Source organism: Canis aureus, chromosome 3, assembly GCF_053574225.1.
Source record: "Canis aureus isolate CA01 chromosome 3, VMU_Caureus_v.1.0, whole genome shotgun sequence".
In the NCBI taxonomy this organism is placed as follows: Eukaryota; Metazoa; Chordata; class Mammalia; order Carnivora; family Canidae; genus Canis; species Canis aureus.
In genome coordinates, this window is record NC_135613.1 from 78,493,471 (window position 1) to 78,565,559 (window position 72,089).

At 40.0% G+C, this 72,089-nt stretch overlaps 2 protein-coding genes and 1 long non-coding RNA gene across 6 annotated transcripts; all 3 read right to left on the reverse strand.

Moving 5' to 3' along the window:
• Positions 1–2,526: 2,526 nt before the first annotated feature.
• Positions 2,527–6,665, reverse strand: LOC144305684 (uncharacterized). The gene is made up of 3 exons (XR_013372689.1): positions 4,461–6,665; positions 3,194–3,357; positions 2,527–2,661 (listed from the first exon to the last, which is right to left on the reverse strand). It is a non-coding gene; the product is annotated as an uncharacterized LOC144305684 (long non-coding RNA).
• A 4,102-nt stretch (positions 6,666–10,767) lies between these two features.
• On the reverse strand, positions 10,768–27,338 carry ZNF202 (zinc finger protein 202). Of its 4 annotated transcripts, none has more exons than XM_077893946.1 (8): positions 27,204–27,338; positions 25,692–25,811; positions 16,958–17,464; positions 16,054–16,264; positions 15,617–15,705; positions 14,369–14,498; positions 13,715–13,834; positions 10,768–13,183 (listed from the first exon to the last, which is right to left on the reverse strand). In XM_077893946.1, the coding sequence occupies exons 3-8, from the start codon at positions 17,357–17,359 to the stop codon at positions 12,189–12,191; spliced, it is 1,947 nt and encodes a 648-aa protein (XP_077750072.1). In that variant the 5' UTR covers positions 17,360–17,464; positions 25,692–25,811; positions 27,204–27,338; the 3' UTR covers positions 10,768–12,188. The 4 variants fall into 4 exon arrangements, with proteins under 4 accessions (XP_077750072.1, XP_077750075.1, XP_077750074.1 ...); XM_077893949.1 differs by lacking the exon at positions 25,692–25,811 and adding an exon at positions 18,933–19,162 and having other exon boundaries at positions 27,204–27,308; XM_077893948.1 differs by lacking the exon at positions 27,204–27,338 and adding an exon at positions 18,933–19,162.
• Positions 27,339–34,215: 6,877 nt separating this feature from the next.
• Positions 34,216–35,392, reverse strand: OR6X1 (olfactory receptor family 6 subfamily X member 1). Its single transcript, XM_077884750.1, has one exon. It carries the CDS (start codon positions 35,375–35,377, stop codon positions 34,439–34,441), a length of 939 nt encoding a protein of 312 aa, XP_077740876.1. The 5' UTR covers positions 35,378–35,392; the 3' UTR covers positions 34,216–34,438.
• Between the last annotated feature and the right edge of the window lie 36,697 nt (positions 35,393–72,089).

Here is a 72,089-nt window from a genome sequence, read left to right on the forward strand (position 1 = left end):
TCGGGATCCCTGGGTGGCACAGTGGTTTAGCGCCTGCCTTTGGCCCAGGGCGCTATCCTGGAGACCCGGGATTGAATCCCACATCGGGCTCCCGGTGCATGGAGCCTGCTTCTCCTTCTGCCTATGTCTCTGCCTCTCTCTCTCTGTGTGTGATTATCATAAACAAATAAAACTTTTAAAAAATGTTAAAAAAAAAACAGAAAGAGTTCATATTATTAAATTTTATAGGATAGTTTCAAATTTCAAGATACTTTATGGCGACAATACTGGTTATCATAGGGCTATCATTTGGTTCTCATTACATAACTCTGGCAAGTTTGGGTGGATATTGAATGGATCTGAGTCAAGAGCTATATATTTTTTTTCCTCAGTGTATTTTACGCCATAGGGAAAACGTATTTGAAGTAACATCCTCACTCTCAGTGGCTTCTGGAACTGTAAAAACAGAGATATTCATAATAGTCTTGAGGAGCCAAAGTGGTTTTTTCATTGATCCTATAAGCAGTAGAAAGAATCAGAATGAAGCCATCGTGAAAACATGGTCAGGGCTTTTCTGATACACAGACATCTCATGCAGGGGCAGTAGCAGCCTGGTTGGCCACAGGTCCAGTCAGTAAGTAATTTGGGTTAATATGACAACTAACAGAAATATTGGCTCCTAAGGGTTCTATTAATATCCCTAGTTGACATAGGAGAAACCTTAGAGATGTTAAGTAACTTACATGCTCAGATCACAGAACTAATAAATGATGGAGGTGGGACTCAAATCTAGGTCCATATCTAGGTCCATTTATCCAGAGTCTGTGCTCTTAACCAATGCCCTGTTCTGCCTCTGTCTTAATTGAGTCATCTATTCCAGCAAAGTTGACCACCCGCCCCTCCCCCCCCACCTTCTATGCTATCTACTTAGTCCACCTCATATATCAGGTTGGAGGCCAGTCTTTCCCACCAGTTCATGAATTCTTTGGAAGCAAAGCTCTTAGTAATCACTGTACCTAACACAAAGCTTGGCACCAAGCAGAAGCCCAATAAATGTCTAACAAATGGGTGGATATTATTATTTATTCTCCAGATGCTTACATCTAGTGACTTATGCAACATCTCCACTAGTCTTTCTAGTAGACATCTCAAACTTACCATGTCCAAACCATACTCCTCATATTCCTGGCGAGATGTGCTTTACCTAACAGTCTTCCCATCCTAGTCATTGGTGTCTACTTTCTTCCATTTACTCAGCCCAAAACCTTAGAGTATTCTTTGACTTGTCTTTTTCTCAAATCCCACATCCATCAGTAAATCCTGTAAATTCTACTTTAAGCATATAATTTGAACCCTACCACATCTCATCACTTTTGCTGCTACTGTTCTTGTCCAGACTCAGTTCATCTTTCATGTGGATAACTGTATCAGCCTGCCAGTGGTTTCCCTTCTTCCATCTTTGTTCCCCTACAACCCATTCTCACTATCAGCATGTTTCTATGTATGTAGTGAGATCGTGTAACAGTTTTTTGAATGATAGACTCTAGTGGATCCCCAATGTATTCAGAATAAAAGCTCAAGTTGTTCCAATGGCTTATAAGGATCTCCATGATTTGCCTCCTCTTATCCCCCTAATTGCAACTCCTACAACCCTCTCCCTTGCTCTCTCTGCTCCAGGCTCACAGGTCTCCTTGCTGCTTCTCAAATATGCCAAGCACAACCTTGTCTCAGGGACTTTGCACTTGCTATTCACTTTAGAATGCCTCTTCCCTGTAATATTCATGACTCACTCCTTTGTGCTCTTTGAAGTCTTCGTTCAAATATCTCCTTTACTGTGATCTTTCCTTGCTTGCTTCCTGCCCTAACCCTAGAGTGTGCCTTATACTTTCCCTGATTCATTCTTCTTGGCCTTTGTCACCTTCTAGTATGCTATATAACTGCAACAGCAATTTATTTTGTTCACTGTTTGTCTCTCCTCACTACAATCTAAGCTCTACGAAGATAGGGATCTTTGTCTCTTGTTTACTGCCATTTCCTGAATATCTAGAACAGAATCTGTTTACATGATAAGTATCTTTTTGAAAGAGAAAGAACAAGAGAGCACGACTGGAGGGGGAAGGTAAAGGGGGGAGGAGTAGAGGGAGAGGGAAAGAGAATCTTAAGCAGGCTCCACACTCAGCTTACAGCCCGACAAAGGGCTCCACTCATGACCCGGAGATCATAACCTTAGCCGAAATCAAGAGTTGGACACTTAGCTGACTAAGCCACCCAGGTACCTCCCTGATAAGTATATAATAAATGTTGAGTATACGAAAGAAAAGGTGAAGAAATTCATCACGTAGTTCAGGAAGTGTATGTTCTGAGCTATTGGATCGGGTGAGCGCTATACCCATTTCGAGCTCTATGATCCCATGACTGTGTGACCTTCTAATTGATATGCCCCTGACTCAACTCTAGGCCGATTTTCACTAAGAAAATTCATCAAAACAATTGTTTCTATAGAGCAAAATTTATTTACACAGAGTGACTTTTTTTGGTCAGTTTAGTAACAAAACTTCCTATAATTAGCACTTACATGCAAGTACTTCCTCTGTCCATGTAACAGTCTTCTCCATAAGACTCCTCTGAGTCCATTTTTCTGCTTATCCATCCCCCATTCTCAGATGATGAACATGGCACTGGCTGCAGGAGAAGAAAGTAACCCTTGCTTAGTCCCTTGACTTTCCTTTCTCCCTGTACAGGAGCTGCTCATGTTTTGTATTCACCTGAACATTTCCGTGCTTTTTGTCACAGAATGAGCTATTTTGTAACATCAATCTGTCCACCTGTACTTTTGATCCTATCCTCTTAAAGATTTGCTTCCTCTATTCTCCCACCTTTTGTATTTCTAATGTTTCTGGCTGCCCTTGTTCCTTCCCTCAGCTTATTTAACTGTACAAATAGGTATCAGCACACCTAGCTCCCAGTCTGGCAAACAGCAGGTGGTCCATACATGTGACTTTGCCTCTTCTGCTGCTTGGAGTCTCCCTGACATCTTTTCTTGACACTGAATCTCCCCAAACTGCCACACTGTTTGTTTCCATCTCCAGCCTTTTCCATCATCTGTTCTGCAGTTGGTCCCTTTCTCCACTCCTACTCATTTATCTAATTTTCACCCCACATTTCTCATTAATGCAATCATGAAATCAAATGCTCGGCTTTAGTCTTCACCCACCTTGCCTCCTCTATGGCATTTGACAACACAGAATGTGTCCTCCGTTTCAAATTTTCTTCTCTTTTGGATTTTTTTTTTCAACACTTCTGTCTTCTGAGTCTCCTCTTCAACTGTTCTTCCCCACTTTTCTTTGGTAGGTAGTTTTCTGCCTCTACCAGTTGTTCCTTAAGGAATGGAAAGCCCAGATTTCTGTCCTTAGCAAATTTTTCTTTTCTTATGCATACACCTTCTTTCTTTCTCATCCAGGTGCATGCCCTGAATTTATACCTATTTGCAGATTACTCTCCAATTTGTATCTCCTTTCCAGACTCTTCCTCTCACAACAGATCTGTTTCTACTTTCTGGATAATCTAGAGTTGCCTCACACTCAATACAACAACAACAACAACAACAACAACAACAACAAAACTGAGCTGAGTATCTTCCTCTGGTGCATTTTCCTTTTTCTGTGTTTCTAATGTGAATAATAATGTCACCTGTCACCTAGATCCCCACAGCCCATCCATGCATGTTTATTCATCTTTGCATCCTCTATCTACATCATCCCTCATTTCCAAGTTTGCTCTTGATTTCTCTATAAAGGTTACACAGAGCATTTTGATCACCCTGTTGGTGATTGATAAAGAGTGTCTGATCCCATTCTCCATTATCAGCTTATAAGGAAAGTGATAAGCAAAAATGCTTTATGTTTTTTATATAGATCAGAGGGCTAGTCTTTAGAAGACTTATATAAAAATAGGCATTTTCCAAATCGGTACGAATGTCAACTCCTTAAAAAAGTAAATTGTGATTCTTGCTAGGAAAATGGTAGAGTACATTACTGATTCTCTTTTTCTCCCCTTATATCCAAACCTTTGCCATATAACTCAGCAGTGAAAGACTCCACCCTTTGACCTTGGGCTTTGTCATATGATTCGCTTTCACTGACAAATGTTAGCCAACTTGAGACATTAGGCGTGGCATGCACTTGGTGGTTAGATTTCCCTTCTGGTACCTTTGCAATCACTATAGGAGTCATATACCAAGGCTCGCACCACTGGGCTCAGGAGGAGAATGAAAGACATGTGGAGTCCCTGCTGCCCCACAGATCACCAGGGAGAAGCAAAGCCACACACCCAAACCCAGACAAGATCAGCTTCTGGAACTCTAGACTTACCTGCAGATGCACAAGCCCAATACGTGCTAATTGTTGAAAGCCACCAAAGTTTTGTGTTATTATGGGGCAGTATTTGACTGATAACAAATACCAACATCTTCTTTTACTTACTTTCTTCTTTCTTTTGACATCATGCATTCCTTCTCCACTGCTCGTGTAAAAAAATTACCGGCTTTGGAGTCACAGTCCTGCTTTTGAACCCACTCCCCTAATGATTAGAAATTGAATAAATGACTTCGTTCCTTTTGGATGTGGTTTTTTAAATCTGTAAAATAATAATAAAAATACCTGTAACACGTTTTCATGAATAAGTTATGTTAAGCAAGGATCAGATTATACTCAACAAATGAGCGGAAACTGATTGAAAGGGATTATAAACTGAAAGAGAATAGGTGACTCTGTTCCTGCTATTCCTAACCCATTGCCCCTCCTATCCCATTCCTCTTCCCACAAACCCACTCTTCTTCTTAGGCTCAGAATGGGTTTCCCAGAGTGAGTTGTCTCTGTCTCCAATACTGTGATGTAGATGGTCTTCTCATTCCCTTCTCTGCTCTATCCAATTGCTAAGGACAAGTCATTGTAAAGAGTACATTTTCTGTTCACCTTTCCTGTCGTCTTTAAGGTGTATGTCTCTGTGTCTGTGTGTATAAATGTCAGCCTGGACTTTCATTGGGGGCATTTAATCCATTTATATTTAATGTAGTATTTATATATTTGGCTTTTTAGCTACTCGCTATTTACTTGATCTACTTTTTAAAATTTTCTCTTGTTGCCTTCATTTGCCTTAATCTTTTACAAGTTCATTGTTTTCCCTCTATTAACTTGTCAGTTACACGTTTCTTTACAATTTTTAAAAATATTTATTTATTTGAGAGAAAGACAACATGAGCTGGTGGGAGTGGGGAGCAGAGGGAGATGGAGAAGCAGACTCCTGATTGAGCTGGGAACCTTTCATGGGGCTCAATCCCAGGACTCTGAGATCATGACCTCAAGGGAAGCCAGAAGCTTAACCAACTGAGCCACCCAGGCTCCCCTCCTTTAATATTTTTTTGGTCGTTATCTCAGAGATCACATCATATATCCTTTATTACTGTCTAAAAAAATATAGTACTTCACCACTTTCCTCATAATTCTAGAGCCTTAGAACATTTAACATCCGCTCTCTCCATTTTATGTATTACTGACAAGTATTTCAATATTCATAAGACATTATTTTCATATCATCAGTATTGATATATATTTATCTACATGTTTACCTTTCTGTAGCTTAGTATTCACTATATTTCTATATTTCCATCTCTTAGTCAATATTGCCAGGGGTTTTTAGTCATCCTTATAATAAAACTAGTTTTTTAATTTGTTAATTTTTTGTTATCACTTTCTGTGGTTATCTCCTTTCTATGTTCTTATATTAAAAAAATTCTTAAGTTGAGGGGCACCTGGCCAGCTCAGCAGTGGAGTGTGTGCCCCTTAATCTCAGGGTCATGAGTTCAAGTCCCATGCTGGATGTGGAGTCTACTTTAAATAAATTAATTTTTAAGAATTTTAAAAATTCTTAAGTTGGTAATTTAGTTCACTATTTTTTCAGCTTTTCCTCTCTTGTAATCATCTAAATACCATTTCCCCTGAATTCCACATGTTTTGATAAACAATATTTACATTTCATTTTAGTTCTAAGTATTAGTAAGCTTCTATGTGATCTCTTCCTTCATACTAGAGTTATTTAATGTAAGAGTTTTTGATGTGGCTATTTTAAAGTCCCCAAACATAGTAATTTACAATTTTTGTTGGTGTAGGTTTTCGAATAAAATATACTGTGGTCAAAGAACATGATCTATATAATATACACTTGTTATTTGTTGAGACTTACTTTACTGCACTCTATAGTAGCAATTATTTTAAGTGTGTTATATATGTTTGAGAACATATATTCTATAATTGTAAGGCATGCATTTTTACTCCCCATAAACATTAAATTGTGTTATACAAATATGTATCTTACTGGTTTTTCCATTTGCTTGATCTATCAATAACTGGGGGAGGTATATTTAAGAGCATGACTAAGGGGATGGATTTGCCAATTTTCCTATGTACTTCTACCAATTTTTGGCATATAATCTGAGGCTACTTCATTAAGCACATAGAAATTTAGATCTGTTACACTTTCCTGGTGGATTAAACTTTTAACTATGTAGATGCCTTACTTCTCATTATACTTTTTGAATAAAAAATCTTTTGTCACTATTAAAATAATACCCTTAGCTTCTTTAGATTAGTATTTGCCTGGTATATTCTTTCCATTGTTCTACTTTTAAACTTTCTTTTCTTTCTTTCTTTCTTTCTTTCTTTCTTTCTTTCTTCTTTCTTTTTCTCTCTTTCTTTTCTTTTCTCTTTTCTTTTCTCTCTTTTCTTTTTTTTTCTTTTCTTCTCTTTTCTTTCTTCTTTCCTTTTCTTTTCCCCTCCCCTCCCCTCTCCTTCCCCTCCCTCCCTCCCTCCCTCCCTCCCTTCCTTCCTTCCTTCCTTCCTTCCTTCCTTCCTGGAGAGTGAGAGAGAGAGCACAAGCAGGGGAAGCGCCAGAGGGAGAAGCAGACTCTACTGAGCCCACTCAGTAGAGTGGGCTGACACAGGCCTTGATCTTGGGACTCTGGGATCATGACCTGAGCCAAAGGCAGATGCCTAACCAAGTGAGCCATGCAGGTGCCCCAACTGTTCATTATTCTTATATTTTTGTGTATCTCTGATATATAGCCTATTGCTCTAATTGACTTTTGAGCCCACCTTAATAATCTCTTTTATTTAATCAATATTTTGTCTGTTTTCTTCACATATTTGGGCTTTCTGCAACTGTTAGTTCAATATTTCTTAGTGTTAGATGTTTATTTTTTGCCTTTCTTTGGACAATATGAGTCACTTTCCTGCTTTTGTCTTTAAATTATTTCCAATTTTCCCTCCACTATTTAGAATATTACTCCATTTCTTGTAATAAGTATCCTTGATACTGCACAGTGCATACTTAATTTAATAATTTAATGTAATAATAGTGCATATTTAATATCCAAAGTTAATCAATATCTTAAAGCTTTTGTTCTGAACAATTCACGAATGCTAACACACTAAAATTCTGGCAACCCTACCCCAATTTACATGTTATTTCTGTTCTCTACTTTAGTAGTTTATACAAAATATAGTTTCATCATAGAAGAGGGCCTTTCAGAATACCTCCTCAGAGGTGAAGAAGCACAGATTTTTTTCCCTTTGTTTCTGGATCCAGTTTCCCACTGTTGTATTGATGTTTCCTGGCTCACAGTTAACTCATCACTGTTTGGGTTCTTATTTCCAACTGCTCCCCAGCTCTTCAGCCTTAAATTTCTTCTCAGTAGACCTTTTGCAGAGATTCAGCAGATGAACCAAAGCACCAAACAGTTGCTGTAGTCCTCTTCCTGAGATCATCCTTTGATAGTCTCTTGGACTCTTCCAAGGGATCATAAGATGTACCACTAATGGAGGAACCACAGATAAAAGAGCACAGAGCAGTAGTCTTACAGGAAATCCTGGAAATTTATAGTTTCAGTTATCTTCCTGTACAAATGGTCTTTTGAAGCCTTGTCATATTCTGCACGGATCATTACTGAGATTTATACTGTATTTAAAGATTGTTTTTTTTTTTTTTTTCATACACCTTTACAGAGGATTGGGTCTTCTTGCTCTGGCTACCTATTACTTCTGCTTCTGGAAGTCTTTATATAAGTTCTGTTTTTTAGCACCCAGTTTTCACTTTAGAGCCCCAATCCTTACAGATTACCAAATAGTCTAGTCTATGCATTTTTTTAAAAGATTATTTATTTATTTATTTATTTATTTATTTATTTATTTATTTATGATAGACATAGAGAGAGAGAGAGAGGCAGAGACACAGGAGGAGGAAGAAGTAGGCTCCATGCTGGGAGCCTGACGTGGGACTCGATCCTGGGACCCCAGGATCACGCCCTGGGCCAAAGGCAGGCGCTAAACCGCTGAGCCACCCAAGGATCCCCAAGTCTATGCTCTTTAAAAAAAATCATATTGCATCCCTTCTTCTTCCTTTTTATCAGAAACTTTCATGAGCATACACATACAGTTAGAACAGGAACTGTTCATTATAGGATATCCTTACTTTTGCTGCCCTGACAAGAATTCTGTTTCTTCTTGTTATTAGGATAATTTACAACAATTGATATCTAAAGAGAGATCAAAACTCCTTGCCTGCTTCTCATGGCTTCCTCAAGAAGGAATCCCATTATTCCACCTACAAGGAGACATGCTCAAGTTTGGGAATATTTAATTCTGCCAAAACAAAGATTAGTGAGTACATAGGTAGGGCACCCATTTTTCAGCTTTTAGTCTGTTCCTCTCCCACAAATCATATTAACAGCTCAGGTGGCTAACATCACTAGAAATTTAAGGAGACAGAAAAAAAATTATATGTGTATTTCTGTCAGGAGAAGTTATTGTGGCTGGACAAAATACTTTGGTCAGCCAAGGGAGATGTTAAAGGTAAAACTAACTAAAAAATACCACTATGGAAAACTACATTATTAATGTGCACAGCACATAATAATTCACTATTTCTCAGTACAGCCTTTATTCTATAAAACCATCATAGGGTCAGATTAACTCTCATCTGGGTTGCTGTCCTTCCTGGGAGCTTGGTGAAATCAAAATGGCTTAGGAAGGTGTGCACATTAGCTTATTTTCCTCATGCAAATAGGCCATCTGGAGGTTGATGGTCTGAGATGAGAAGATTGGAGCAAATGGTTTCTGCCAACTTTGCAGAACTCAGTGGCGGCATTTTCTTGTTCACCATTTTGCTGCTCACTGTAAAGAAGGCATGTTTTATTAGATCCTTCGGTTGAGGTGGCTCTGGAGAAAGAGGCATTTTTTAGCTTGCTTTGGTTCTAGCACTTTGATGTTAATCCACTAAATAAAACTCTCCATGGGCGTTCATTGGAGTTCACTAAATTCTGCTCTAGACTTTGAGGCCTAAATTCCAGATAATAAAAATATATTTTGCCTTGACTTTTTTCCACTTATTTCTTTCTCTTGGGTTACGTGGGATGGAGAAGAGGCTGAATATTCCTTGGTTATTCCTAAACTAATGGCCAAAAGCTCAAATATTACCATTTTGATTTCATAACTTTATTAGCATGTGATTTCATCATTTCCAGCACTCATCAATTTTCTTGAGTTGTTGATTACTTTATTGCTTCCTCCAAATATTATCTTTAAAATCCTGCCTCTTTATTCTCCAGAAACTTTTAGTATGGTACTCGAGAACATGAGTATTCAACGGTTACAAAATTCTAGTGGGGATCCCTTAAGGGTAATGGGTGGACCAGCACTTGTGCCTCTTCAGCTCTTCAACCCTCTTGCTCCCTGCAGGTTCTTGCATGGGCCCTTCTGCTGCAATCTGCGGTTTGGCTCATGCTCAGGTTTAGGAGACAGCATGCCCCTCCATGAGCCTCAGAAAATATGGCATTTTACAAGGAAGCAGGGATTTAGTGTCAGCATATGACACTTTGTAGAGGAACTAGCAATATAACAACTGTGACTTTCCAACAAATTGGACCAGTCTCTCAAACTTTCCCTCACATAGAATGCTCTTTACAGTCTCTCACTTATTGCAGTAACACAGGTAAATCAGTGAATAAAGTCACTGTTTGGGGCACCTGGGTGGCTCAGTGGTTGAGTCTACCTTTGGCTCAGGCTGATGCTAGGTCCTGGGATTGAGTTCTGCATCAGGCTCCCTGCAGAGAGCCTGCTTCTTCCTCTGCCTGTGTGTCTCATAAATAAATAAAATCTTAGAATAGTCACTGTTCTTTTACCTCCAGAATGTTATCAGCTCCTATAACTGGTACAAGAAAAATGATCTCTTGAGGCTATCTTTCACACCCAGCATGAATTGTGCTCAGACCTTGGATCTTGGATCTAGACTTCAGAAATGTCTGCACATTAGGAGGGTCTTCTGCAAACCACAGGCACAGATCTTACCTCGTCATGCCATGATTCCACCTTTGGCTCTGCTGGCCATGCCATGCCTCCCCCATCCTCATGGAAAACTACTCTGTACTCCCTGGTCTCTTTGTATGTATGATGTTTAGAACCATCCGGAACCTGAAACCTTGGAAAGTGAACAGATAAGATGTAAAAGTTCTAGAAACCAGGGAATGTGGCTGCTGGTGTTATTTTCATTTATTCTGTGTCTATTTCCAGGACAATGGCTGACTAGTATTAAAGCTAATCTGGCCAACTGGAGTATCGTGGAGAATTGCCTCGTGGAGCTGTTAGGGTTGGGGTCTTGTTATCCTACCCATTTTCTCTGTACACACTGGCACATAATGGATTGAGAAACAGCTGAAGAAACCAGGCACAGAAGACAATCTCCCTTCTCATGCTTTAATCCCATACCCTGTGCTCCATTTATGGAGGATGCTCATCCAGTCCTTGCCACTCCCACAAGCAGAGCAGGTGAGGTTCTTAATTATTCAGCCTCATCTCCAAGGAACCTTTATCAGGCAACAGAGATCCTACTATCAGGCCATGAGATACTACTATTTAGTTCTTAATTACATAAAAATGAAATCACATAAGAAAAAGCAAACAACGCAAATACATGAAAGCCATTTACTCCTGGTAAATTCTTCAGGGTCCCAGTGCTGGGGTTCATAATTTTCCCTGATATCAGAGGACCAAGGCAGGGATGATCGGGGCTGGGTGTCAGTATAGTCTTGATGGCCTTAGCCAGCAGCAATAGCTTAAAAAATTTTTTTTTCCATAATTTGGTCTCAGGTCTTCTTGGTTTCTTCATGTAAATGAAGTGACCCGGTCATTCATGATTCTGTAATTATTTTAGTACCTACATGAGCTGACACTGTTCCAAATCCCTTCACAAACCCACGCGAAGAGGGCAGGACGGGCAGGCTTGTACACATGTGGGAATGTAGATATTTTATGATTTCATTATGCTTTACTGAATCCCCCAGCACCCAGCTGTTACACCTCACTTGTAGTAGAAGTGCTGGGGGCAAAACCAAGAGGCGGTAGAACAGTAGGAAGGGTGGGCATGATATTCTAATAGGAAAACACCCTGCATGAAGAGGAGCTTCTGACTAGGTCCTCCTTCCTAGCAGGGCCTGGCACCTGGTATTTTGGCAATGGGGAAGGGAGCAGCCTGACAAGGTCCATATGAAACAGCCTCGAGGTTTTCCCCCCATCAGACACTTCTCCCATCTCTCCCCAGGACTGAAGGAAAGTGCATGGTGAAGAAGTGGACCAGTGAGAGAGATTTGTAGAGTTATCCCGTTGAGTGTGTGGCAGAGCCATCAGGTACAAATCTCCTGCCTGGAGTTCAGGGCTGTGTGCTTTAAGATTTGAGCCCAGTAAGGACAGGATCCTAGAAGCCGGTCCCTTACCAAACCTAAAGGGCTGTCCCTGGGCGACTTTATACTTGAGGCTGTGGAGCAGTCTTTAGGATATGCAACAGCCTACTTTGGGGAAAATATAATAACCACAACCTCGGAAGTCTTTTAAATCTCCTACTTCATACCCATGAGTTAGAGGCAGGAGCACTCCAGTCAAGGAAGAGCCTCCACCCAGGTTGTACTTTAGGGGAAAAAAAAAAAAATCTCCTTGAGGTGTAGTAGGCTGAGAGGTTCTGCCTGGGGGATTTTATTTAGCTGTGGGAAGAGGTGATGTAGATCTGGGCAAGTCAGGGAGACTCCCCGGAAAAGGTCTTCCCGAGCTGACAAGAGGGCTACTCCTCGCCTTCCCTGTGAGGGCTGAATGCAGAACATGGGGACCTAGCTAGGAGGTCTTTTCTGAATGGGTCCTCTGATGCCTGATTAAGTGATAGCCCCTGCTGAAACTTTTTCCACAGGTAGGGCATGTGAATGGTTTCTCGCCAGTGTGGGTTCTTTGATGCCTGACAAGGTGGTCCCTCCGACTGAAACTTTTCCCACATTCATTGCACCGGCAGGGCCTCACTGAGGCGTGTCCTCTTAGGTGCTTGGCAAACGCGGCACTGTGGTTGAAACAACGCCCGCACTCACTACAGAGATATAGCTCCTCAGCCGCGTGTGTCTTCCGGTGTGCCAGGTAACGCCTGTGGTCACTGAAGTCCTCTCCACACTCTCCACACAGGTAGGGTTTGCCTCCAAGGTGGATTCTTTGGTGTGTTGTCAGCACAGATTTCTGGCTGAAGCTTTTGCCACAAATAGTACAGAAGAAGGGTTTTTCTCCTGTGTGTGTCCTCTGATGCCGGACAAGGTCTGAGGTCCAGCGGAAGTTTTTTCCACAATCGTCACATCTATAGGGTTTCTCAACCGGTGGAGTTCTCTCAGCCTGAGCCAGAGGGGAGGTCTTGTCCAAATTCTTCCGGTTTAGGGGAAATTTATAAGGAGTGCTCATTTTGTGAACCTTCTGGTGCCTGGCAAGATGTGAGCTCCGCGTGTAACTTTTTCCACACTCCATACATTTATAGGGTTTCTCTCCTGTGTGAGTTCTCAGGTGTCTAACAAGGTGTGAGTTACAAGTGAAACTTTTCCCACATACAGGACAGTCATGGTGTCTCCCTAACAGGGGGTGGATAGGCATGGTTTCTTGAAGATTAGATAAACTATTAACTTGAGAAATATTGGTACCAAATCTTCTTTCGTTAAGTCTATTTGGATCATCCTCAAAGACTATTTCCCAGTCTGGAGTCTGGTGAATTTCTGGATCTCCCAAAATTGATCTGTGTAGATCCTCCAAACTTAGATCCTCCTGCTCAAGATATTCTTCTTCATCTTCACTCCTATCTCCTATAGAGAGGATGAGAGAACAGGAGAAATTATAGAGATGATGATGCCTTCCACACAACGGTGGGATTTTTAAACAGTCTTGGAAAGGCAAGACCACATAGAGAGAAGCCCATGTTTCATAACTGTAGAGGCTGGGAAAGAAGGAAATAACCAGTCAACTGAATTCTATTATGTGCCAGGCACTTTCTTATATGTTATCTCATGCTGTTGACAAGCCTCAGGGTGGACAAGGACTGTTATCCTCATTTCACAAATGTGGACACTGAGGACCAAGAGTTTAGGTGACCTGCTTAGTAGATGACTACAGCTGCGTTCCCAAGTTCCCGTTTATCTTCTCTCACCATTTTGCATGACATGTCCCTCACAAGAACGATGGGAGGGGAAAGAGGAGGATGAGGACAGAAGAATCTGGCATTCAGAGGGAGACAGGGGTAATGGCCAACAGGTTAGAAGAACCGATGAAGAGGGGCACCCCAGAGGGAGAGGGGAAGTGCCAGCTCTGCGGGGGAAGATGCCTTTTGTATTCCTCACCTGTGTAGGTAAAACTCAGGATTTCGGGCTCTTGAGGCTCTTGAGGCTCTGGGATATCTGGGACCAAAGGCTCTTCCTCTCTAACGTGGGAGATCTCATCTAGTCTGGGGATTGGAAATGCTGCTCAAGAGAGGGAAAGCGGGACATTATGATTGGTTCAGCAATTCCCTGAGTTAAGAGCAGATCTTTGCTGTCGGGTAGACTGTATAGAACAAATGGACAGCCTGGTCAGTGGATCAAATCTGGTCTTTTTAGCTTGAGCACCTCTCACCAAATCCTGCATATTTCTTGCCCTTCGTCTGCAACTCAATAATCAAGGACTGCTAATACTCCCTCTTTTCCCATATTCAAGCAAGCAGATCATCCTCAACCTCTCAACCTCTATTGCTTGTTTCAAAACTCACATGCTACCTCAAATACACTAAAGCTGTAACATAACTTCACTTTATTAGAAGTTTCCAACCACTTTCTAGGCATCTCTTCCCTTTAACTTGGAAAGATATTGTCTTCCTTAGCTAATCCTTCAATCTCACTGGTGGGGCAGGCATAAGAGAAGCGTGGTGCATACAGTCTAAGGTCTAAGACTCCCACAATTTCCAATAGGAGAAAGACCTCTGGGCTCAGAACACTCTAGAAACACTTGAAATTCCTTACACAAAGAGACCACAATTCCACAGTCTTCTTCCAAGACATATTCTCCATAGAACTCTTTCTGTGCTGGATCCAGATCGCTCCACTGGTCCTGGGAGAAGCACACAGCCACGTCCTTGAAAGTTACCAATCCCTGAAACGACACAGACTTCAGTTGTAACAGGATGCTTCCTGAAGCTCCTAGTTCATTCATGGAATGAAGGTTACTCCAGAAGACAAAAGGAGCACACACAGGACCCTGGGGGCCTTTTGGGAAACCTGCTGCACCCTTGGCTACTGCTCCCCGACTTCCTACTTTTCCATTTCCAACTTCCTCCTCTGGACCTCTCAGTTCCACTGCTTTCTCTCAGGGCCAGCCTCTGCTCTTCTTCTTGAGCATATTGGTTAAAATATATAAGAAAAGTCTTAAAAGTCCTCATTAACTCCCTATTTGATGCTTTGATGCCACCTACATTTGTGCAAAAATTCACCTTTTCTGGAGAGCTCTCCCTAACTGACCTCCAGCCACCCCCGTCACCTACACGGTCGGCACAGCACCAACAGGCCCTTCTGCCATAGCGAGACTATAACCCAAAACCACAGATGTGTTCTATTCCTTTCCTCTCCAGTCTCAGTTTAGTGTTGGGGCCCTGACCATGGTGAGAGCTTCCTACGTGGCAAGGCCTGAGTGCAGTCCCTGCCAGTGGACACCACACAGTTCCAGAAGTCATTTCTGCAGCAGACAGCCATTCTTACAAATGACTATCAAGTTCACTACCATAAAACAAAAACAAGCCCTCATTCGGCAACTTCTGGGTTGTAGTGCAGTGTCGTAGAAGAACCCCGTAGAAGAACCCCTTTGGGCAACTGCGTGGCTCAGCAGTTGAGCGTCTGCCTTTGGCTCAGGTCGTGATCCCTGGTCCCTGAAATCGAGTCCCACATCGGGCTCCCCGCAGGGAGCCTGCTTCTCCTTCTGCTTATGTCTCTGCCTCTGTCTCTCTCATGAATAAATAAAAATAAACATATAAATAAAAGAATCCCATTTTGTTAGTTTTCCTTCTCTGGGGCAAATAGAGGCTCCGGAGCCTGCAGATCCAACTGAGACTGTTGTAATTCCTCCCATTGGATGCAGACACGTCTAGAACTGAGAACCTAAGTTGGCAAAAGCAGAGTAGAAATATGTGTCCTATCCGACCTGTTCAGTGTACAGCTAATGCCTGGTGGTTCTTCGAATTCTCTGTGGCACAGACATGGACAGAAACTAGAGCACACCTGTGAAAGAGCTGTAAGAAGGGCAACCATCTCTGGGTTTCCGGCATTCCTCTCTTCAGGAAGGTCTGGGTCCTGGGACACTGGAACCTCTACGAAGAAAAGGCGGCAGAGGTGAGTGATGTGCAGCGCACCCCTGTAACTGGCAAACAGCTCCCATCCTCTTTGGTAGGAATCAAGAAACTGGTCTAAGGGCAGCTCAAGTCATCCCAATGTCACCATCTGGAACTCTACTGAAATGCCAAGAGGACACCCAAGGATTGGTTGGCTCCTTGACCTTGGCCCAGTTTCTGGGGGAACTCTAGCTACTATTGTCTCAACACCCTGAATTCTATGATTTATTCCCACTCTGCTCCACCTAGCCTCCTTCATAGGCGGGAAACATCCACATTCCCACACTCTGCCTGCCACTTTGCCCCCTTTCTGTTGAGGCTTCCCACCGCTCTCCCGCAGGGGCTGGAACTCCAATTCATGGCATAGGCTCTGCTCTTCTGGTGGCCTCAGATCTGGGCTCTGGATGGTCTCCTCACGGGACGCCTCAGGAGGCAAGGTATGCACAGGGTTCTGCAGCTCGCAAGGTGACTCGGGGTCTGCTCCTGGATGTATGGTCTCCTCCGACAGGACCTCCTGGCCATGAACATGGACAGTCACCTGGGAATAATTCCAATTTCCAGTCAGCATGGAGTCAAGAGGAAAGTCTCAGTTGACAACAGGGCTTATTTTAGGGAAAGCTACCAACAGAAACACTCTCAGAGGATCCCAGGAGAGGATGGGAGTCTCTGGTTCCATGGAGGCATGCAAGAATTGTTGATGGTTATCCTCATTAGGACAAGGCAGGGACGTTTAGATGCTTCACGGCTTCCTCACTCCCCTCAGCCTACTCCTATCACCCATGGCTCTGAGATACCGGTCCCTCCCATCTCCACCTCTCCCACCTGTAGCTCTCCTTGTGGTTTGCTTCCCTGTCATATTGTCCTGGGAGGGGGATTTGTGCCCAAGAGTCTAGAACCTTTGAGGAAGTCACAAAATTGGCCTCCCCAGGAACTGGAGGTTCGATAGCCAAAGAAAGGAAAACCAAAGCCATATGACCCTGGAGTGCTAAGGGCCCTAAGATGGTCCTTGGCAGGTGTTTAAAAAACCAGAAAGTCACACTCACTCACTCACACACACAGACACACACACACACACATCCCTGCCCCTAATGGATCTAGGGGCAACCCAAGAGCAGAGCCACTTAGTTTTAAAGGGTAAATGATGGGGACTCTGTATGCTCTACCCCCAAATCCATCCTTCCAGCAAATAGTCCCCCTCCACGTCACACAGATCAGGACTCCCCCTCCTCACCCACCGCCTTGGTCTCCTGGGTTGTTTCTGCAAACCCTCCACCAGCGTCACTGCCTCCTCGCCACTCTCTGGCCGTTGGCCCCGCACCCAGCTCTGCAGTTCTCCAGGCAAGACAGTAAGGAATTGTTCCAGCACAAGCAGCTCTAGGATCTGCTCCTTTGTCCGTCTTTCTGGCCTCAGCCACTGATGACAAAGTTCTCGCAGTCGAATGAGAGCTTCTCGGGGGCTTGATGCTTCCTGGTAGCGAAAACGCCGGAAGTTCTGGTGTGAGGTCTCAAGCACAGGGTCATCTCTCTGTAAGACAGACTCTGGCCTACAGGTGAAATCATCTTCCAATTTCACCATCAGAATTCCCTCTTCTTCCCAAAGATCCTGGTCCTCTGGTTCCAAGGCTGTAGCCATTGTTTGGCTCTGGGCGGGGGGAGGGGTCTCACACCATCTAGAACTCACACTGTCATTACCCCCCAGTCTCAGCCTGGGCACCTCAAGGAGTTTCTCCCAAGGGACCTGGGGCAGAGAAGTAGAGACAAACAACAGTATAAGCAGGAGGTTATGCACAGGGATGACAGTTCTGAGTCCTCCTAACCCCATACACGTAACACTTCCTCACATTATTAAATCCCCTGCTCCTGATCTCCGCAACCATCAGCTATAAATAAATTTGGTTGAAATATGATGATCTAGGCCTCATCCTGGATGAGGTTTCCTAGGCTGGGTTCATACCCCCTAGAGAAACAGAAATAAACTGCATCTCTACTTTATGAACACTGTCAATCTGCAAGGAAAATGGCGAGGACAAAGGACACCACTCATCGCCTGCTGGAACACGTGGTACTGACCACCATCTGTGTCACACACGTGTTTACATACACAGCAGGATGTGTGTTCTGAGAAGACACACATCAGTCAGGCTGAAACAGATGGGGAAGCCTTTATGAAAGTTCATTTCAAATTGAACCACACTCAATTTAACTCTTCTGTAAAATGGGAACTCTCAGAGATTTGAGGGGGAGCTTGTACGAGGTAAGAGTGAGGAAAGCCCCTTACACAGTTGCTGGTACACAGGCGCCCCCAAAAGCAATCTCCTGCTCATTAAGACATCTTAAAGGGAAGACCTCCAGATCTTCAAACCCCAGTGTTCAAAATTGAATTCAGGATGCTGACTCCCAAATCCACCCCTCTTCCTGGGATTCTGTCTTGGCTGAGATCATTTGCTAAGTAAACACTCAACTCTGTAATCTTTGGACTGATTCTTCCCCATTGCTTACAGCTCATTAAACCAATTCTACCTCTTAAGCCTCTAAATCTGTTTCCTCCTCCTTTGCCACAGACTGCTTTAGTTTGGGCCCTCAGCTCTTGCCTGGGCTACTGCCATAACTTCCTAACTGGGGTCCCTGCAGGACTCAACCATGAGTGAAAGGCAGCATAATTATGGTGGGGTTTTTGCAAAATAACTATCATTCAACACTTTTCTGGATCCTTGGGATTTGGTCAACGGAGGCAACTGTGTCTTTAGAAATGCTAGGTGTGTTTCTGATGTGTGTGATGAGAAGCAGCCAGGCTGTGTAAGGCAGGAGTGAGTGTCCTGGTGTCAGATGCCAGGGTTTAATTTTGGGCTGTGCTATTTCATAGATGTGAAGCCATAGTTAAATTTCTATGCCCCCTTGCCTGTTTGCCCATTTATGGCTTGGAGGTAAGAACAGTATCCATATAATAGCATGACTATGAGGATTAAACATGTCACTATCAGTACTGTGCTTAGAAGAGCAATGGCAACCCAATGTTAAATATTATCTAAATTACAGTCACAACTGCACCATTCAACATTTAAAAATACTGTTAGTAATAAGATCAGCTATAAAATCCTTGGCATGGTACATGAACCGCTTCACAATCGCCCCTCAGATGATTTTTCAAGCCCCATATCCCACCCTTTGCTGTGTTATCAACGAGCTAGAAGGGGTACGTTGCTGACCTTCCAACCAAAAGGGGGTGTCTTTTCACGTCACCATGCCTGTAGGAAGGCTGTTCCTTTTAAATGCAACATTCACACCCCCCAACCTCCAATGCCGCATGGTGTGTTCCATTTCTTAACATGTCCCCTCTTCTTCACTCCCATGATTTACACTGTAGGTCCTTATCAGTTCTTGTCGGGATTACTCCAACCGCCTCCAATCGTGAGCTACCTGCCTCCAGGTTTGTTCCCTGCAAGTTACCAATGACAGTATCACAAGAGTGACCAGCACTCTGGGCAAATGGAATCATGTCCCTCGCCTATTTAAGATCTTCAACCGTTCCTCCTTGTCTTAGAAGTGAAAAGCAAACTCTTACGTATTGTATATTAGGCCGACTTTCATCTTGTTACTCCTTTCACCTTGTTACTCCTTTCACCTTCTCTTCAACCCTTTCAAACAAACACACACACAGACACACAGTGTGTGTGCATGGGAAGAACATACAAGCCCTATGCCCTTTTGCTTTACAGCATGTTGTTCTTTCTGATTCTTTACCCTTCATTAGGTGAAACTTTACTTATAAGGCAGCTCTGACTTCAGGTCTCTCAGATGTTTTGATTCCATTCCCCCTACCCATAAAATGGTTAGAAATCAACGTAGAATCACTTCTACAGCAACCTGGGCACGCCTCTCTCACAATATCTGCGGTATTGATACTGTGATACCACAGATCCACAGTTTCTCATTCCTGAGAAACTCCTTAAAGTTAGGGGCTTCAAGTTAGGTTTTCGATCAATCTCCACCACATATAATAAAGTGCCTACTAAGTGAATTTAAAATAATAAACCTCCACTTTAAAATTTTCTTCCTGCTTTTTATCAGGGAAGAGCCCACCTTTCCCTCCACTGTTTCTACTTCTTTTTAAATTCACGGGTCTTGTTAATTCCTCCAAGTGTCTTTCAAATTCATCCATCTCTACTGCTATTCCCCTTGTTGAGTCATTATGAACCACTGAAAGGTAGTAACAGGACCCTTTGAGAACAGGACCATCCCCTATACCACACCAGCCTTTAACAGGCACTTGCATGTTGAATGAATAACTTGGTTCAAGTTTCACCCCTGCTCTTCCGGGTCCTGCCTTCTCTAGAGCACTCTCTACATTCAACCTGAGGGATTCTTCGTTTTTCTGTCTTTTTGGGCTTCATTACAAGTCTAAGATGCACATTCAAGGTTAACAATCCACCCTTAAGAGCTGGGTCTAATGTGATGCTGCCCATCAAACTGACTGTAATTTCAATGACCCTATTATTGATCTTATCATCTCTATCTCAAATGGCTCTTCATTCATTTATGCTCTTATTTCTCTTCCTTCCAGGACCCTCAAATATCCACTACATTCTTTCATAGTCTGCTTTAAAGAGTTCTCTAATTTTCTAGATCTTTATTTGGTAATTTCCCTACCTATTGAATCTGCTGTCTCTACCTCATGATGGTCTGTTTTCTACACGGTTTGTAGTTTTTAACATTTTATGTCCACCTTCAGTGAGACTTTTTTTTTGGGGGGGGGGGAGGAGTCCTGAGAGAAGATGGAATCAGTAAGTCTTTTGGCTTAATGAAGGGATCTCAATTATCTTCAAAGTCTGAGAACCCATGCCCAGGGAAGCAGACTAGAAGCTCTCCTTGTTTACACATAGCACTGGCTACCAGAGATTATCTACTATGGAGTCTCTAAAAGTTCTGCATTGACAGAAGCATTTCTGCTCTCATGAAAGCATTTCTGCTCTCATGGGGCTTTGCTCTCTAAAGAAAAATGAACCTGCCATGTCTAAATCATCTTCAGAAATCATGAATTGAGGTTTCCATTGCTTGTTATGGACTTACTTTGGCAGCTTAGGAAGAGATGATGGCAAATAGATCAGCAATAGTGAGATGGAGGGCAGAAGAGGAGTCCCCAGTGGGGCGAGAGATGGGAAGGAATGGGAGGCAGGTGGTGCCATGGACAGAACACTGGATTAGGTATCCAAAGATGTGGGTCCCAGCCCCACATCCTTAAGTAACTGGAGCAGCTCTAAGGCTTCCATAACACACACAAGAGCCCTTGTAAAGGGGAAAGCCCTCTCCTAACTCACAGGATTAGATGAACTCTGTGAGCTTATGAACTAAAATGTGCCGTGTGAATGTCAAGTGTATTAGAAAGAGAAAACGGACATCGTTTTATTCTACAGTTTGTGGGATATGGTACACTGTAAATTCACCTTGCAATCTGTTGCCCTAGCTATTCTAATACCTTCCCTCAATGTCTGTCTTGGAAGGGTTCCATAATGACGGATAAAAACTGAAGAGGACTATATAGAGACTGAAGCCAGGCCAGGAAGGGCATAGGACTTGGTTCCAGAAAGCTCTGAAACAAGGTCTACAGATAGGCTTCATGAATCTAGGGCTGGGTGAGCTCCATGACCTAGTCTCTTGAGTGTGTTTCTAGGATGTATGAAGCAGGACTGGGGAGATGTGGAAAAGACAAGGGCCTTCTCTAGTCTTTGGTCCAGTTACCTCTGCTCCTTATCTGAATGTGTCACATGCCAGTGAAAGCGGTAACTCCATTCCATTGACAGAACAGAAAACTGCAGGCAATGAAAGGATATCTGGTTCCCTACCTTAAAGTCTTATTACTTGCAGAGAGCTTTCTGAACCCTGAATGACAACAAGTTTTGTGGTCATATAGTGTCTACACAATAGAGAGACAGTGATCTATTTACTGGCAAATAATCTTCAGTAGTAACCAGAGAGGTTCAAATGATAACATTTAGCAAATACCTATTTCCCTTCCTGTTTCCCATTCTATTTTTTACCCTAATGCCGGCCCATAACCTGGAAATCTGGATATGTCTGTACTCTGGAGCCAATCAGACCTTCCAAATAGTCTTCTATTCTAGAATAGAAATCACCTAATAAAAACTGTTAACTGCCCTGTTCTAATGTTATATTTTTTTCTTAGAGAGGGAGAGAGAGTGAATGGTGAGGGCTAACGGGGGAGGAACAGAGAGACTCTTAAGCAGGCTTTACACTCAGCATGGAGCCCAATGTGGTGTTCCATCTCATAATCCTGAGATCATGACCTGAGATGAAATTGACAGTCGAACACTTAACTGACTGAGCCACCTAGGCACCCTGCTGTATTCTTCTTTAAAACGAAAGATGATCTGGGGACGCCTGGGTAGCTCAGTGGTTGAGCCTCTGCCTTTGGCTCAGGTTGTGATCCTGGGGTTCTGGGATTGAGTACTCCACTGGGCTCCCTGCAGGGATCCTGCTTCTCCCTCTGCCTGTGTCTCTGTCTCTCTGTGTGTCTCTAATGAATAAATAAATAAAATCTTTTAAAAAAATAAAGATTATCTAGTATATTCCTTCTACCAGAAAAATGATCTTTTATGGTTAATTATCCTGTATACAAATGTTTACCCATGCTTTCCACATAATGGTCTGGGGCTTTGGAACCTTGGGTTTGGATCCATTTCCTGATTTACTGGCTACGTGACACTTTCTAAGTCTTGGTCTCGTTTTCAAAATGTGGCTATACTCCGAATCTCCCATGGTTGTTTTAAGGAGTGAATGAAGTAATGTATAAAATTACTGCAGCTTAGAGACTGGTAGAGTAAGTAGATGCTCAATATATTTTGTTCTCTTCCTTCAAATTGCTTTAAATCCTTTTGGGAAGAAGGAAAGATTTAAACAATAAACAAGCAAACAGTCCTTTATTTCATTGTAATTCCAAAAAATTTAAATGCACAGGAAAAATCTTGGTCTGTTTCCTGTTATATCAAAAGCAAAGTATTAAAGTGAAAGAAGAGTCCTTGCTTTGAAGGACTTATCAGCTAAAATTAAACAAGACTCTTGGAATACAGATAGGATGGAACCTTAGAGCTAGGTTCTCTTGTCCAAGGCCATACCAACAGTGCTTCTACTTACCAATGTCACAGTGCTGTCTCCTCTCTCTACCTGGGAAGAGGCAATCTGGGGCAAGCCCAGTTAGTACAGCTACTAAATCCCTTGAAAACTTAACCCAGAAGGCCAGAGAAATGAAAGAGAATGCATTCACTGACTTTTGGTCTTCTAACACATCATGATCAGCATGCTTCAAACCATATTTAAAAACTGTTTCTCTAAAGTATTTTTGCCATTTACATGGTTCCTTCATTAGCTTCAGCATAAAATATCTGGGTGACAAGGGGAGGAGTGGCTCAAAGCTTATTACAATGGGTTTCAAAGAAACAGAGTAAGTTGGAGTGAAGGGGAAGATAGGAAGAAACAGAGGCCAAATAAATAGTGGCAGTGGGTGGTACAAGAAATCAGTGGGAGCTAAGACATGAGTATCTTTTGCCCTGAAATTCTGTAGTCTTTGTGGTTAGGACCAAGGTATAAGGTGGGTATAAAAACGTGATTGAGTAAATATAAACACAAATACTGTGAAATAAAGCTATAAAAACAGTAGCAATTCACTTTATTTTTAATGAAAATCTTTTCTATACGTGTGGACCACAGGCCCAGAAGGCCATGTTGGACTGCTGGCAGTTCTGCCTTTGGAGGCACGCAATCTGTGCTCTACCTCAAGATGTACCACCTTGGATATGGGAATGATTCTCCACTTAAAGGCAGAGAGCTGGACCATCTTTTGAGAAACCATCTTGCTTTGTAATGGTGATAAGAGGGACTTGGAGAGGAACAAGGATGTATGGCTTCTTTATTGAATACCTGGGCCATAATGTATTAGCCTAAAATGGTGAAAAGGATTTATTCAAGAGTTTAGATGGGCTAGTAGCCAAAGACAGATTCTAAGAGTCCAGAATTGAGTATCTGGCCATCCAGATGATACTGGTTAACCTCCAACACGAAGCTAGGCTTTCTAACCTTAACGGTTACCTAGAGGTGGTTAATGCCTTAAATAAAGCAGGTCAATCTACAGGTTTAAAACAGAACATCACAAATTAATCTGAAATGGGAAAAGGGCACTCATCAAAACTGATACCCATCCTGATGAGGGTGTCAGCTTCCATGTTGCAGCCAGAGTTAAACTAGCTGTACCTAATTCATTACTACAATAAATACGGTCAATGCCAATCACATGGACGGTTAGAGGAACCATTATTTAATGACAAATAACAGGAAAATATATCTTGTAACTAGAGCCTGGCCCGAGGAGTAAATATGGGTAATTCAGAACAGTCAATTCAAAAGTCTTATATTATGGTTTTAGTTTTAAAACTGCTATTGTCGGGCAGCCCGGGTGGCTCAGCGGTTTAGCGCTGCCTTCGGTTCAGGGCGTGATCCCGGAGACTAGGGATGGAGTCCAGCGTCGGGCTCCCTGCATGGAGCCTGCTTCTCCCTCTGCCTGTGTCTCTGCCTCTCTTTCTCTCTGTCTCTCATGAATAAATAAATTAAATATTTTTTTAAAAATTAAAAAAAAAAAAAAAACTGCTATTGTCAAAATACTCTTTGCTGTATATCTAGATGACTTCCCTCTGGCATTGCCTGAGGCTCCCTCACTTATGATAAGATGATAAAAGATGGGACCCATGCCTGCTGGGCCACAGGAATCAGAAGAGTAGCAGGTTTCCACTGCAGATTAAACCATGGTCCAAATAGTAGAAGTCATCCCAGGATGGCAAGGATCTCTTTATACATTGTTATATTCCGAGTGCCTAAAACTTTGTCAGATGCTTGGTAGAAAAGGTGCTCAGTAAATAGGGGTTGAATTTTACCTATTTCTCTTACTCTAACTTGGATACAGATGCACTAAAATTCAAAATCAGTGGGTGCCAGGGCTTTGGTAATAAACCACTCACAGGGTCAGTTTTAGGAATTTGGCATTGGCATTTATCCCAATCCACTGGGGGAATTAAGTTGGCATAGCCATACACTGCTTGACAATGTGGCACAGAACTTCTTCAAAGGGAAAAGAGAACAGGGTTACTCATTCTACAAATATCTACTGAGTATTGATTGTGTATCCCACACAATTCAGGGTGCTGGGCAGAGAAGACAAGGAGAAAAGCCCTGGCTCAGACCTTAAAGAATGTAAAAAGCAGTTAAGAAACAGCAGGGACTTTAGCATACTATCAATTTGCAGTAAAAAACTAGATACAGATATAAGCTATATGGTCAAAATGGAAGCTCCTACTGAGAGAATTAAGAAAATCCAGGGAAAAACTCATCAATATTTCATCTTCCATTTGGCATAAGATCACTAGCATTTGGAGGGTTCTTTTTTTTCTTTTTAAAGTACACTTTCTTAACTTTAAAAACGAAAGAACTCAGACCTACGTGGTTAAATTATCCACACGAGATCATATTACTAGTTTCTAACACAGAAGTGCACACACAGGTCTTTTGATCCCCCAAACCACTGCACTGTTTATGTGAAGGAGATTGGCCAAAGGCAGTGGTTCTCTGTGTGAGAAACCTAAACCAGCAGCACGAGCACCTAAAGACTTGTCAGAAATGTGCAAATTTTCAAGCCCGGGCCCAGGCCTATTATCAGAAAATCTGGGGATGGCCCCAGCAATCTGCTCGACAAGCTCTCCCTTCAGGTGCTCGAGATGCACGGGCGAGTTTGAGAGCCAGTACCTAAGGCAAAGGAAGTAAACCTGAGGTTCAAGCAGAAAGCATCCAACTTTTCCAGGGCTGGCCAAATTTACAGGAGGGTTTGCAAGAGTCAAAAGAGTCTAGGACTGTTGTTTCATGCCTGTGCCAAATTAACTGGAAAACAATGTAAACCTGTAACTTACCTCATCTGTATAGTTTGTAATGCCCAAGAGTCCCTCACATCGTGTAGTAAACCTTGCTGTGCCCTTGAAATGACTGTCTACTGCAATATAGTACTTAAAAGAGTGCAAAAAGGGGTACAGCTGGAGGAGAAAGGGGGAAAGATTATGAATCCCAGGTATTTGGTCCTAAGAGGAAAAATCCCCTCCCTCCCTGCCTCCCACCCTGCCCACCCGCTTAGACTACAAGGTATCAGCAGAAAGTTACCCAAGACACAGGGCCACAAACCCTAACTGCTTGGTGGTCACCTACTTAACACCGACATGCCTCCCGATGGCTTTCTCACCACCCTTCTTTAGGGGCTTTCTGGACCAAGCCCGCGGGGCAACTTGGAAGAGACGCTGGGAGGAGGGAAGGGGAGTGGGGAGTGGGGGGGGGGGGGGAACTCCACTACTAGCTTTCCGTGGCTCCGGAGGAGGAGGAAGGCTGCCCTGGGTGTCCCTGGGTGTCCCCTGCCGTGTGTGCACGGAGAGAGCAAGCAACAGTTCTAACCCTCAACACCCCCCTCACACCCCCACCCCAAGCCGGAGCCTGGATGCGGCGGCAACGCTGTCCAGGACCCAGGCGGCCAAACCCCGGCTAGGCCTGGGGGCCTGCCCTTCGGGGTGGTCAGCCCTGGGCACCCACCCGGGCAGAGGCAGCGCGGAGGTCACGGCGCCTGGGACACGAGACTCTCCGACGGCCAGGAAAATAAAAATCGGGCTGACACCCGAGAGAAGGCAGAAAGCACACCCGTGGCATACGAACTAACAAACTTTTGGTCCCAAGCAGACGAGCCGCCGAGGCCCGTGCACTCCCGCGGTGGGTACGGGTGGTGTCGGGGAAGTGCCAAAACTGGGTGTTGAGGGGTTGGGCGGGGGAGGGAGCTGCAAGTGGAGACAGAAGCTGGTAGCCTCAGGGGAAGCGAGGGGTCGGTCACGGGGGCAGCTGAGAAGCCGCAGGCCAGGCAGGCGGTGTCCGAGGCGGTAAGACCGCGGCGGAGTGTGTTGGGGGGCGGGGGTGATGGTAAGTGATGGGGCTTGCCGGGGCCGGGGGGGCCGGGGGGCGGGGCGCAGAGGGGTGCTCCTCGACAGTCTGGAAGGCGGGGTGAGGAAGGGCTGGGGGGGGTGAAGGGGCCCAGAGCACCCCTCTCGGTGCCGGGGTTCGGCAGGCGCGGCAGCCGCGGGAGGGACGAACCGGCGGCGTCTCCGCAGGCCTCGGGAGGGGGCGGAGGGCGGTGGCCGCACCGAGGAGAGCCCGGAGCGCCCCCGCGTCCCCGAGGCCCGAGGCCCGAGCCCCGGCCGCTGCAGCCCCGGGGACCGCCACGCCCCGGGCCCCTCACCACCCCGCAGCCGCCCCTGCTCCGCGGCAGCGCGATGTCCCGAGGCTCCGGGGGGCGGGGTCTCAGCCTCCCCCCCTCCACCCCCCCTTCCCCGCCCTGCCCGGCTCTGCGCGATCCGGCCCGGCCCGGCCCGGCCCAGCCCCTCAGCACTCACGGCTCCGACAGCTCCGGCGGCTCCTCCCCTGCCCCGGCTTCTCCCCCACCCACTCCCGGCCGAAGCAGCGCCGCCGGATCCGAGCCGCGCGGGGCCTGGCGGGTCGGAACACGTGGGGCCTTTGCGCCCGGAACCGGAAGCTGCGCTTCGCCCCGCCTCCTCGCGGCGCTGGGGCCCTTCTAGGCGCCGGGAGGTTTGGTCTCTCGGTGCGCCCGGCGCGGGTGGAGGACTGCGAGCTCCGCGGGGACCCGGGCGGGGAGCCTGGGGCCCGGCCGCTTCCGCCCGCCCCTCCTGCGGCTCGGGGCCTCCTGTGTCTGCATTTACATGCCCGCTCCTCCGCGTCGGATCTTTGCTTTGATTGTTGACATCTGTACCTCTGCTTGTTTTTCTTGGTTGTCCGTGAAGCGCGGTAGCAAGGAGAGCAGTTGGGCTTTGGCTGTGCGGCCGCGGGCGAACCCCTCCACCCCTCCTCCCCTCCACCCCTCCTCCCCTCCACCCCTCCCAAGTTCAGTGTCCAGCGGCTAAAATGGGTGTTGGAGGGCGCCTGGGTGGCTCAGTCAGTTGAGCATCTGCCTTTGGCGCAGGGCGTGATCCCGGGGTCCTGGGATCGAGTCCCACATCGGGCTCCCTGCATGGAGCCTGCTTCTCCCTCTGCCTGTGTCTCTGCCTGGCTCCGTGTCTCTCATGAATGAATGAATAAATGAATAAATAAATACTTTAATAAATAAAACGGGTGTCATGATTCCCTTGCTCTGAGAGCTAAGGGGTATATTGCATGTGAACTCTTGCAATGTTGTAGAAGCTCAGTAAGAGAGCCCTTAGAGTATCCTGTTCTCTTCTGTTTTCCTTGGAGTGTGTCTTTGTGTTTCCGCAAGACTGACTTCTCTGATCTCATTTGTTCAGTTGTGTCTTGGTCAGTGACATTTCTACCTGTATCAGCTATTTCTCTTTTTGCTCCCCCCCTCCCCCCCCCGCCCCCCACCTCTGTCCCTCAAGCCCCCGAACTCACTGCTGTCCGTGTGCCATGGGAGGGCCTTCTCTCCCCCCAGCTATGTCTTACACCTTTCATTTTTGTGGGACACGTTGCTGGGACCAGTCTATTGTGTTTGAAGTATTCATTACTTTTGGTGGAGGGACAGGAATACATGGTTGGTGAAGACCTACTATGTGCCAGATGTTCTCATTATAGATTTTATTTAATATTTTTAAATGCTAAGTTCATAAATGATGCATAAATTTTTTTTGTAAACATTTCAAACACTGCAGATAAAGTTAATGACCTTTTACTACTCCTGGCTTCCTCATCTCTCTCACCAAACGTTTATTCTGATGTATTTACCTTCCAGGCCCTTTTCTATACTTGCACATACAATATACATATGCATTCATAGATCCCATATATTATTTGTGTGCATATGCATATATGTGTGGGTTCATGTTGGATTCCTCAATTTTTTTTTTAAGATTTATTTATTAGAGACACAGAGAGAGACACACACACACACACACAGTCAGAGGGAGAAGCAGGCTCCATGCAGGGGACCCCACATGGGACTCGATCCTGGGTCTCCAGAATCATGCCCTGGGCTGAAGGCTGCGCTAAACTGCTAAGCCACCGGGGCTGCCCTGGATTCCTCAATTTGCTATTTTCTCCTAGTATTGGGCCTTGAAGACCTGTTCATAGTGCATACACATTATTCTTTCTACTTTTTGCATAACATTCCATAGTGTGGCTAGCCATTTGCCTATGGAGAATACATGTTGTTTGTATTTGTTTATCACAAACAATGCTATAATAAACATCTTCATTCATACGTGCAAATGTTACTCTGTGACGGAGAAGAAGTATTGCTGGGTCATAGGTTGTATACATTGAATTGATGCTACCAAATTATCTCCCCAGAAACTGCACCAGTACATAAACTTAACAGCTATATATGAGAATATTTCCCCCCTATATTCATGTTGCTAACCTTATAAAGTGAGAGGTGCCTGGGTGACTCAATTAGTTAAGCATCAGACTCTTGGTTTTGGCTCAGGTCATGATCTTAGGGCCCTGAGATTGAGCCCTGACTGATTTGCACTGAGTGGGGAACCTACTTAAGATTCTCTCTCTTGGGATCCCTGGGTGGCGCAGCGGTTTGGTGCCTGCCTTTGGCCCAGGGCGCGATCCTGGAGGAGACCCGGGATCGAATCCCACATCGGGCTCCCGGTGCGTGGAGCCTGCTTCTCCCTCTGCCTATGTCTCTGCCTCTCTCTCTCTCTCTCTCTCTGTGTGACTATCATAAATAAATAAAAATTAAAAAAAATTATTTAAGATTCTCTCTTTCTCTCTCTTTCTCCCTCTGCCCTCCCCCCCACCTGCTCTCTCATTCTAAAAAAAATTTTGTAAAATGAGTAAAAAGTGATGTCTCATTGTTTTACCTTTCCTTCCCAGGATTAAGAATGAAAATGAACATTCTCCATAACTTACAGTTTTCCTACGAGTTTGCCCATTTCTCAATTGGATTTTTTTCTAATTCATTGTTCAATGTTATATATTCTTTTTTTTTTTAAAGATTTATTTATTTATTCATTCAGAGAGAGCGAGAGAGATTTTTTTTTTTTTTTTTTTTTGCAAATACTTTCTTTGACTTTATAGTTTACATTCTAACTGTGTTTGTGGTCTTCAAGTTTCAAATTTGATGCACTCTTTTTCTCAGTGGCTTTGAATTTCACATCTTATTTCAGAACATTTTTCCACACCAAAATCATCAGGGCTTCCTCCTATGTTTTCTTTTACTACTTTTTTGCTCTCCTTTTTATGGTTAGATTTTGAATTTATTTTTGTGATTGGTATAAACTGGGGGTTCTAATCTAATATTGTCTATGGTAATTCATTTATATTTTTAAAACACAGAGTGTGGGATATTTACATAACAGAACTACAGAGATTGTAGTCCATGTGTGATGTGACTGATTTTCTGTCAGTCCAGTTATCTGGTCCTTCATTCATCGGTGGGATTTATTTATTGAGTAACTACTAGTGCTGGACACTGTGGTAGTATATGGAATGCAGTGGAGAAGAAAAAAGATATAATATCTGTCTTCATGGAGCTAACTTTCATTGCTGTGTGTGTTTTGGAGGAAAGGAACATATTTAAATAAATTACTTATGATTATGGACGGTTCTACAAAGTAGGAGTACAGCATATTATGCGAGCTTATGACTGGAGGTCCTAATCCTGGTGGTAGTGCTGGTAGAGAGGTGCTTAGGGCAAGCTTTCTTGATTAGTAACCTCTGAGCAGAGTTCTGAAGGATAAGTGGGCAGACTGAGATTGGGGGTGGGAGTGAGAAGTAGAGTGAGTAAGAAAGAATATTAGAAGTAATTGAAAATAGTGTATATGCAAGGGTCCTGAGGTGGAAAGGAGCTTCAGGTGTTGGAGAAACTGAGAGGATAGGGTCTAGGGTCAGAGAACAATAGAAAAATATATGAGATGGACCTGGTATTGTGAACAAGGATCAGATCTGATAGATCAAAGATCTTAAGCATTATCTGCTACAGTTAATGGGAAGCCATCGAAGGATTTTAATTAAGTGACATGATTATATATACATTTTAATAAGATCTTTCTGGCTCCTGAGGAGAATGAAAAGTTCAAGAGGGGCTATAGAAAGGGGATTTACAAAGTTATTATTGTAGATCCAGTGCTTGGACTAAAGCCACAGTGTGGAGATGGGGGGCATTAGCTTGTTATTTTTTTCTTTAATAATATTTGAAGAGCAAAGAACTAATTATGAGGAAAATGGTTGCTTCTGCACTTGGAAGAATAATCTTGGAGGGATTATTTTCCAAAAGTGCTGGGGGTAATCAGTGGAGGGGGGTCCTCTGAAAGTGTGTATAGCTCTACTCTTTTAGTTGTTTAGTCCAAGACTAGCGAATACCAGGTACAGAAGCAGATGGTTCTGGAAGAGTTATGTGTAAATGGCATTTTTATAATTGGAGTCCTTTAAACTTGCAAGGAGAATATGTCATTCAAAGGGGGGTGGTGAGCCAATTGTTCAGGCACTAGATGCTTAGGTGAATATGTAATCACATCCAATTCTTTGTGTATTGCACCTCAACCTTTCTTGTATTGGAGTTTTAAATTTTTATCTCTAAGTTGATTGGTCATTTATGAATATAATGGAATTATAAGAGTCTGATAAAAACAGAGATGACTTTAGATGGACTTTAAGGAAGACAGCAGGAAATCTTTAGTCTGAGGTAACTGAAAAAAGTGGGGAAGTAGCTGGGGAAGCTTGGGAAAGAAAGGCATATTCTCTATCTTTCTCTTGGGGATTTCTAATGTGCGTGAAGGTGACTAGAACTGAACAGGTAAAGCTGAATTTATTACTTGACAAGTAAGGGAGAGCTGTATCTCTCAAAAGTGACTTTGGGCTCTGTGAGTTACAAGGGAAGGACTACTTTGTAAATAAGGAAAGGAAGTTTTGCCCAAATAAGACAGGAACATGAGGTTACCATTTGATTGGTTGAGGAAAGGATTGTAAAGGCTGCTTTTGAAATGGCCACTGCTCTGGTTTACATCAGTAATAGTGGACACAGTTCTCAGTAAAAATAAGATGATATAATAGGCAGTTTTATATGTGTAAGCCTGGGAGTTAGAATTTTTTTTTCAACATAGCATTAAATGTTCTGAGAAATTGAGTGGTGAAGAAACTTACTTAACCTTGTCTAACTCTGTATCTCCTCCAATTTGAGTACTTGAACCCTGCTCTTATTAACTAATATGTAATTGGAACATATCACAAAAACAATGGCTTTGCTTAAAGTGTGTACATTTTTCAGGAACAAATTAACTCAAGAGCTCCTTGTCAAGGATTTGGCTCAGATGTATGCACAAACTCAACCCTATCATTAGAGCTACGAGTAGTAGAAAAATAATTAATATCCAGGGATCTGAGTAAGGGGTTGTTTATGATATTGGATGACTTATCCAATGGATGACTTCTTGTGTAATTTCTTATTTTCTTGGATGACTTCTTCTGTAATTTCTTATTCTCTTGGAGAAAGTTGGGGTGTGTACAGTTGGGGAAGGTATTTGGGCTCTAGAGCCCTAAGAAACAAGGAGCAATGTGAAATCAAGCTACGGTATGTTGTCTCTGTGGCCAGGGCTCCTTTTCCCCAAAATAGCACTCTGGCTCCTGCAGGCACTGGAAGTAGACAACATACCTCTTGGGGACTTTGGTGAGACCATATTGGTGAAGATCTAAGACAGGGCTGCCTAGAAGTCTTGTAACTCATTTCATTCTTGATATTCAGGTGTTGGAGCTTCTTTGTTGGATAGACTTTTCCAACTCTGGTATTTCCAACTCCAAGCACCGATTTTCTGGGAGAATATTAAAAAAATGTATTTTTTTCCCCAACAGAATCAGTACCCAGCACATTGCTTGGTACATGATACCAACATATAAATAAAATATGAAAAATGCATGAGTAAATGGCACTATTTTGATTTTCGTGAATGTGGAGTCGTACTCTCACATTTGTTCTCTCCTTTTATAAGATCTGTCAAGGTGTTTTATGTTACCCTCTGTCTGCCATCAAATAGGTAACTCTTAGATAAGCTAAATCTAGGAAAACTAATATTTGTGAAACTTGAAAGCAGATTAAAAAAATTTTTTAATATAATATAATATAACCCAGGTGTCTCAGTTCCCCTAGATATAGGTTACCTGGAGCCATGCCCAAGTTAATGAAAGTCTGACGTTCTTCCTAAAATTTCTGCATATTCTGTAGCCATTGCTGTCTCTAATCCAAACCACATCATTCCAGACAAGAAACTCAGTTCTTCCTTGCATTACACACATATGTATTCACATACACGTATGTGAATGAGTGTGACATACACATCCTGCTCATATGTATATTTGGTAATGTAGGAGACTTTACTGAAGGTTCCAGGAGAAAGCAGTTGGATAGCATAGAAATGTGGTCTCAAATTGAGGATAGGCATCTCCATCCTTAAAATGTTCTGTAGGCTCCCCAACTTGGAGACTTCTGCTAAATTCCTCTTTTTGGCTCATTTCTCCTCTCTTTACTTTTCCTCTCTGAGGAGCACTTAGATATTACCCAGATTTTCTCATTCAGGGCAATTTAAACCATGCTTTTGATGATAGGGCTCTTGAAAATATTCATCCTTAGGGTCTCTCTGCCTTCAAATTCTAAGATAAATCAGATTGGACAGTTGAGATAATAACATTTTCATCTCATTACACTTTGTTTTGCTTTTGCAATTTTCAATTCAATATTAAAAGGAATGTGCATCAATCCTTTCTTTAAAAAAAATCACAGTTTAATGGGCTTTTAATGATACACTTTCTTTGCTGTGGGAAGAGGGGTATGTATATATAATACTCATTCTTACAAACTATGGCTCACCTCCATCATCATTTTGTAGTAAACCTTTTCTGCCAAATGTCTTGCCTGAGAACATGGTTAAATGAATGGGTTTGTCATTTGCCTTGAGGGACCTTATATGATAACCTTACATGTAAGCCCTGTCTTTAATGTAAACTTGGGGCTGAGTTTTCCAGGAAGAAAGCCTTCATAGTTGGCTCTCTGACTTCTTTTGGTTTCCTAGGCACCTGGCTTACCTAGATTGAAGCATAGGAACTGGCCTAATTCAGTTGGACATTTTCACATCATGTCCTCAAGTTTTGTTGTTATCTGGAAATAAACACCTTTACAGGTATGGAAACATTTGTATTCTATTAAAATTAAAGTCCCCTTATCAAACAAAAACCTGGCTTATTTAAAACATTTTTGAAAGACCCATTAGAGTTGATTAGGAGCCTGACGTATACTGTGAAGAAACTAAGTACTGAGAAAATGCGTGGGATGTTTTATGCCTTTGACAAGGAAATGAGGCAAGAAGAGTTATTATAAACAAACAGGGAGACAGGATTCCTTACATTTTTTTAAAGTTAATGACAGTTGTCCTTGACCTTTGTGGTTTCTACATTCTGCTTATAATTGAAAAAGTCCTTAGTCCTACTTCATGCATCTGAAGGTATTCTGGGATTTCCTTGTTGGAGAATGAGTTCACTTCTTTTGAAGGAGGACTCTTGGTTCATTTATAGGTAACAAACTCTTTATAGGAGACCTTAACCGTCATAGTTTACTTTCACATTTTTATCTTCTCCACAGTCTTCTTTCACATTTAATTTTTGTATCTGTCGCATGTTGCATGTTTTACTCTGGATGATGAGTCTTTGGACAAGTCATTGTCTTCCTTAGGGCTGCTTTAACCTCCTTGTTTCTAATTGTGTAAATGAAGGGATTCAGAAGGGGTGTGAGGATAGTATTTAGCACTGACACCACCTTATTAATCTTAAAGGAAGAGTGTGTTGTGGGTCTCAGGTACATGAACAAGACAGCACCATACAGCAGGGAGACTACCGTCAGGTGAGAGGCACAGGTAGAGAAAGTCTTTTGTCTGCCAGTGGCTGAAGGGATCTGTAGGATGGTGGACAGGATATAGATATAAGAAATTACTGTGAAGAGGAGTGACCCTGGGATCACCAGGATGGTCGCCAAAAGACCCAGGAGCTCCAGAATGCTTGTGTCTACGCAGGCTGCTTTCAAAATGGGACCAACATCACAGTAGAAATGATTGATGACATTGTTGCCACAGAATGGCAACTGGATGAGCAGAAGCATCTGACAAAAGACAATGGTAAAGCCGACCATCCAGGAGCTGAGTGCAAGTTGCAGGCAGAGGTTGCTGGTCATAATGGTGGGGTAGCGAAGGGGCTTGCAGATGGCCAGGTAACGGTCAAAAGACATGATGGTGAGGATAAAGAACTCAGTGGTACCCAGGAAAAAGTGGAAGAAGGACTGCAGTAGACAGCAGGGGATGGAAATGGTTGCTCTTGCCACCACAAAAGTCTCCAACAGTTTGGGGATGACTGTGGTGGTGTACCACGTCTCTAGGAAGGACAAGTTGCAAAGGAAGAAGTACATTGGTATTTGTAGCCTGGGCTCTGCCCACACAATGACAATTATGAGCCCATTGCCCACAAGGGTTAATATGTAGATGAAAAAGATCACTATAAAGAGAGGGATTTGTAGTCCTTGGATATCAGGAAAGCCTACCAGGATGAACTCTGTGATTGTTGTGCCATTTCTCATGTCCCTCGATAGTCTAGAAAGACGAGCAAGAAAGTAGGTCCTTAGAACCATGCTCAAATACAGGTTATGGACAAAAAACCAAAAAAACAAAAAAGGAGTATTCTGATTCTACTTAAAGTCCTTCAGGATGTCTCCCTCCTCCCACAAACACATATACACCCTAAGCACGCCTTCCTTACTCATGATTGGGCTTGATCTTTGCCAGCTAAACCAGCTTCTTTTCTTTTTTTTAAAGATTTTATTTATTTATTCATGACAGACACACAGACACACAGAAAGAGAGGCAGAGACATAGGCAGAGGGAGAAGCAATGTAGAACTCGACCCCAGGAGCCCGGGACCATGCCTTAAGCCAAAGGCAGATGTGCTACCGCTGAGCCATCCAGCAGTCTCTAAACAGCTTTTGATAGACTTTGAAAGTACTAAGTACAATTGATAACTGGAGAAGTAGTTTTCCATCCATATACAGCTATAAGGGTAATCACTGCAATGTGTTATAACTGTCAATAATCCGTATGATTATTAGAAGTGTATATAATGGTATGTCTGCATAAACTGAACTGTGGTCCATAAGAAATTAATCCACACTCTTCTATTATATTCTAAAAGAAATTCTTGGTTTATATTATAAATACATTTTAAAAAGCTGATTTTACGACTCCCCACCCCCAGTCTGTGTGTGTGTGTGTGTGTGTGTGTGTATTTCTACAACTAAAAACCATAGCTGTTGTATATTAGCAGTGAAATACAACTTAGATAATAGAACAGATGTTTTTCTCAAGAATCCACTTCCAAATCCTAATTCAGACTCTTAACAAAGGAGACTAAAAAACATTCAAATGAAATGAATAAAATTGCTAAGCAAGTAGGAAAATGTACTAAACTTTAATTCAAAATGCCAAGACCAGCTGAATTAGGGCCTAATATGCAGAAGTACCTAATCAATGTATACTAGATAAAGATCCATAGACTCGAAACTAAAAAAGCGAAAAGGCTAGCAAATGCTTGGGATAACAAAGTGGATCCTGGAAAATACATCCCTAACAAAACCTTCCTGTATGACTAAGTATCTTTTCATACCAAGCAAAGCATTTCTATTTGTATCTGCAAATTCATAGGTTGAGAACTTTCTTCTTGTTCTCTTAAAATTCACTGGAAAACAGTAACACTACTTCCTATCTTATTGAGGAGGATATCTTTTTCTTCCACATGGCTCTTCTTTGCAATGGATAAGGTAATTGCTGTGAAATGAATTGCCCCATTTTCAAAGTATGGGAAACTTTGCATGAAAGAGGCAGTTCATAGTTTATTGATATATGACTTAATTCTATCCCCATATGAGAGAACAAGAACTCTCTGAGAGCCTAGAGGAGAAAAATACTTCCATTTCCTCCCACTCTTTTCTAGACCAGGAAGGATTATTTTTTTGCCTATTAAGTCAAAAGCTTTAGTTATTTCCCATGAGACTATCAGAGACACAGAAGTATTTGAATTTGTACTAATGGTCAATATAACTGGCCTTGTCCCTCAAAATAGGGCAGATACAGATTTATCTTCGTTCCCCGCTCAGAAGGAGTGGCAGTCTCTCCTGGTTAATACAAAATTACTAAGGGCTAAACATTCCATAATTTGGAGAAGAGAATTAAACCTATATATTCCATAGGCATTTGTTGAGAGCTTCCTATGTTCCAAGTCCTGCTCAGGGACTAAGGAGTTTATCATTTAAATAGGGAGGGTGATAGTGTAGGGAGTGATAGTGTAGAGTTGGGCACAGAGTGTTTTGGGAACACCCAGAAAGACCCCTTACCCAGCCTGGGTGGGGGTTAGAGGTTTTCTAGAGAAGGAGAGGCCTAAGGAGTTCAATAGGAAAAGAGAGTGGGGTAGGGAGGGCAAATGCATTCCAAACAAGGCCTGAAGCTTGTGAAAGATGGCCAAAGCAGAAAATTCAGCTGGAACTGGAGCTGGGAGGTGGGCCTGTCCCAGCACTTCTGATAAGCTAACAGATGGGGTAGGCCTCCTATGAATCAGTTTACATGATGGGTTCATGAGACTCTTGGAGGAGTGAATCTTGAGCCAGGGAGTTTGCGAACCTGGGGCAAACTTTTGCATATGCATATGTACAGAAAATACAGTGTCACCTTCTTTGCCAACCTGTGTACACATTTATCTGTGTTTCATGAGGAAGGGGCTGCAGGTGGTAATCGAATGCGCTCCCTGGTCACAGACAGCACTGCTATGTATCTAGGTGACAAAGCAAGGCAGAGGCAATGCAGACCTTATGCCCTTTTGTAAGGGCCATGACTTGGCTTTGGCACCACGAGGACCCAGGAGTAGCAGCAATGGTGTCAGCTGAAATGGTAGCAGCAGAAGTGGCCATGCCTGGTGAGAACAGTGGCCCGAGCAGCAATGGCAGGGGTGCCCCACAGAAGGGATGCAGAGCAAAAAAGAAGTGGCAGGAACCTGGTGGTAGCTGTTTGGACAACTGATTAGACTGGGTGGTGAGCATGTGTGAAGTTTTGTGAGATTTGGAGGAAGGTCAGATAGCGTGAGTTAGCAGGTTATAGCGATATTCAAAGAAAGGAAAATAACCTTAGGAAGCTAAGGTGATAAGGTTAAAATACTGGATTAAATATTGCAGTCGACATGCTTACCAGATTTAAGTAGAGTCTAGACTCTTTTTCTTTTCCTTTGGAGAAGTTACAACATAGTCATATGGTGTTGCTCCTCATTTCACCATGGCAATCGGTAATTGTTCTGTTCCTGTTCGCTCCTTACTCTTCAATCTGTTTCTCCTTTCTCTTCCAGGCTATTTCTGTTCATGCCATTATCTTCCATTAGCATCAGTACAGCCTCCTAACTCCCTCTCCCCTGACCTGTCATACTCTTTCCTACCCATGTTTCAAATTATAGCAAGATGGTCATTCTCAAACACAATTCTGACCACGGTGCTCCTCAGGACCATCAATGCATTCAAGGCATTGATGATCTCCTCTTACCTTACCTGGTCTTCCAGCCTGATCTGCCATTTACCTTCCCCATTCTATGCACCATGCTTATTGAGTTACCCAAGTGTAGAGTCTGGCTCACTATTTGTAAATAAGGTTTCCCTGGAACCAGGCTAATTCATTTACATATTGCCTGTGGCTGCTTTGGTGTTACAGTTGGCAGAGTTGAGGAGTTGCAGCGGAGGCTACAGAGCCCCCGAGGCCTAAAATATTCCTGAGCTGGTGCCCTTTAACAGCCACAATTTGCTGACCCCTGCTCTAGTTCTCTGAAGGCGCCATCCTCCTTCTGGGTCACCTAATCACTACACATGCTATTACCTTGGCCTGCGTCCTCCGCAAGTGTCTCCAGCATTTGGCTAAGTCCTATCTCACTTCTAGACCCCAGCCGAGGAGCTATGTCATGGGAAGCCTTCGCTGACTCCCCATGTCCACAGTCTAGCTCTGGTGCTACTCTCACTCCCTGTAACCCCCTGGGCATTTCCATCTCTGAACATTTACAAAATTGTATTTACATTTTTTGGGGGCTTCCTCCACAAACTCTAAGGCCCTAAGGGCAGCAAAAATATCTGTGGGGCCTATGCATTGGCTTGGCATAAAATAAACCCTCAAGAGAGATTTTCTAAAGGATTATATAAATGGATAGTTTGTGTCCCCACTTACCTATGAGTTTATGTAGACATACATGTATATGTGTATAAAATGCTACTGTTGTATTTCAAATGCTGGGGACATAGCAGGGACTGTTTGCTAAATAATTTGTTTCCAAGTCCGCTGCTGCTGCTTCCAGCTTTTATGTAAATGTTGCTGCATGCAAATCTTTCTGCTCCATCTTTCCCTAATCAGAGCTTTGTGTTTCTTACTGTGTTCTGGTTATTCTCCCAGATTTCCAGATTGCCCAGAGTACAGAGAGTTTTCTTAACCCACTTGGCGCTTAATGCTCAATGGTAGAGTGGAATCATTTTCTCTGAGCTATGTTGTTGCAATCAAGTATCCTTCATTTTTCTTAAACATGTCATGGTCTCAAAAGAAGAAAAATAAATAGAAAAGTATTAACAAATATTCTTTCTGAATCTGGGCAATATGTCCCAAACCTCACCTTTTGTTTGTTTGCTTCTTCATTTGGCTTTTTAAAAAAACTGTTGCTGGGGGCAATTTCAATTTTATCATGTGCTGAATTTGAAGATGCCCAATACCGTATGACCTTAAAGCAGAGGCACCTAGATTATACTCTATAAACTCCGCAAAAGGAAGTGCATCAAGAAGCACTACTTTGAAGACTGTGAAAAACAGGAATGCAAATAAAGACAGCCAGTTTGAAATTCATCCCAAGGATTGATGGATGTGGGTAAAATGCAGTGTATTAAGACTGCTTTCTGGTGCAAGCCCAGTCACGGTTATGACTTTTCTATATGATACTGAGATGCATTTACTGGAATTTATTTCAAGGTTTCAAGGCATCAACGCTAGCCATATCTATTCGTTCTACAGAAGAGTAACACTTTACCCAGAATAGTACTCTTTGCTTTTCTGTAACAAAGCAATACTCACAGCACTAATGATTCTCAGGGAAACAGTTCTGGTCCTCAGGCGGGTCCTTATCCTCCAGCCGACTGAAAAAGAATGAGAGATTTTTATAAAGGCACAGCATTGAAACAAAATTTCCTTCTCCTTTTTTTTCCCTTCTTTTTTTTTGTACCAGGAAAATGAATCTCTCTAAAATTTAAGGTAAGTGCTGATATGCATTGCTGAATTCTATTTGTAAAACTTTCAAGAAATGGAGAGATGGCTTCAGTGTTTAAGAGAATTGTGTTCAAAGTGATTAATAGATCAGTTCACACTAAGTCAAGATTTCTTCTCTCAAAATAACGAGTTGTTAGTTGTTAGTGGGGCACTCTCCTAGCTTCCTCTGGGACATTGTCTCCATGGATGTGCTCCAGAGACTCCCAGGAGAAAACAAAGTCTCACTAAAAGTTAATTCATAAGTCAAGGTAGGGCACTGACAGTTCTCTAAATTCTAATTGGTATCAATCATCCCTCCACTCCTAAGATAATCAAAATATGAGAATTCATGACTTTATGGGTTTTAGATTTTGAATTTCTCAGTTACTGAAAGAAGTAAAAATCAGTGGTCTTTTAATAATTAAGTGGTATCCTCTACTGAACTAAGTTGAATCAAGGGTAGGAAATATGATTAATAATGTGATGAGTGGCCAGGTATGCAGATATGCAAGAGTGAACGGCATAGAATTATACAACTTTTCTGTAAACTATCATATGGTAATGAGTGAAAAGATGGGGTTTTGAACTCTTGAGGGTCAACAGAGAGTTGAGGGATATAGTAAGCATAACTAATTGCTGGGGGACACTCTGCAAAATGAGAAAATGGAATTGGAATTGGAATTTAAAAACTTTAATGAGGTATAATTTACACAGAATAAAATGCAATCATTTTAAGTAGTCAGTTCAGTGGGTTTTGACAGATGTGTATACCATGGAAACACCACTTCATTAAGATTTAGAATGTGGGCCGCCTGGGTGGCTCAGCGGTTGAGTGTCTGCCTTTGGCTCAGGTCATGATCCCAGGATCCAGTCCTGCATCGGGCTCCCTGTGTGGAGCCTGCTTCTCCCTCTATGTCTCTGCCTCTCTCTCTCTCTCTCTCTCTCTGTCTCTCATGAACAAATAAATAAAATCTTAAAAAACTATATTTAGAATGTTCTCAGCCCTGCAAAATATTCTTTTATGCCCACTTCAGTTAGTCTATCTCAACACCTTTGCTCCCACCCCAACAACCATTGATCCAAATTCTACAGTAGTCTTGAGTTTTTTTATGATTTTATATGAGTGAAATCATACAATCTGTATACTTTTGTATCTGGATGCTTTCACTTAGCAAATGGTTTTTGAGATTCACACATATTGTCAAATGTAAAGTTCATTCCTTCTGATTACTGGGTAGTATTTGGTAAGGTTCAGGGTAGGCTGCCCCAAAATATAACACTTTGGCATATTGATTATTTAAAATTAAAGTTACTTTAGAAGTGGCCAGTGCAAGAAGAACATTGAATTCCTTTGTCTCCCTAAAAGCAAATAAATCTCCCATATGAAATATATATACCCTTCTTCAACCGAGAGGAAGAGCGACATTTTTATTACCAGAGATGGAGAATTTAAGGTCAAGAAAGCTATATAAATGAACCTTGTTATCCTTCCAATTTATTTCCCAAAGCCCAAATTTCTCTGTCTTGTCAATTCCTCCCTCACAAATTTATTGTTTTTTTGTCTAAAACAAACAAAAGCTGCCTGGTTTGGTCATTTCTTTGAGTCATATTTCAAGGAGATCCTGTACATACCAAATTAAAATTTGCTTTTTTTCTTCTCTTAATCTGTCTTATGTCAATTTAATTATTAGACAAGCCAAAGAAACTGAAAGAAAGGGATGAAAAGTTTTCCTTCCCTTCATGTTCTATATTCCATGAACATACCATACCTTATTTATTCAGTTAGTGGTTGATGTGCTTTTGAGTTGTTTCAGTTTTGGTTATTAATAAAGCTATGGTGAACAGTTTATTCATATCTTTTTGTGATCATATGTTTTATTTATTTTAGATGAATAAATGTTAGATGAATTTCTGAGTAAGAGGTAAGTGTATGTCTAATTTTTTAAGAAAGAGGCAAATTATTATCCAATGAGATTTCACCATTTTGCTGTCCCATCAACTGACAAATAAGAGTTATAGTTGCTCCACTTTTTAACAATATTTGTTATTTTCAATGTAAAAAAAGACAGTATGTTAGGGATAGGGCTTCCTCATTGTTAGTTTAATTTGCATTGCTATGATGAATAGTGATATTGAGCAAATTTTCATATGTTTATTGACTTCATATATTTATTTCTTGTGAAGGATTAATTTAAATACTTTGTCCACTAAAAAAGATTGATTTTCCTTTTATTACTGTCACAAAAGTTCTCTATTCTAGATATGAGATCTTTGTCAGTTAAAAAAATTAATATTTTTTTCCCAGTTTGTGGCTTACCAAGAAGTTTTTTTTTTTTTTTTTTTTTTCTTAAAGAAGGCTCCATGCCTAGTGTGGAGCCCATCATGGGGCTCAAACTCATGAGCCTGAGATTAAGATCTGAACTGAGATCAAGAGTTAGACATTTAACCAACTGAGCCTCCAAGGCACACCAACAATTCTTTAATAATGTATTTTGATATAAAAAAAGTTTTAAATTTTTGAAATCTAATTTATTTTTTCTTCTTATGTTTCATTTTTTTGCATCCTAAGAAATCTTTGTAAACCTCAAGACTGCAAAGGCTTTCTATTATTTATTTATTTATGTTTTTTTGAATAAAGATTTTATTCATTTAGTGAGAGAGAGAGAGAGTAAGAGAGAGAAAGAGAGAGCACAGCAGGGAGAAAGGTCAGAGGATGAGGGAGAACCAGGCTCTTTGCTGAGCAGGGGACCCCGACATGGGGCTCAATCCCAGGACCCCAGGATCATGACATGAGCTGAAGGCAAACACTTAATTGGCTGAGCCATCCAAGTGCCCCTCTATGTTTTCTTTAGATGTTGAAGTGTATGATTCATTTTGAGTTAATTTTTAACATTACTTGCAGTGAAGGTTACATGGCACAAAATGTTTCTGTTTTGTGTGTAAGTTATATATATGCCCTCTATTTTGAAGGATAGATTTACTGCATAAAGGATTTTCCACTCCACCTCCACCTCCAAGCAGTTTAAAGATATTGTTCTATTGTCCTCTGGCTTGCATGGTTCTCATGAGACATAAAAGCATTGTATTATGTATATTTCCAGATTTATATAACATGTGTTGCAACGTGTAGGTGAGTGTGGTGGTATTTTAATTTCTGATTGTCCTAACAATTTTTTATCATTGATTTTTTTATCATTGATTTTTAAAAATTTAATTATGATATATGTAGGTGTAGTTTTGGTTTTTTGTCTTGCTTGGTATTTATCAAGCTTTGTGAACATGTGAATTTATATTTTCTACCTAATTTTGAAAATTATTTTTCATTGTCTTTGAATTTTTTCTTCAAATATTTTTTCTGCCTTCACCTCCTTTGTTGTCCTCCAATTATACATACATTAGATTGTTGGGTGGTGTCCCAAGAGCCACTGAGGCTCTAATCATTTTGTTTTTCATTTTTATTCCCCCTATGACCTGTAGCCTGGATAGTTTTTATATTTAGTCTTCAAAATCTTTCTTTTTTTTTGTAAAGATTTTGTTTTTTCATGAGAGACACAGAGAGAGAGGCAGAGACAGAGGCAGAGGAGAAGCAGGCTCCCTTGGGGTAGCCAATGCAGCACTCAATCCCAGGACCCCAGAATCACAACCTGAACCAAAGGCAGACACTCAACTGCTGAGCCATCCAGGTGTCCCAGTCTTCAAATTCTTTTATTTTAAAGTGTCTAATTAGCTATTGAACACATCTAGTGAAATTTTTACTTCAGCTCTATATGCTCTTCAGTTACATTCATTTATTTTTAAATCTTCCAATTTTTCACATAAAAAAAAAAACCCTTACAACATATTCGCCATAGCTATTTCAAATTCTCTGTCTGATAAATCCTGTCATCTATGTTATTTCTGGATGTGTTGCTATTGACTGATACTTCTCTTCGTTTTGAATCACATTTCCTTTTAATCTTTGTCTAGTTAATTTTGGTTGGATGTTGGACATTATAGATTGGATGTTGGATGCTGGACATATAATGTTGAAGTCTGTATCTTGTTTTCTTTCTTTAAAGAATATTGTAGTTGGTACTGACAAGCTGTCAATTTATTTGTAAATTTACTTGATTATTGTAATATTCTCTTTTGAAACTTTGTTGGGTCACAATAGAGTAGACATCATTTTATTTATTTATTTATTTATTTGTTTGTTTATTTTGAGTGGACATCATTTTAGAGCTAATTTCTCTCTACTGCTAAGACATATGGTTTCTAAGGCACTGAGTGTTCAATGAGGTATTTCCATTTTGGTTGCTAGATCTCAAACATCTCACCATCTGCAAGCTCTGCAATCCAGCATTCACCTCCCCAGTAGTTATTCTTTCTCTCTTAATTGTTCTTTTCCTGGGCTTCTGGAGCCTCAACCTGCATGTGCATGTATAGCTTATTATATTCAGTTATAAACTAGAAAACACTTCTTTGCAGATTTTTGGAGATTTTTCTTTTTTTGTGTTCTGCCTCTTAGTTGCTTCGTTATCCTTGAACTCTGTCCTTCCACCTGTTGCTTGGGTTTGCCCTCCAGTGTTGTATAACAGACACCTCCAGGTGGAGAGTCCTGGCTATTTTAGGGCTCAACTAATTTGTGTCCCTTCTTTCATAGATCTCCATTCTTGACTCCTTGTCCACTGCCTGAAAATAGTAGTTTCATATATTTTGTCTAGTTTTTCTTATGTGTTTGTGTTGGAAAGTTGGTCTAGTAGGATTGCTTTGTTATGGTTGCTTATTGGACTCTTCCAAAATAATGGAATGGGAATTTGAAATGGCAGTGGTCCCCAACAGAGATTTATTTATAATTGAAGAGACACAAGAGTTCAAAAGCAAGGAAGGCAACATGAGGGGAACAGATGGTTCATTTCTTCTTAGAGAAGGAAGATTTTCTTTAGCAGAAGCTAAAAGAAGAATCATGTATCCTATTTACGGGTGTAGTTATTAGTGTTGGTTTTCTTGTTAGTATTATTGATATACTTTCCTTGTTGTCTCTTAGATCATCCTTCATCCAATATTCTACTTTCTTTGGCTACTGCCCCCTCACCAAATTGACTCTTTTATTCTTCCTGAAGAAGGTACAACTCTCTATTTAAAAAAAAAACAACAAAATTTTGACTGCCTTGCTGTCTTGGATTTATTTAATTGCAAAATGTCTTATAATATATAATTTCACCTCTATTTCTTTGTCCATCTGTCCTCAGTTTCCTGAGGTTTAATTTACACTTCATAATTTACTAAATTTATAAGCCTAAGATCATTCTAAATTTTTAAATTATCTTTCAAATCTGAAAGGATTTTCTTAGTACATTTTTTTTCTAACTCAATCTGTAGTAGTCAATACCACTGACTACCTCCTTTTTGGAACTCTTCTCTCCTGCCTCTTATGACCCCACATTCTAGTCTTCTCTATCTCCTTCTTCCTCCTTCTCCTTGTCTTTTATTCCTGAGGGGAAGATCTCAGTTTTCTGTATTCTTTCTTTGGTGTAAAGCTGGTCAGTCCCAGTAATGACTGTAATACATTCAGTTAGATACCTTGTTTAAATGAAAATTCTATAGGTCCGTGTGTGGAATAATATAGTAACACCCTACTGAACTCATCTATATGTTTTGACTATACCAACCTTTTGTTTTATAATATTAGCAAACTTCTCATCTGTCTTATAATATTTGGATATTTAAATCAGATTGTTAGATCTTACATCTTGATGTGATTCAGGTCTGGAAGCTAAAGTAGGAAACAGTTCAAAGCCCATTCAAAAGTGGAGTATTTATAAGTATATTTGAAAGTTGACATGCTCCCTGAATGAAGTGAATTACAGAGAAGCACTTTGTAAATTCTGAGGGAAAAAAAAAAATCAGCATATGTGAGAAATCTGGTAGGTAGGGCTGGCTTCTCAGGGGAACAATTGTAGAAGAGACAGTGATGCCATGCTTATGCACTCTTCTGGTCCAGTGATCTTTCCCCTGTCCCCTAGTGCTTGTTTGCTCTAGGAATAAGAAGAACAGTGCCAAATGAAGAATTTTGTTACAAGGGAAACAAATGGCCACAGGAATTGTTTCTGGGAATACCCACCAGGCTGACTCACTTGGATGTCATGACCCAAAAGAATGGGACTAGAGATTTTTTCTAGCAAGCACTTGAATATATGGTGTAGGAATAAATAAAAATAAAAAATAAGAGGCTTAATTTTCCCTGTTGAAAATAAGGGAAGGGACTTCTTTTTTTTTTTTTTATGGAGCATTTAGTTTAGAAAACATTAAATTATAATTTCCTTGTTTGTCTCTTTGAAATGTGTATGATGATGATGATGATTATTATTTTTAGAATCTAAATAAGCCTCTTGTCAGCTTTATGACTCAGAAATGTCTTTCTCAAGGACCTGAGAACCATCTCTTTGAAGCAAGGGTAATAATACTCTATCTCACAGTTTGTGAGAGGATAGGAGCCTAACTTCCTTGGGTATCTTACTTTGAGTTACAAAACTATCTCCTGTCAAAAAGATATAAGAAAATTTTTCTTCCTCTGGATAAAGCCAATTAGCTAACACAAATGTTCATTCCAATTACTAGATGAGTCGAAGATAAACTATGTGTTACAAATTGTGCTGTCAAGTCCTTTTACTTGAGGACTAGTTACTGTTTATCCTGAGAGCCTGTCTGTAATGGATTGTGTTTGCTTGGTTATATAAAAGGGTGAGATTTCTTTCTGTCTTTGCAAGATCTCAGTGAACTCCCCGGGATCACAAGGCTGCACACATTCTGTTTTAATGCTTATTTAATAATACAGGTATTTTCTTTCTCTGCTACCTTTGTTTTCTGGGTTGGAAGATTCTGTTTTTAATTATATTTCCCAACAGTGGTAATGGAGGAGAAAATAGATTTAAAATGTTCAAAACCAGGGATGCCTGGGTGGCTTAGTCAGTTAAGCATCTGCCTTCAGCTCAGATCATGATCCCAGGGTTCTGGGATCAAGCCCTGCATTGGGCTCTCTGCTCAGTAGAAAGCCTGCTTCTCTCTCTGCCCCTCTCCCCACTCATGCTCTCTTAAATAAATAAAATCTTAAAAAATAAATAAATAAAATGTTCAGAACCAGAATTGTACAGAAGTGAGTCTGTGAAAGGTTCTTCCTGTTATTAATCATGTGAAACTATAAGCAGACAGTTTCATTAATACCTACTCAAGCAGAAATTCTCTACTCTCAGGTGTATACTCTGTAATGCATATAAACAAATCCACTATAGAGCTTTATCATAAATTTGACAAAACTATATATATTATCTACTACAAATAATTATTGAGAAGATAAAAGTGACTTCTCTAACATATACAAATTAAAAATACTTTCAGTTAACCATGTTAGAGAAAACCTAAATTAATTTTCCATTTTCTCTACAGAAAATATTACAAAATCATTATTTTATGATCAAAGATATGCTAAAAATAGTTTAATATTCATTTTAAAAAACCAGGAACTTCCACTAATAAGAGAAGTGTCAGCTGATAAAATATTGTGTTATTTTTCTGGATTGTGTGATATTTATATTTTCTTGCTTTTTATGATTGCCATTTGTTGTTATTTTCCCCTCTCATTTAAAATACATATCAACTTTTGTACTTAGTCTATATTTTCAGTTTAGGGTTCCTCCTCTTAAGGATGGCCTGCTTGATTGTATATGCTTTAGCTACCGTAAGTCTGGATCCATTATCACAAATATTAAAAAGATTAAACCATCAGCTACCAGGAAAAGGACTTGTGTTAGGGTCTTTTCTGAACAGGGAGACATCACACACACACACACACACACACACACACACACACACAAAATCATGGTTCTTCTTCCTCTCAAGACATGAAATGCCACCTTTTGTTTCTTTTTTTTTTTTTTTTTTTTTTTTCCACCTTTTGTTTCAAAACTCAGGTGCCTCAGAATGGCTGTTGAAATCTCTGGGCTTTGAAAAAAATTACTAGGTACAAAAATGAGAAATAGTACATAGATTCAGAAGAGTGTTAGGAAATTTTAAAAGTCATATCAGGTTATCACCACATTTACAGATTCAGAACATTATTCTGATGTGTCAGTTTTCTATTTTTGAATGCTTCAGCTGAGATTACAAATTCAAGTACAAAATTTGTGGTTGTCTCAAGTCAGAAGGTAGTATGAATTTCTCAAAGTAAAAAAGATGAAGGGGGTGCCTGAGTGGCTCAGTTGGTTCAGTGCCTGACTCCTGATTTTGGCTCAGGTCACGATCTTAGAGTCAGGAGATGTCTTGCATCAGACTCCCTGCTGGGTGTAAAGCCTGCTTAAGATTCTCTCTCTCCCTCTCCCTCTGCCCCTCCCCACCCAAGCACACACGTTCATGCTCTCTCTCTCTCTCTAAAAAAAAAAAAAAAAAGATGAAGAATATTTTTAAATTATAAAAAAATAAATAAAATAAAATGAAGATAATAATAATCAAGGCAAACATTTGCATAGTGCTCACTGAGCTCCAGACACTATTTATTCTAAGGGCTTTTATGAGTATTGAGTTTTTGTCATTTTTACAACTCTGTGCAGTATGTTACTATTATTATTATTTCTATTTTATGGATGATGAAACCAGGGCACAGAATGGTCAAGTAAATTGACCAAGCCATATAGGTAGTAAATGACATATTTCAACACAGGAAACATGGTCTCAGAGACTGAGTTTGAGAAAATAGCATCCCTGGAAGAAGAGGAAGCATTTATAGAAGTACAAAAGGAAGCACAAAGTGTTGCTATGACGTAGAAGGAAGTGTTGGGTCCAAATATATTCCTAGCTTTTGCATGCCTCTTTGTCGTAGCTAGATAATCCTCTTCAGATGCCATTCTTCATTTCATTCCTATGACTGAAACTGACCTACAGCAGAAGGTAAGCCCCTAAGATCAAGGGTTCAGTTTCCAGTCTCAGTAAAGTCTCAAGACTGAGCTTTTGCCTGGATCCTGAGGTCCAGACTTTTTCTTCATTCCCCAAACTTCTACCAACCCAAAGTTAAATCTGTAATAACTAGGCTTTCCCTAGACCTCCTCCCAGAGTTGGAATCTTGCTCCAGCATCATCCTGGTAACTGGAACCTTTCCTACTGGTTGGTTATCTACATGGATGCTACATGCCGACTGGTTGGCTCCTGAGTATTACCTGCCTCAGATGTTCTGTTATGGTCTATTTTCATCTTTTGGGGCCCTCTGAAATTTCATTTTGTTCCAGCTGTGATTCTTTCAAGAGATATGTTAATTGCCAACTTCATATTCTTCCCAGACTGTCCTTTCTGCTGTAAATAACCACAAATCACTATTATTCCCTGGGGTCTGGCAGAAAAAATAAATGTGAACTGGCAGCTATGTAGTAAAACAGCTTAGAATCACAATAATCTATATAAATCAGATAAAACATTTGTAACATTTATACTGCTTTTTTTTTTTAAAGACTTTATTTTTAAGCAATCTTTACATCCAATGTGGGGCTTGAACTCACAACTCCAAATTCAAGAATCACATGCTCCACCGACTGAGCCTCCAGGTGCCCCTATAAGTGCTTTTAATATCCCATTTTTTAAGTTATATAACTCTAGTTAATCTCATAGCAACTTTGAGAGGTAAATAGGCCGTAAGTGAATACTTCTATAAGAGAAATCTAGTGTGATTCTATGATACATAAACATTAGTCACAAATGATCTCTTTGCATTTTAGTACTGAATCATCATTTCCTGTGGTTTAAATTTGCTTTTGTATAAGTTTGTGCACAGGTAGTCTTGGTTAAACTCAGTGCAAACGGCAGGAATTAGAATCTATAAACCTATAATGGTTGAGGATACCACTGTTTTCCATTGTAGATTTACCTGGGGATTACTTTATGGAAAATCAGACTATGTGATAGAAGTTTAGCAGTAGCAAGGAAGTCACCTGTCCAAAATCATCTACCCTGTTATCTACCTGAAAATCACCATGGGAGAGTAATTATTTTTGATCTTAGGTTATTCTGAGTCTTTAGTCCCTCTTTAAATTCAAACATCCAAATGGGTAGGGTACCACTTAAAATTACTCTTTGCAAATATACCAATGAGGATGTTCAGTGTGCTAAGGAAAATAGGCAAGTGGAGCTGACGACAGTGCAGGGTGATCTGGGAGCAGAGAGAAGGAACCAAAAAGTGATGGAAACATGAACATCAAATATTCTTTTTAAAATCTAGGGGGAAATTTTTGAGGAACCACTCCTGGCTACACTATTTTTGATGTGATATTGCTGGTAGATAAGTAAGTATGTTGGGCTTCAGTCCTAACTTCCTAGAGAACCAATACCCAGCAGGTAAATTTCTTTACTTTTATTAGCTTCAAAGCCAATGTTTATCCACAATCGATATCAATTTTACTATATATATATATATATATATATATATATATATATATATATATATAAAATTTCTTTTTACCTCATCATTTAGCTTTGGTACACAGTATACTCTCTGCTTGAGATGTCCACTTTTCTCTTTATAAAGCCATATCTCACCCTGACATGAAGTCTACATACTTGAAGGCTCTACTCAATATTCACCTTCTTCACAAAAATTTCCCAAGTAGACTATTTGCACATGAATTCTCATGACTTATTAATAGGCATAGAGATCTTCTAAGCCAAGTGTCTTGGGTGGTTGCAATCCTGGACAGACAGAGGGCAATGGAAATGGTGACTAAAAACAATCATTTTTTTGGTTCAACAAACATCTGCTCCATGACATCTTAAGCCCCTCTCACATTTCTTCCAAATATTTTCAGGCAAATAAATCCCTGACCCCATCATCCCTTCCAGGCCTCAAGACATAACAGAACATGCTTCATTTCTGGAGGGCACACCAAATTAACTCAAGCTGAGCCTTCAAAGTTGTCCCAAGAAAATAAGTAAAGAATGAGATAAGATGAAAAGAAAGGCCAGACTGGCAGGCGGGATGAGGAGGATGCATGGAGGTGGAAGTGTACGTGAACGTGAGGAAAAATTCTTCCCACAGTGGGAACAATTCCTCTGCACCCCCAGTTCTCCTCAGGTCCTTCCCAATGGGACAACCCTTTACATTACTCCACAGAATATTTCACATTATAATCTTGACCTTTAATCTGTAATTTGCAAACAAATGAATTTGGGAGCAAAATTATTTACATGACAAAAGAATTCCCTTTCAGCCTCTTATTTCAGTTTATTTTCAAACAAGGGAAAAAGAGTTAGAATGACCTGGGAAATCTATCTTTACTGCAAGTCTTCGTTGTTGTATATTTATAGGAAAAATCTGCTTCTTACTCTTGTTCTGGCTCATTTAATCCTTTTCTATTTTATTCTTTTCAACGGCTAGGGGAATGAAACTGCTACCTTCCCGTTTAAACTGGGGGTGATTGGGATGCCTGTGTGGCTCAGTGATTGAGCTTCTGCCTTTGGCTCTGTGTCCTGGGATCCAGTCCCAAGTTGGGCTCACTGCGGGAAAGCCTGCTTCTCCCTCTGCCTATGTCTCTGCCTCTCTTTCTGTGTCTCTCATGAATAAATAAAATATTTGAAACAAATAAACAAACAAACAAACTGGGGGTGATTGTACACAGCGCCTCCATAGTTAAGAGCAGTGTCAATGACACCAGATGCTACAGGAACAAGGACACCACCATGGCCACCTGGTGCTGAGATAAACAATCCCCAGCCCCCCAAGAAAACAAACAAGGTCATTCTCCGTGGTTTGAGTCCCTAAAATAAAATAAATGAAATCTTGAGCAACTCCTATAGATTACTGACTCTAACAAAAACAACTTTGCTCCTAGCCTTCACAATGCTGTTATGTAAAGATACATATAATGACATTCTGTGGATATTACTATAAATGTGTGTATATATTTTGTATATATATACTTTATGTATACATATGTATTTTATGTATACACACACACATATACATATTAAAGATTTATTCATTCGTTTGAGAGAGAGATGGATTGCAAGACAGAGAGGGAGGAAGAGGGACAAACGGACTCCCCACCAAGTGCAGAGCCCAAGGCAGGGCTGATCCCACAACCGTGAGATCATGACCTGAGCCAAAACCAAGAGTAGGAGGCTTACCCAACTGAGCCATCCAGAGGTACTATACCAGTTCTTTTAGAATATTCTTATTTCCCACTATGAACAGATTAATTGTAAACTTGGTAACTTTGGTGATTTTGTTTCTTCCTTTTATTTGGTGAGCCAATTCTTCAAAAGCCTAGACTCTAGTAAAATCTGTAAGTAAATCTGTTTTACTTTCTACAAGCTGTTATCTGAGTCTTTGAAAGGGTAAAAACTATCTTCCATATTCTTAAGAATCCCTTCACTTCCATCCTTCCTACCTTTATTGAGCACCTATTAGATGCTATAACTATTGCTAATAATCAAAATCTGACCAAGCAAATTTGAAGATCTCTTTGGCTTTATTAAGCAACTTATGATTCAGAAAGCACCCAATCTAGCAAGTAGAGAGATGATCTAAGGAATTGTACAAAATGAAGGGTTTTTATAGGATGGAGGGTGGAACAAGAGGTTATTAGAAAAAGAAAAGAAACAATTATTTCAGGCTGGGACATGTTCTTTTGCAGGGGAAGGAAACAACAGGGTTTTTTATCTGCACATTACTTCACTAGCAGCTGATCAGGAAATTTCAGATGGACTTTTAAAAGGTCACATTTCTGGGGTATGCTAAAACTGTAATTCAGTCTTGGTTTGCTATCATGGGAGGGCAAATGTCTTCATTTTTTTTTTTTTTTCCTCCAACACTATTTGGGCAGATGCATAGGATAAGAGGGCTGTAGGGGTGGGAAAATTTTTTCTTTCTTCCTTTTTAGGTTCTTTGGCTGGTCTAATAATTAAGTTGACATAAAACAGATTAACAGGAGAAAAACATTTTTTTTTTGAGAGAGAGAGAGCCAGTGGGTGGGGAGGGGCAGAGGGAGAGAGGGAACCTTGAGTGGGTTCCATGCCCAATGCAGGGCTCAATCTCAGGACCTGGATTGGGCATTGGATTATGATCTGATCCAAAATCAAGAGTCAGATGCTTAATCCATGGAGCCACCTGGACATCCCAGGAGAAAACCACATTTAATTCACATGTATGGAAGTACATAGAAATATGAGACCAAATAATAAATAAATGACCAAAGCTTTTATATCTTTTAGCCAAAGAAACAATACATTTGTGAGGAATCTACAAGGCAAAGAAGTTTGGGCTTGGTATGGTAAGTTAGTAAAGTAACAAGGTTTATTTAAACAACCTTCCTGGTCCTAAATTCTGTCTCTGGTGATAAGAATGTCTCTCTTCCTCCTGGTACAGGGAGGGTTCCTTTCACAAGGCAGATTTATTTCCTGCTTTCAGGAAGACAAAAGAGAGTAAGAGTGTCCTTTTTGCATGGGCTCTTTCTCATATAATTTTAACTCAAAATAATATGCCAAAAGTGGCATATTTTGGGGCAACCTTGTCCCCGTCAAGACTAATTTACTAACTTAACAGAGGAGCACAGATACAAACAAATAATTACAAAACCCAAATGCACAAGAAAGTCAAGTGCAAATTGGGTGGGTCAAAAAAAATTAATAATACCAGGTGGAAGTAAACCTAAAGTTTTCAAGTCTAGTTCCTTTATTATACAGATAAAGAAACTGACCTCAGGGAGATAAAGTGATTTTCATCACTGTTGCACAGTGATTTAGTGGATGAACCTGGATAGGACCCTGGTTTTCTGGAACTTTCCAGAACTCTCTCCATATTATCCTTCATACGTTTCATTGCAGTGCCTCCCTATAGGGCTCTACAGCTGGATACATAATTGTTGTTGGCTATCTAATTCACACACACACTTCTTGAGGTTATCTTTTCCAATGGATTTCAACCCAAAAAGAATCAGTCAGTAAAAAATTAAAATCAATTGTCTTTGGGTGAAGTGAACTCCTTCTATATGTCTTTTCAGTTTTACAATTATTTTTATGATGACCATGCATTAATTTGCATTTAGAAAAAAGTTGACAAAGGGAGAAAAAGTCAGTCTTATTTTGAAAATTTTCAAAACCATCAAGAGAAAGGAATCATAAAATTGTGTGGAGGGGAAGAGTAGCTGGTTTGGGGAAAGTAGAAAGGAGTGAGAACTGGTGGGAGAAGAGATTTTAGATGACATTGCATTCTGGCAGGAGAGGAGTCACATCCTGAGAACTTGGCAGGAAGAAGCCTCAACTCTAGAAACTCCTGGGAATAATTCTCCAACAGCTGCAGGCAGGTTCGCCTTAGCCAAGCTTGTTCAGCTTGTCCTGCAGTTGCAAACTCTGTGGGTGATGGGGTTCTGGAGGCCTGATTTCTTCAAATCTATATCTTCAGCTCTTGTTTCAAGAGATCATACAAATGTGACAGAGTTGGATTTCCCAGGAAATATAGTTGACCAAGCAATAGCTTTGTAAGAGCATTTTTTACTTAAAACACAAACATTTCTTCCAATGTATACACTAGGCAGTTATGAGGAAAGAATGAGAGGACACTAGGGCTCTTGTGAGAAAGGTGATGGACCCAAGAAGTTTATAGAAGATAAAATTTGAGGCCCTGGGCAGAATAAATATTTTAATGACCACATAGTCTTATCAAAGGTCCCTTACATTTATATTCAATTATGTGTGTTTGCACTAATTTTAGGCTGTAGTTGAGTTCAAAGGAAATATGTGGGGGAAGGAAAAGAATTGGAGGGAAGGACTGAAGAAATAGAAGGAAAGGACATCAAAGCAGGGCACCATCAAAGATGCTCATTAGTTTTTAGGTAGCAATTACCTTAAACTCCTCTGTTCTCTAACTCCCCCTACCCAAAACACTTTATCATTCTGAACTAGACAAATCTCACGTTAATTTTTTTATAATCAGAAAGCAAGTCATGCAATGATTTAATGGCCAAAAACTTAAGAGAAAGGAGGGGCTAAGAAAGAGAAGTGGTGCTTGCAAGCAGGCATCTTTTCTTTAACATACTTCTTTTTATTTTCTCATTATTTACAGAATGACTGAGATTCTCTTTGAAAATATCTCTGATCGACGGGATGAGCACTGGGTGTTATTCTGTATGTTGGTAAATTGAACACCAATAAAAAATTAATTTATTAAAAAAAGAAAATATCTCTGATCCCTCAGATCTTATAGAATAAAAATTTCATATTTAGCAATGCAGTTATTTGAACAAAATTAAACAACTCAAAAGAGTTTGGCATACTTATAATGAATGCCCATCTCTATTGGAATTCAAATAGAAATGGCTTAATTCTTACACATTTCCTTGATACTATTTCAGAGGTCACTGAAAATTCTATACTGTTTTTTATTGAAAAAATTCTATTTCATTAAATAGAATAATTTTTACTGGTCTGTCTTTGAGGTCACTGATCCTTCATTTTACCATTATTCTACCATGAAACCCATCCAATGGCTTTTGCATTCCAGATATTTTGCTTTTCAATCTTGAGTTTCTATTTTTTTTCTTCGAATATTCCCATTCCTCTCCAGAGATTTCCCCATCTGTTCATTGATTTTGACCATATTTTTCTTTAAGTTAAAAAATATTTTTAATATCTGTTTTAAAGCTGTTCCTGACTCTAGTGTTTGGGTCATCTATGAGTCGGTTTCTATTAACTATTTTTTCTTTTGATTACAGGTCACGTGTTTCACAGATTTAATGAGATTTGCTTGTGTTGTTGTCATATATACTGGGTACTAGAGAATGATAATTTATAGAGACTCAGTGTTCTATAATCTTTCTCCAAAGAGCATTTCTATACAGGAACAAATAATTGGCCAATCACTTTGAACCAGTGGAGGTTTGTTTTTATACTTTTTAGAGGCTGGTCTGTTTTGGTTTTGCTTTTATTCTTTGAACAACTCCTTAGTTTTGAGCTACAGCTTTTATTTATTTTTTATTTATTTAAATCCAATTAACTAACATATAATGTACTATTGGTTTTAGAGGTAGAGGTCAGTGATTCATCGGTCTTGTATAATACCCAGTGTTGAGCCACAGCTGTTAGACCTCAGCAATTTCGGTGGAAACTCCAAGTTGTTTACTAACCCTTCCAAATTGATAGAATTCAAGCTCCAAACTTTCTTTCCTTTGTCCCAAGCAGGAACTGAAGTATTGGTTTCTCAGCCTTCCAGATGTTGCTTTTCTCTGGGTTTCTTGAGCATCTTAGGAGGCAGACAATGATTTGAGGGATTTATTTATATGCATATTTGGGGCTTTGCTGTCTTTTGCAGTCATAGTTTTATGCACTGTTTGTAAATGTGTCAGTTTCCCTGTACCAGTGCCAATTCTGGATGTTATTTGTCTTTTGAAATTTTTGCCAATTAGATATGCAGAGAAGTTATTGTTTCAATTGATATCTCCCTAATTAATAATTAAAGTGCCTATCTTTTCATGTGTCTGTTGACAATTTGCAATTTCTTTAATGACTTGCTGGTTCATGTATCTGGGACATTTTTTTCCTATTAGGTTGCCCTTCATATGTAATTAATTTGTAGATGTCTTCAAAATGTTAGTAATATTAAGCTTTTCCCATTATGTATGTTGCAAATATTTTCCGTACTCTATCATTTGCATTTTGACTTTGATTATACTTTCTTTTATCATGCAGAAATTTAAGATTTTTAAGATGCTAATATGTGCTAGTCTCTATTTGGGTGCTGGTAATTCAGGGAAAAGGAAACAGTTAACATTCTTTTTCTTATGGAATTTACAATCTGGTCAACACTTGGGCTGGTTTCTGGACTATATTCTGAAACCCCGATTAATTTTTTATTTTCTTATGGTAGTACATATATTTATATATTCAAATCTCTGTTCATAAGTGTTCTTGTCCAAAAAAATTTGGAAAAAAAAACATTTGGCAATTTTCCACTCTAATTTTGTTTTCATCTTAAAAAAATAATTATAAAGTGGTTTAGGCATTCAGAAGTGCACAGAAAATAATTAGCACCAAATTTGAGATGTTAATATATATTTTTAAGGATTTTATTTATTTATTCATGAGAGACACAGAGAGAGGCAGAGACACAGCAGAGGAAGAAGCAGGCTCCTCGCAAGGAGCCTGATTCGGGACTCGATCCCTAGACCCTGGGTTCACTTCCTGAGCTGAAGGCAGATGCTCAACTGCTGAGCTACCCAGGAGTCCCAACATATTAATATTTGAGATGTTAATATTTTACTGTAATAGCATTAGATATGTTTCTATTAAAAAGAAAATTGCAAGTAGTGCTAAAACACCATTCTTTTCTCTTTCTGCTTCTCTTGCTAGAGGAAATATTTCCCCAAAGTTCAAGTATTGACCCCATACATGTTTTTACATTTTTGTAGATATTTAAGTATCCATAAATAATATACAGTGTTGTTTTGTGTGTTTAAAATGTATATAAATGCTATTGTAGTACAATTGTTATCTTATACTGTGTCTTTTTTTATTTAATAATTTGTTTTTTTAAAAAAAAAAAAAATAATTTGTTTTTTTAGATTTGTCCAAGTTGACACATACAAGTTTGAACTCATTCTTGCTAACTATTGTGTAATATTTTGTGTAGGTATAAACTAGAGTTGATTCACTTGATTCCTGCTGAACAGATACTGTTTCCAATTTTTCAGAATTATAACTTGTTATAATGAAAATTATTATTATTTTTTTTAAAGATTTTATTTATTTATTCATGATAGACACAGAGAGAGAGAGAGAGAGAGAGAGAGGCAGAGACACAGGCAGAAGGAGAAGCAGGCTCCATGCAGGGAGCCTGATGTGGGACTCGATCCCTGTTCTCCAGGATCGTGCCCTGGGCCAAAGGCAGGCGCTAAACCGCTGTGCTACCCAGGGATCCCCTAATGAAAATTATTGTATCCATTTTCTTGCCCATATCTTCTGCAGAGTGTAATATTTAGATAATATATCTCTATAGTGAATTTGCCTGATCTTAAGTAGCTATAGACGGAATGTTTGTTCCCCCATTCCCCATCCATATGTTGAAATCCTAATCCCCAATATGATGGTATTAGGATATGAGACCTTTGGAAGGTGAGTAAGTCACAAGGGTGGAGCCCTCATGAATGAGATTAGTGCCCTTGTAAAGGAGACTCCAGAGTGTTTCCTTACCCCTTGTGCCATGGGAAGATACAGCAAGAAGACTGCTGTTTATGAACCAGGAAGTGGGCTCTCCTCAGACAGTGAATCTGCTGGCGCCTTGATCTTAGACTTTATATCCTTCAGAACTGTGATAAAGAAATATTTTTTTTAAGTCTGTGACATTCTGATACAGTGGTCCAAACGGACAAAGACATAGACACTCACTTTTTCCTTATTACTCTTGAATTTAACATCTTTCATGTATTTTTTGCCTTTATTTTGCTTATTTTCCTGAGATAATTCAACCATTTAAAAAAATTAATTCTTTGTATAATCTGTATACAAATTATTTCTTGTGTTGCAATTATTATCTCTCTGTCTAAGCATCTCTCATCACCTCACAATTAATGGGAGTTTTCTATTGTGCAGAAGTTTTAGTTTTAAAATAATTAAATATAATTAACCTTGACCTACTCCTGGCAATATTACAGACCACATATTTTAAAAGTCTCATGTTATACAACCTTTGAAAATATTAAATAAAACCCCAGTCTTTCAATTGCATAAGTGAACCTGACAGAGTAGTGGCAGCCTCTCAAGCCAGGAGAGTGGGGATACCAAGCCAGCTGTACATGGCACCTCCTGACACCAGGTAGCCTTGAGCTTTGGTTTTGATGGAAATACCCTCAGGTATGGGAGGCAAAGCCTTGCAACCGAGAAGGGTATGGAGGCAGGATTAAACCCCTCACATAAAACAGACCAAGGAAGAGCTATACTCTCAGAAAAAGAGAGAATTAGAAAAGATTTCCATCCTATTTTTGTATTTTGACCTTGGCTATGAATTGAGGGAAAATAGTCATTTTGTGATTTAATGACCCTTACATCATTATTCTTTGAAAACTATAAGCAGTAAATGTAATTTAAAGTAGAGCTGGGCGGATAGTGTAGTGCTCTCCAGTCAATAGGCAGGAACAAATGCAATCTTCTGCAGAGGAAAGCATTCCTAAAGCAGGCCTGAAACAATCCCCATAGAGATATAAGAAATACAACCTCATGGTAAAAAAAAAAGTACAAAACTCATGAGGATATGAGGCACTGTTAACAAGAATGGGCAGAAACAATAAGCATCAGAAGTAGGCTTGTAACAACTTTGATATTAAAATATCACAATTATTTAATCCAGAAAAAAGGTATGTTTAATGTGTTTAAAAAGATGAGAGGAATAAAAAATGAGTTAAGACCTAAAGACAATGAAAAAACAACCAAGTAAGATGTGAAAAAGAAATAGATGATGAGGCTTTTAGAAAAGCAATTTAATTTAGCAAATTTAAAAAATGAAAAAGTAAAAAAAAAAAAAAAAAGAAGTCACAAAGGCTAGAAGCAGAAATCAGGTAATTTTCTCTTATAGGGTCAGATGCCTAAATATTTTAGGCATTGTGAGCCTCTCGTTTCTTTAAAAAAAAACCATTTTTAAAAGATTTTATTTATTTATTCATGATAGACACACACAGAGAGAGAGAGGCAGAGACACAGGCTCCATGCAGGGAGCCCAATGTGGACTTGATCCCAGGACTCCAGGATCACACCCTGAGCGGAAGGCAGGTGCTAAACCACTGAGCCACCCAGGGACCCTTCTCATGTCTGTCACAACTACTTAGGTCTGCTGTTGTAGCCTGGAAGCATCCACAGACAATTCATAAATTGGTGTGGCTGTGATCCAGTTGTAATTTTATAAAACCAGATGGCTTCCAGTGGACACAAATGTTTGGTAACCCTTGGACTAGTGTTCTAATGACTAATTACAGATAGAAAAACGAGAGCATCAAGATACTGGGGAAAGGCAAGATTTAAAAAAATGAATCACTTAATCACTGAAACATAAAGTCACCAATTTAATCCCAAGTGGATTAAATAAAAGGAACTCAACGCACAGACATATCAAAGTGAAACTGCAGAACACCAAAGAGAACAGACCATAAAATGAGTCAAGAAACACATTATCCATGAAGGAACATGAAATAGACTACTGACTATGGCACAATACAATGGTAGCCAAATATGAGAAAAAATTACTGCCGTCCTAGAATTTCACACCCAGCAAACTTAAAAAAACAAACAAAAAGACATTTTCAGAATAACAAAGATTAAGACCATTTGCTACCAAAAGGGTCTCAATGAAAAAAATTCTATTAAGACATCTAATTTGAGAGCCTAAAAAAGGCAAAGCTTTGTGGATGCCAATAGTACTTGAGTCAGGAGAAAGTGGAGATATAAAGGTCTTTTATTGTTAAGGAGGGGAAGGGTATTAATTTATACACTTTAAACGTGCACTTAAAAAAACTCAAGAATTCCCACTTATTTCCCAGAAGAAAACAAATATAATAACTCTCAAATCAGTAAACCAAACCAACCAAAATTTTAATTTAGAACAAAGTAAGAGAGGCACCTTTTTGGCTCAGTCAGTAGAGCATGTGACTCTTGATCCTGAGGTCATGATTTTGAGCCCATGTTGAATGTAGTGGTTTACTTAACAATAACAACAACAACAACAACAGAAGAGAAAAAAAAGGCACTGATATGGACAAATGAAAAAATAATATAAGTAAAAATAAATTCAAATATAGCAATAATAAAAATAAATGTAAATGAATTAAACTCTTCAGGTAAGAGACAGAATATCAGATTAGATTTGAAAAAAGAAGCATACTGTATGCTATTTCCAAGAAACATACCTAAAATATAAGAACAAAAAAAGGTCAAAGGTAAAAGCATCAAAAATTATACACCAGGGAAATACAAAACAAAGGAAATCAGGTATAGCTCTATTTATATGATATCAAATGAAATTTAAGATAAAAATTTATTATTATAGGGGCACCTGGGTGCTTCAGTGGTTGAGCATCTGCCTTTGGTTAGGTCATGATCCCAGGATCCTGGGATCGAGTACCAGCATCGGGCTCCCTAGAGGGAGCCTGCTTCTCTGTATGTCTCTGCCTCTCTCTGTGTGTCTCTCATGAATAAATAAATAAAATATTTTTTAAAAGTGTTATTATAAATAAAGAATAACACTACTAGTGATATGACATATAACTCATCAGAAGATAGACACAATGGGAATCTAAACCTTCATGCACCCAATAAATAGCTCCAAACTACATAAACAAAACTTGAGACAGTTCAGAGAGATGTTGATAAATTGATTATTTTGGTGGGACATGTTAACACATCTCTCTCAATAATTTATAGATCAAGAAGACAAAAATGATAAGATTATGGACCACTGGAATCATATAACAATGTGCTTGACCTAATGAACATAGATAAAAGAATGTGTATTCTCTAATATGGGAGTGAAGACTTTTAGCCCCATACTAGAGAATACATATTCTTTTCAGACATTCACAGGATATTTACATAGATCATAAATCGAGTCCTAAAAAATACTTTAAAAATCAGGATCATAATTGATCACACCTTCTCAGACTATGATGAAATTAAATTAGATGAAAGTAATAATTTTTTTTAAACAGGTAACTAAAGACATCTCCTATCTTCGCAATTTTAAAATCACACTTCTAAGAAACACCTGGCTGAAGAGAGAAATCATAATGTATATTAGAAAATGCTTGCAACTGCATGATAATGAAAATACTAAATATCAAAGTATATGCAATATAGCTAAAGTGGTATATAAAAGGCATTTTATAGCTTTAAATGCTTAGAAAAGCATCTAAGGAAAGGAGAAGGACTGAAAATGATCATGGCAAGCATCCAACTTTAGAAGTTGTGGGAAAATAAAGAACAAAGAATGCCTGGAGGCATGTTATCTTGTGGAGATACTTGAACACCTCCACTCACTCATCTGAAGGAGGACAACATATTTATCTCGTTAGCAAGTTTGGGAGAAAGAGTTAAACATGTTTGACTTAGTTTTTTGGAGCTCTTGTTTTTCAGACGTGGCCACCTCCGGAGAGGGTGCGCCGTATTTCAGTCTGTTGTGTCACCATGGGTAGGCTTATCTGAGCAGACCTTCCTCTGATGTTTGTTTATAGCACTGCTCGTGACCAGAGCATGTGACCTCTGATTCTTGGATGGAGTAGAGGTGAGCCAAACACATGTTCCCCTATCCATTCCATCAGCAATAATGGTGACGTTTCCATTTGCATCAGTTTACTGTGTCTTGTGCCTTCTTACGTCTTCTTTACTTTTTTTCATTTATCGAGTGTTTATGATGTACAAGTTATGTGCAGGGAATTGTTTTAGATGTAGTGGGGAGCACATTTAGGCAAGGGACACTCTCTTCCATGGCATTTGCTTTGAACTGTTGTTTAGCCTTAACCTGCAAGGTGAGCACATAGCACATGCTCACCATTTAACATCCCATTTCCTTTTTTTTTTTTAATTTTTAAAAATTTAAAAATTTAAATTCAATTTGCCAACATATAGCATAACACCCAGTGTTCATCCCATCAAGTACCCTCCTTAGTGCCCATCACTCAGTTACCCCATTCCCTTACTCCCCTCCCCTTCTGCAACCCTTTGCTTCCCAGAGTTAGGAGTCTCTCATGGTTTGTCTTCTCTGTAATTTTTCCCTGATCACTTTCCCCTCCTTCACTTATGGTACCTTTCACTATTTCTTATATTCCATATGAGTGAAACTATATGATAATTGTCTTTCTTTGATTGACACGATACCCTCCAGTTCCATCCACGTTGATGTAAATGGTAAGTATTCATCCTTTCTGAGGGCTGAGTAATATTTCATTTTATATATAGGCCACATATTCTTTATCATTCATCTGTTGGGGGATATCGTGGCTCCTTCCACAATTTGGCTAGTACAGACATTGCTGCTATGAACATTGGGGTGTAGGTGTCCCATCATTTCACTACATCTGTATCTTTGGGGTAAATACCCAGTAGTACAATTGCAGGGTAATATTTTTAACATCTTGAGGAATCTCCACCTTGTTTTCCAGAGTGGCTGCGCCAGCTTGCATTCCACCAACAGTTCAAGAGTGTTCCCCTTTCTCCTCATCCATCACCAATGTGTTTCCTGTCTTGTTAATTTTAGCCATTCTCACCCATGTAAAGTGGTATCTCATTGTGGTTTTGATTTGTATTTCCCTGATGGCAAGTGATGTCGAACATTTTTTCATGTGTCTGTTGGCCATGTGTATGTCTTCTTTGGAGAAATGTCTGTTCGTGCCTGAATTATTTGTTTTTTGGGTGTTGGGTTTGGCCAGTTATTAATTTTTTTTAGATTTTATTTATTTATTCATGAGAGACACACAGAGAGAGGCAGAGACACAGGCAGAGGGAGAAGCAGGCTCCCTGCAGGGAGCCCAATGAGGGACTCAATCCCACAACCAGGATCACGTCCTGAGCCAACGGCAGACCTCTACTCAACCGCTGAGCCACCCAGGCATCCCTGTCTTTTAGTTTTGTTGACTGTTTCCTTTGCTGTGCAGAAGCTTTTTATCTTGATGAAGTACCAATAGTTCATTATTGCTTTTGTTTCCTTTGTCTTTACAGATGTGTCCTGCAAGAAATTGCTGTGGCCAAGTTAAAAAAGTTTGCTGCCTGTGTTCTCCCCTAGGATTTTGATGGATTCTTGTCTCACATTTGGGTCTTTCAACCATTTTGAGTTTATCTTTGTGTATGGTGTAAGAGAATGGTCTAGTTTCATTCTTCTGCATGTGGCTGTCCAATTTTCCCAACACCATTTATTGAAGAGACTGTCTTTTTTTTCCAGTGGATATTTTTTCCTGCTTTGTCAAAGAATAGTTGACCATAGAGTTGAGCATCCATTTCTGGATTCTCTATTCTGTTCCATTGATCTATGTGTCTGTTTTTGTGCCAGTGCTATACTGTCTTGATGATCACAGCTTTGTAATACAGCTTGAAGTCAGGCATTGTGATGCCACCAGCTTTGGTTTTCTTTATCAACATTCCTCTGGCTATTCAGGGTCCATGCCAATCTTAGGATTATTTGTTCCAACTCTGTGAAGAAAGTCCGTGGTGGTTTGATAGGGATTGCATTGAATGTGTAATTGCCATGGGTAGCATAGACATTTTCACAATACTTATTCTTCCAATCTATGGGCATGGAATGTTTTCCCATCTCTTTGTGTTTTCCTCAATTTCTTTCATAAGTATTCTGTAGTTTTTTATTAGAGTATAGATCCTTTACCTCTTTGGTTAGGTTTATTCCTAGGCATCTCATTTTTTGTGTGTCATTATAAATGGGATCAATTTCTTAATTTCTCTTTCTTCAGCCTCATTGTTAGTGTATAGAAGTGCAACTGATTACTGTGCATTGATTTTGTATCCTGCCACACTGCTGAATTACTGTATGAGTTCTAACAATTTTGGGGTGGAGTCTTTTGGGTTCTCTATATACAGGATCATAGCATCCCATTTCCTTAACAGAGGAGGATATTTTTTTAAAGATTTTATTTATTTATTCATGACAGACACAGAGAGAGAGAGAGAGAGAGAGAGAGGCAGAGACATGGGCAGAGGGAGAAGCAGGCTCCATGTAGGTAGCCCAATGTGGGACTCGATCCCGGGATTCCGGGATTCCGGGATCACACCCTGAGTCAAAGGCAGACACTCAACCACTGAGCCACCAAGGCGTCCCCAGAGGAGGATTTCTGATTTCAACAAGTACATAATCAGAAAGGGGAATGGGTGTAATATTGGTAATTTGTGTGCTGACTTTTATTTTCCATGTAAGGAAATTTTGTCTGGCTTAAACATTTAAAAAAATTTTTTTCTTTATGTTGCAATTAAGTCTTACATATTTAGGGGGACCCACATTAACTAATATCCTCTCCATTTAAAGGATCTTAGAAAACTCATGATGATTCATGGAGAAGATCCCTGTAGAGGCCACTTTTAGGCAACAGGCTTGAGTCATGGAATTGTGATCAAGGCAAAAGGGCTCACAGTGCCCCCCCCCCCGGGGGTGGGGGGTCAATGCAAACAGGCTCATTAAGCAATGCACCTTGACATAGCCACAGGCCCTAACTAACCAATGGACTACTTACAATCAGGCACTATTACCAAAAAGGTAAAATTCTGTATGTTCCCGTACCTCTTCACTCAGCTTTATAACTGTGGTTCCTCACCACCAGGTCATTGCAGACACTCTTTTCTTTGTTGTCCTGTCTGCTGCTCCTTTGCAGTGTATTCAATACTCTTTTAACTCTTTTGTTCTGCCTTGGGTGAATTCTTTCACCACTTGGGCTGTAAGCCCCCACATAATGTGGGATGCCCCACATTTGGTGGCCCCCTATCTGATTGGAGAACCCCACAATCCCCTTGTATGCAATATGTTGAGAGGGCTGGAAAGGGGATAGCCAGGTGTAAATGGAATATGTAAACCTCTCTTCACTATATTCTTTATCTTTTTGTTCTTTCCAGGCTTTTATTTATGTATTTAAGTTTTTTTAATCTTATCATTCTTCAAAAATTTTAGTTAGTTAATATAGTTAACATATAGTGTTGTACTAGTTTCAAATGTACCATATAGTGACTCAACAATTCTATATATTACTCAGTGCTCATCAATGTTAAGCGTACTCTTAATCCCCTCCACCTATTTTACCTATTCCTCCCACTTACCTCCTTCTGGGAACTATCTGGTTTTTCTTTATAGCTAAGAGTCTGTTTTTTGGTTTATCTCTCTCTCTCTCTCTCTTTTCATTGGTTCATTGGTTAGTTTTCTTAAATTCCACAAATGAATGAAATCATATGGTATCTTTATTTGACTTGCTTTGCCTAGTATTATGTTCTCTAGATCCATACATGTTGTTGCAAACATCAAGATCTCATTCTTTTTATGGCTCAGTAATATTCCCTTGTGTTCCATCATGTATATCACATTTTCTTTATTCATCTATTGTTGGACAGTTGGGCTACCTCCATAATTTGGCTATCGTAAATAATGTTGCAATATACATAAGGGTGCATGTATCCCTTTGAACTAGTGTTTTCATATTCTTTGGGTAAATACCCAGTAGTGCATTTACTTGATCATATGGTAATTCTATCTTTTATTTTTTTGAGTAACCTCTATGCTGTTTTCCACAGTGGCTGCACCAGTTTACATTACTATCAATAGGGCACAAGGGTTCCTTTTTCTTCACAAACTTACTGTTTCTTTTGTTTCTGATTTTAGTCATTCTGACAGGTGTGAGGTGATATCTCATTGTAGTTTCAATATCTATTTCCCTAATGATGAGTGATGTTGAACATCTTTTCATGTGTCTGTTGACTAGTTGTATGTCTTTGGAGCTATCCATGTTTTCTACCCATTTTTAAATTGCATTATTTGGGGGGGTTATTTGGTGTTGAGTTGTATAAGTTCTTTATATGTTTTAGATACTAAGCCTTTATTGGATACATCATTTGCAAATATCTTCTCTCATTCAGTAGGTTGTCTTTCAGTTTTGTTGAGTTTCCTCTGCTGTGCATATTTGATATAGCCCCAATAATTTATTTTTGCTATTATTTCTCTTACCTCAAGAGACATATCTAGAAAAATGTTGCTATGGTTGATGCAGAGAAATTATTGCCTTTGTTCTTTTCTAGGATTTTTATGGTTTCTGATCTCACACTGAAACCCTTAACTCATATTGAGTTTATTTTTGTGTATAGTGTAAAAAATTGGTCCAGTTTCATTCTTTTGTATGTAGCTGTCCAGTTTTCCCAACACCATTTGTTGAAGACACTGTCTTTTTCACATCACATTTTCTTGCCTCCTTGATGGAAGATTAATTAACCATATAATTGTGGGGTTTGTTTCTGGGCTTTCTTTTCTGTTCCATTAACCTATGTGTCTATTTTGTACCAGTACCATACTGTTTTGATTACTACAGCTTGATGTCTGGAATTTTGATACCTCCAGGTTTGTTTTTCTTTTTGAAGATTGCTTTGGCTGTTCTCGGTCTACTCTGGTTCTAGACAAATTTTAGGATTGTTTGTTCTGTGAAAAATGCTGTTCATATTTTGATAGGGAGTGCATTGAATCTCTAGATTGCTCTGGGTAGTATATGTTCTTTCCAGGCTTTTAAATTCTTGCCTTTCTTTATCTGTGATTAGCATAGGAACTATCTTCCAAATGCCTCGAAAGTTCTATGATACTCTAGACTGTGCTTGGATGATGGATCATTCTTTTTCTATTAACACACTTTCCTCATCCAGATTTAAGACATTCTTTATCTGGCAAGGTGGGGTTATGGTATGTGGGAATAGACATTCAACATCTGCTTTCTCTACCAGAGAAGGACTTTTCTTCATATAGGATATTTTTATGGTATGCATTTGGAATATAGTTGGATAGTTACAACTGGGGTTCTTTTGTTTCTCAGAATTTGTGATATAGGATGTATGAAATTTGGTGTGAGATATATATCTCACACCAAATTTGTGTTGTGTATATATTTGTGTATATATATATATATACACACACATACACATATATATACATTCTTAAATTCTTACACATACACATATGTATAAATTCTTAAAATCTTGTGTGTGTGTGTATATATATATATATATATACACACACATATATACATATATACGTGTGTGTGTGTGTGTGTTGGATATATTGGAGAAGGCATGTTTTATAAGCAGCAACCTTGCTATCTGGATGTTTAAAATGTCCAGAATCCTCTGGGCACTTTTTAGTGCTAGTTGGTCTACTCAGGCTACTATAGTGGAATACCACAGAATATGTGTCTTAAATAACAAAAATGTACTTTCTCATAGTTCTGGAGGCTGGAAGATGAAGGTCAAGGTGCTTGGTGTTTGGTGAGGCCCTTTCATTCTTGCTTATAGAGAGTCACCTTCTTGCTATAACTTTTCCACACGGACTTTTCTCTATGTATACTCCTGGTGTCTCTTTTTCTAATGACACCAGTCATATTGGGTTAGGTGTCTTCCTAATGACCTCATTTAACCTCATTTACCTCCTTAAAGATCTTATCTCTAAATATTATCAGCTGAGGATTAGTGCTTTGACTTACGAATTTTGGGTTCATAACAGCAGGTGATATATATTATAAGCTGTGTGGAGCCCATGAGAAGGAAGGACCACTAAATAAGAATCCTAGAGAAAAATCACCATAAGTCTTACTCTTCCTTAGCTCTTGGCTCCCCAGTTCCCTCTGAGTTTCAGTTGTACCTTGGAGATATTGTAGGTTCAGTTCCAGACCACTGCAGTAAAGTGAATATTGCAATACAATGAGTCAAATAAATTTTTTTTTGGTTTCCCAGTGCATATAAACGTTGTTTACATTATACTGTAGTCTGTTAAGTGTGCAATAGCATTATGTCTAAAAAAATGGGCATAACTTAATTAAAAATACTTTGAAAAAAATACTTTGTTGCTAAAAAATGCTAACCAGCAAGTCATTATCACTGATTCACAGATCACCATAACAAAGATAAATAACAATGAAAAAGTTTGAAATGGTTTTTGAATTACTGAAATGTGACCCAGACATAGAGGAAGCAAATGCTGTGGGAAGATGGCACTAATAGACTTGTTTGATTCGGGGTTGCCACGAACCTTCAATTTATAAAAAATGCAGTATCTGCAAGGTGCAATAAAATAAAGCAAGGAGGCATGTCTGTATTGGTTTTGTGTTGGGAGGGATTAGGAATGAGTGAAGAAGGGCTTGGAAAAGATGTTACTATGGAGATGAGCTTAATCTATATAAACATCAGAGACTTCTGGTTTCTGTCAAAGGGTGAAGCAACATGTGTTGTTGGCTCCCTGACAAAAAATAATCTGGGAGAAACCAAAGGAACAAGAGGGAAGCAGGCTTTCCAGAATCTAATGATAATTACTATGAAACGACAATAACAAAGCATAAGAAACTCCAAGGAGACAGAAGGTCATCTTTTTTTTCCTGGGTGGACAGTGGCCACTTAGTCCTTGGCAGGAAGAGGAAGCATTGGGAGACTAGATTGTTTTTCATCTGCAATGCCTTTAGACAGTCCTTGCTTGCCCTATCATGACAAAAATAAGTAGCAACAGTTTAAGCATGAAATATCAGGGCAGTTCAAACTCTGGACTGAGTGAGGAAGTGATGGAAATAGGTGTAAACGGACCAACCACACACAAGTCTTTGTGCCCTCATGGCTCCCCTGTAAACCATCAAGGCCTGGGTGTTACAGTCTCAGGGAGCCACTGCCAGGTGTGATCCAGATCAGAGGTATTGCCTGATGGAGGAGCAGTAGTTGGACACTATGACAGGGGTTTATGATAGTTGTCCTACCTTGGGTCTCAACTCTCCACTTCTTTTTTTTTAAGCTTTTACTTATTTATTTATTTATTCATGAGAGACACACAGAGAGAGGCAGAGGGAGAAGCAGGCTCCCTGCAAGGAGCCCGATGTAGGACTTGATCCCAGGACCCCGGGTTCACACTGAGCCAAAGGCAGACACTCAACCGCTGAGCTACCCAGGTGTCCCCTCTCTCCACTTCTTAAATCAGGGGTTGACTAACTTTTTCTGTAAACTGCCAGATAGTGAATATTTTAGGCCTTGTGGATAATATGATCTCTCTGCAACTACTCAACTTTGTCCCTAGAGTGCTAACACAGCCATAGGCAATATATAAACAAATGGCAGTTTCTATGCTCCAATAAACTGTATTTATAAATTTTATAATTTTTATAAAATGGAAAATGGGGCCAATTTGGCCCATGGGCCATAGTTTGCAGACTACTGCCTTACATTTATCAGATCAAAGACTAGTACATGGCCTTTGGCTCCTTATCAACATGAATTACCAAAAAGAGTAGTTGGCATTTCCCAAGGTACATGAGTTCACAGGTAAACAATAGACAAAAAAGAATAAAATGTCTATTTTTAAAAAAAAAAGACAAAACAGGGGGGCACCTGGGTGGCTCAGTCTTTGATGTTAAGCATCTGCCTTCAGCTCAGGTCATAATCTCAGGGTCCTGGGATCAAGCCCAGAGTCAGACTCCCTGCTTAGTGGGGAGTCTGCTTTTCCCTTCCCTCTGTCCCCTACACTGTTCTCTCTCTTGTGCTCTCTCTCTCAAGTTAATAAATAAAATCCTAAAAAAAAAAAAAACAAAAAAAACAAAAGATCACCAGCTACCAACTGAAGTAGCATACTAATAGAAGGCAATTTAAATATGCAAAGTAAGAATATTCAAGGAAATAAGGGAAGATACTAGAGAAATAAAAAGAATAGGAAGTCAGACACAAGAACCAAACAAGAAAAGTTAGTCTGTGAAATTTAATAATTAAAAGAAAACAACTAAATTGTAGCATGGATATAACTGAAGAACAACTAATGAGTTGGAAGATCACACTGAAGACTGTCTAGAAGGCAGCAGGAAAGAAGGACAAGATAGAAAAAAAATATATATATATATATATTTAAAGCTAAGAGATACAGAGGAGTTTCAGTAGGAAAGAAAAAAATAGAGAGGTCATATTTGAGGAAATAATAGAGACATTTCCCAAAATTAGGAAAAAATAAATCTCTAATTGAGAAGGCTTATAGAGCGACAAACAGAAGAGAAAATTGAAACTGTGTATGAAACATCTCATGAAAAGGAAGATTCTTACAGATTAAAGTCCTCAATGTGGAAAAAGTAAAACAAATTGTAAAGAAGAGGGGTACCTGGGTGGCTCAGTCAGTTGGGCATCTGACTCTCATCTTGGCTCAGGCCATGAGATGATGAGATGGAGCCCCGAGTCAGACTCCTTGCATGGCATGGAGCCTACTTAAGATTCTTTCTCTCCCTTTCCATCAGCCCCTCCCCTACCACCCTGCTCTTGCCTGAGTCCTCTGAAACAAAACAAAACAAAACAAAATTGTACAGAAGAAAATGTAGGAGAATGGCTTTGTAATCTGGGGTGAGTGCTTTTGTTTTGATTAAACTAAAGTTCAAAGCTATAAATTATAACTCAAAGAATTGATAAATTTGAGTTATCTCAAAACTAAGACTTCTTTTCAACAAAGTACTCTTTGGGCAAGTTTAATACACAAATGACCAATTAGGAGACTATTTTTTACAAGTATTTTTAACCATTAGCAGCATAACCCACTTGACAAATGAAATTCCCCTAGGGCTGCTGTTCCTTACTGACTCAAAAGTTCTTAGCAATGCTCATATATTTTGATATTTGACACAACCATTGAACATCTACTTGCATGGTAAGCCCTGACTTCAGTTCCTTATATTTTGGGGTTGTGCTTTGACCTTTGTCAAATTTCCTGGCCTAATCTCTCTTCTACTTACTTTCCTTCTTCAGCCCTTTATTTGAAAGGGCCAATCAGACACTTAATGTTCCCTTATTGATTGATCCTGCCTAGGAGTATTGAACCAGCAAATTCGGGTGCCTTTCTACAAGAGCACAACATGCAAAGAAATAGCATTGCATCTCATTGGAGCTAATTGGAAATGCAAAAGATTGAGCTCCACATCAGATCTAGTAGATTAGAATCTACATTTTTCACAAGTTCTTCAGGTAATTGGTATGTGTATTTGAGTTTGAGAAGCACTGTTATAGAATTGGATGAAGGCCTGATATATAAAACACAATCACATCTTTTATCATGGAAGCAACTCAGAAATTTAGTGACTTACGTGAAGCTACTGATCTAGTTTGTGGCTGGACCATGACTGGAACCCAGAGTATCTGATTCCCATTCAAGGGTTATTTCTAAACCACCATCTAGTCTGCCACTTCCAGGTTTCATAGAGTTCATTCCTGGTCAGGTTTTCACTCTTCTCATCTGTGCCAGCTTGTTGTAAGCCTCAG

Excerpts from the sequence above, each read along its gene's own strand:
- ZNF202 (XM_077893946.1), bottom strand. The coding sequence starts at position 17,359 with ATGGCTACAGCCTTGGAACCAGAGGACCAGGATCTTTGGGAAGAAGAG. Across the intron at positions 16,265-16,957 it reads CCAGGAGACCAAGGCGGTGG|GTGACTGTCCATGTTCATGG; the intron begins GTGAGGAGGGGG and ends AATTATTCCCAG. Across the intron at positions 13,184-13,714 it reads CCTGAGTTTTACCTACACAG|GAGATAGGAGTGAAGATGAA; the intron begins GTGAGGAATACA and ends TCCTCTCTATAG.
- OR6X1 (XM_077884750.1), bottom strand. The coding sequence starts at position 35,377 with ATGAGAAATGGCACAACAATCACAGAGTTCATCCTGGTAGGCTTTCCT.